The sequence below is a fragment of the Macrosteles quadrilineatus genome, unplaced genomic scaffold (assembly GCF_028750875.1).
Source record: "Macrosteles quadrilineatus isolate MER2022 unplaced genomic scaffold, UCM_ALF_1.0 Scaffold_8__2_contigs__length_117827958, whole genome shotgun sequence".
Lineage (NCBI taxonomy): Eukaryota > Metazoa > Arthropoda > Insecta > Hemiptera > Cicadellidae > Macrosteles > Macrosteles quadrilineatus.
The window spans coordinates 16809511-16870458 of NW_026542601.1; the positions used below are offsets into that span (position 1 = coordinate 16809511).

Here is a 60948-nt window from a genome sequence, read left to right on the forward strand (position 1 = left end):
GCTTGAAACTGATTTTCAAATCCTTGGTACTTGTACCAGTTACCTATCTACACAATCACGATAAGTAAAGTGTAACATTCAATTATTATTTCAATTGTTCAATTAATATTTCAAGTGCAATTATTGCATAACTATTTTAAAATATGTAAATAACTTTAAGATATAACGTTTAATAATGTAATAACGTTTAAGAGGTAAAGGGATAGTTTAAACTATCAGGTAGGCCACCCAAAGTCATACCAGACAAGGCATAACTCCTTATTCAGAAGCTACTTACACCCTTTGAAATAAGTGAACGAACACTATTTAAATGAATTAATACTATTGCTGTATATATGTGATATAACAAAGGTCGTTCAAAAAAGCTAAAAACTGGGTGAGAAAAATGTTATTTTCTTATCTACAAAACGTAAAAAGTTTAGTTAAATTGTACTACATGTATTCTTACTAACTTATGCAGATACCAGAATAGATAATGTCCACTAAAATAATGTTAACGGGACCAGTAGATACCTACGATAAATAAATATTTTTTGAAGGATTTGAAGTATTTTTACCCTTAAAAATTTAAGCTGGTTAACTTATTATTTAAGTGAATTCGTTAACATAAGACTTAAGAAATTAATATTCAGCAAAGATTATTTAATTAGTGCAAAATAGTCTAATAAGTTCTCGAGTAACAGGTTAAAGAGGCGCACGCTACGTTTTAAGATAACAATCTTTCAAAGGCAAGCGGGTTTTCTTTTTAACATGCTAAAGATCAAAGAAAAGTAAAATACACGTCTTCTCGTGTGTGCATTTAAAATCATTCTCAGCCCATGCTTTGTGAATAATAAATTAATTAAAATGTATTTTAATGATGTTGGGTACTTTAAAATACCACGCAAGTTTATAATATAGTGGTTAGCAGAAAATATGTAAGTATTAAGTATTTAAGGAAAGCAATTTTAAACATTATCTTCCGAAAATTTTTACATACGTGAATTGTGTATAGGAAAATGTGTACAAAAGTTAACACATTAAAAACGCAAGCTGTATCACTGATATAAAGATTATCTATGTGAAACTGCAGTACAGCTCATGTAACTTATATTGTAATATTTACGGCATTAACGTAAAACTGAACAGTTAATGAATTTAATCACATTCAATAACAACAAATCATGTTTGATGATTTTAAAAAATTCTCCTGCAGTTCCACCTTGTTCATGCCTTCATTTAAATAACCAATTAAGTTTAGTGATTTAGGATTTCAAGTAATTGAATTTTATAGGAATGACTTAATAATGTTACAAGCAAAATACTGATACATATTAAACCAATTAAATACATGTCGTTGAAATTTGAAGTAGATTTGTTTCCTAAACAAACAAAAAATATTATCTTTTGTAGCGTCTCGCATTTGTTGTCAAACAAGTGTTTGGTTTTCAGGCCATTGCTGTCAAGTTCTGTTCTAGATGATTGTTTGTTTTATACTCAAGAGATGATGTTTTGTTTTCATACGTTTTCTCTGGAGATATTTTTGATTTGTATCTATAAACACCTTACATAACATCCATAATCCATAAATGTGTGTAAACCAGTGAAATATTATGTTAAGATGTAAATTAATTTCAATAGGAAATACTACATAAAAAATTCTGTTTGGTTTTAATAGAAAATAATTTACTTAAAACTTTCTGCTGTCGTCCTTTAAAGCGTAAGGTCTTTGTAAGTCTGTAATGACCCAGCCCACTTTGAGTTTTAGTCCTGTACAGCTTGAACTTTTGACTTTCTCGTACAACTCTAAAACTGCCTTTAAAAAAGGAATTTAAATTAAAGTTTTGAATGTGATATTATGCCGTACCTGAAATTTGTAAGACTAATTGTAAAAAAGCGAACTTTTATCGTGATTAAGGGTAAAACATTTTTCGTCAAGTTTTTAACATTTTGGAAAGTTAACAAACTCTGCACTATTATCTTTTTCAAGATAAATTTGAAAGTGGCAAATTGAGCTTATATTAAAAGCAGCTAAACACGTTCAATTCTGATTGCTAGTTAGAATTTTCTATTGCCATGCTCTCGTGGTGTCTGTTCATATTTCTGGCTCAGACTAAAACGGTTTGAACAAACGTTTCCCTACTTATGGACACAGACAAGGTCGAATCGGTTTGTCACTTTGGCTTCTTCACATAAATTGACAAGCAGAATTAAAGGTGTGAATTGAATAAGTGGTCTTGGGTATAAAAGCTACCTAGGCATCGTATGAAACTAATCTTAACGTCTCGTCATGAGACAATATTTAAGATGGTTTCAATATCAGTTACGAATTGATATTGTATTAATAGAAGTAAATCAATTTACTCAGTTCCCATCATTAACGTGACCTGTACTTTTCATCTTTGAGCCCATAAAGTCCTTGTAAAAGACCCATAGATTTATATATCATCCTGCTTAGCCAGTTATTTTTTTTCTTTTGCCAAAACTCGACTAATTAAAATCAAACATTTTAATTTGAAGTTCTTGAGTTAATAAAAAGTGTCTAATAGAATATTGCATCATGCTTTCATTGAATAAACATATGAAGAATTTACAGTCAATTTAAATATTCGAATTGTCAATTTGTACAAGCTTAGTTTCAGCGTCTAGGTTTTCTTCTCATTGAAGAAGCATGTCTCGTCGCTGTCTGGACTTATAACCCACTTGTACCAGGCCATTCCATTAGTTAAGTGTGTCTCAGTTACTTTTCACTAACCTTACGGCATCAAATGCCTCCACCGAACTTCAGTGAATCTATTAAGAAGTGTTAAGAAGAATAATTGAGATTTCGTTATTTTAGAGCTGGCCCATTCAAAACTAATTATGATTCGTATATCAAATTGTTTTGTCATTACCCTTTGCAAATAAATTCGTTGTTTATGTAAATTTGGCATATTCATCAACAATTTAGACAAAAACATTATTTTGAGGTTGATTTATTCATGAGAAGGATATTATTACCATGAAAACTGTAGGAAAAACGTCTGCTCGGCAACTGAGTATTAATAATTACTAAATGGTTCATTTAACATCAAATATGTGCTAATGCAGTCAGAACAATACAGTTAAAATACCTTACCATTGTTTATGTTGTTCCTTCTAATATACAGGAAACTATAAAGCTTTAAAGTGCTATAAAGTACCAACCTACCATAGTTTCTAAAGAATTAATATTTCATTATTAATTGCTGAGAAACTATTTGTTATATTTTAAATACCAACAGTGGTTATTTTATAAGTTAATCAAAACTATAGTTTTTTTTATGTTCATCAATTAAAAAGAACGAACTGTATTAATTATGCGAAAAAAAGCGTATATGTTTGTGTTATGATTGATCTTTTACTGTAAAAAATACTGACAATCCCAACCTGGATCTAATAGGCTATTTGACACATTGCAATATCTCTAATAAATGACTACAAGAAACATTCTTTGCAGCAGTATAAACATTGATTAATATGTACTATTTAAAATAAGCTCGATTGTTAAACTTCAATCTAAATTCAATACGTCCTTATTTTCTATTTTCCTTACATTCTTACAGTAGGTTTAAAATTTCTGACTATCCCAGGTTAAACGTTAACCTACCAAAAACCCAGGAGTGGTCCTTCAAATGTTATTTATCTCATTTATTTCCAAACCTACTGTATAAAAATGCATTCGGTAATACTATCAACGACTGGAAATCTATGTATATACCCTAAGAAAATGTTACTTTATACGCCTTCAAGACATTTCCATGAGTATAAACGAATACCTTATAGAATTTCAATCCTCCCTCCCAAGTAAGTTGAGTTAGGAGGAGTTAAGTAACATTTAACTAAGAAGTATGTTTGCCTAATCCCCTGGCTTTGATAACTTTAAGTAAAATTTGATTTTATAGCAAACTCTGACATCTGTGGAATTTGATCTCGAAGTTTGTTATCTCAGTTCACTAAGCTATATAATGTAGTATGGTATGAAAGTTCTTTGTGCTAGCTTTTTTAACCTTTATTTTGTTTATTTGGATTTTACGTTTAAATCAGTATGAGAGCAGATACCATTCATTTTTTCGAACTAATCAGTAAAATTCGTTTTGGCCACTTTTGCATTCACATTGATTGTTATTCAATTGAAACACATTTTGAAGAATACGACAAGACCTCTCAATCATTAAATACCGATTTAAAAAAATTGTAGTTGCGTAAGCCACATCATACTTTTGATAAATAAAATAAAAAGTGTAAATCCATGATTCCGTTTATACTCTTTTTTATCTATCTAACTTTTAACTAGTTACTTGACGAAAGTAGGTAACGAAGACATTTTGGTAGGACTAGAACCAGAATTCGTGAATTTTTTCGTTTTTATAATCCCCAGAATCTAAAACAAATTGTTGAAGTCATAAATGTTTATAGATGAATGCCGTTAAGCAAAAGACGTATATATAGTAAACTTTAAAATTTTTGCTATCAATAAGTTCTTTAAAAGTTACTGTATTGTGTAAGTAATTTGCATAACCCATAGGCGTAGAATGAAAATGCTATGCACTTTTTCCCACTAATTATAAACTAAAATCTGTAAGTTCTGGAAATGAAATTTGGTCAGGAAAGGCCTCGTCGGCTTAAGATGTCGTCCCTTTCCATATTGGAATGGCTCAAATCGCCGTACAAAATTAATAATGTTTTTCACTTACTTAAAATCCAATCCAAAATACCTGAGGTAGAATATAGGCTATAGTATGCTTTGAGTTCATATTTACGCTTGATGGACTAAAGGACCGTCCCCATAGTTTAATCGTGTCGGGAGGGATTTCGGATGCATAAGGCGGTAATTTTACTACAAAAATCAAAACACGTGGACGTCGTAACACTTACTGGCACTGCACTGGAGAAATCATTCCATCTGGTTTACGGTAATAACCTACTAATTTACAGTGAAATCAATTAAAAAGCTATATAATTTGTTAATTCCCAACAATATGTTTGTGTTTTACTAGTTGTATTTCAACTTCAAAAATCTTTATCTTGAACTTTGAAAATAAATTTAAAGGTGGTATAAATAGATGGTATGAATAAATAATTAACCATAATTTCCATACCTAACTCTAAATACAACCCTTCGATAATTTTCCGGATCACGCTTCGACAAGTTTAAATGTTTACGTTGATAACTTAAGTTACAGAATCTCGTCAAGGTATCGTAGCGTAGATGTCAAAGTTTGCGTCAGACTTGGCGGAATTCAGTCAAAATTGTAAATGAGAGTAAATGTCTTCAAACAATAGTTCATTTCCTTCTCAATATTGCAATATTAATATTTAAAAAAGTCAAAATTATTGAGTAGCATTGACGTGTGAAAAGCTTCCGTTTATTTATCAAACTCTTGGACTATTATATCGTGGAATCATTGGTATAACCTTTAACTTTTGATGCAGAACTACTTAGCTTTTGTATGAAAATTTACGTTGTAGAATGACCAACAGAAAGAAATGAAATAAATTACTGATTTCTGCCGAATGTGCAATTTTTTTAATCCAACCACACTTTTCATACTCCACGTATGCTTAGCATCTTTTATGTCACAGCAACAATAAATAAAAGCAGGAAATAAAATTAGCCTTAACAGACTCACTACCGGGTGTCAGGAGACTCGTCATATAGTGCAGTGTGACGGTCAATACTGAAACTTTAAGTACGGCTTGTGAATGGTTAATTTAATTACGATTGTTTATAAAACTTTTTTTCCAGCTGGTCTCTACCTTAAATCAGAGTATATTTCTTTAAAATAACAACCACAAATTCAAAATCAAGTCATCTAGAAATTGTTTGGGACAATGTACGTCATAAAATGCTACAAAGTAATCCTTTATACATCACAGACGACACGACCCCTGGTTTGTTGCTGAATTACGTATGATGAAGTAATTAAATCACTGACTTCAGTGTGTTCAAAGCATACTGTGGCTCAGTTAAGTAATTCTGTTACAAGTTCTCTCGGCTTCTCAAGTCGCAGGAAGCTAGTTTGTTGTTCCTCTCCCTATCATCAGCAAAGAGACTTGGACTTTGCCTTAAGAGGTAATTATGCATTAGTTTGTCCCTAACGTCAAAAGAATGCAATATAAGGTTTTTGCAGTGGAATTCCTGTTTGTCGTTGGTAAATATGTAACATCTATATCATAAAAAGGAATTGTTTGATTTTGTGTACAGCAAATTGACCTGCAAATATTAATTTTTTATGCATATCAGGTACCAATTTAAAGCTCTTATCCTCTAGATGTGCCTTTTGTGGGTTTGGATGATATCCCGTGAAATTCCTTCGTTCTATTTACAACTTCATAGTTTGTGCTGAATTCTGTTGTCAATCATCTGAACTTTTTTCAAGTTTACATTTGTTTAAATCAAAAAAGATGGCCATGATAAAATTTTTGTTACATCCATACGAAAACGGAGTTATCTGTAGTAAAAGATGTTTCAGTAAATTCAAGTAAAATGTTGTAATGTTATTTGTATAAAATATAGAAAAGAAATATTTTTGAGAGAACAAAGATTTTGTGTTTTCATAGTTTGTTTTATTGATGTTTTAGGGAATTCAAGTAATATATTTTAATGTTATTTGTTTAAAAGGTAAAGAAGAAAATCACCCGTTAGATGTTGTGTTTTCATTAGTATTTGTAATTTTTGTAAGATACCTCGAAGAGATCACGCACGCAATGAAAATAATAAATAGTGCTTGCAATGCAAATAATGTAATAGTGTTATGATGAGAAATAATCGTTTTCACCCATATCAACTATATACCAAATAAATCACAGTTTTGAAGTTTCGAAGTGACGCAGGTTGCTAGTCTTTATTTAATTTATACTATTGTCTCAATTTAAGTAAATCGAGCAATTTCAAATTTAGCATTTGATATTAGTAGATAGTTTTCTTGATGCGGTAAGACGAAACTTGCTCCTCTAATATCAATAACTTTCTCAAAATAATATCAATTAGTCAAGTAATGAAAAATATAATTGTTATTCATCCATATTTAAATAGAGATATGCAAAATAATCTTTTGCGCCATTTTAATTTTCTTTCAAACTAAAATAAAAACACTGTAAATAAAAAATTCAGTAGTTTAACCGAGTACAGTTTTGTACTGCTAAAATGTTACTTATTTACGTATTTTTGCAATCTAATGGTATTTAACTACTACTACGAGGATCGTACGGTAAACAGCTGGCCACTCGCTCTCTAAGTGGTTAGGTGCTTCTCACCGAGTTTTTATTTCACCACTCCATTAACAAGACTAATACCTCAAATTTCTCTTTTTACAGATTTTATCATATTTTTTTTAGAAGTCTGCATTTTGAGCTTCGGCCTATTTCATGCAAGGATTTTACCACTTGACAGGATTCCAGCTCATTAATAAAACCTTTCTTCTCATTTTAAAATAAGGTTTAGAGTTTATATTTTGTAACGAGGTAAGGTGAAATTTACAATTTATATTGATTTATAGTTTAAAAATTTAATGCCTGAAGGGTGGACGACATAGACGAGCTCTTGGACTACAAGACGAAAACGTTGCCTTGATTATTTTGGTACTTTCCTGTTAAAGGGAACATTCATTATTATCGATGATTTTTTTTTTCGATATATCGATATTTTTGTTTTCGGATCAGATCTATTACAAATTGACAACAACAACTAGGTAACTGATCTTGTTTAGGCTAAAATAGTCTATATGGATTAAGAAATTAAACTGTTCTAAGCTAACCTAACATAACCAACCAAACTTGCTGTACCATATTTTAAAACTTCCGTTTGGGTTTGATAATTGGAAAGGCAAGTTAAACACGGAATTTTTAAATGTTACAGCAAGTTTGGTTAGTTATGTTAGGTAAATTTTTTAGAACAGTTTCATATACTGAACAATATTTATCTTAGTTGTCAGCTGATATGTTTCAATTTGTTAATATCGATATATCGAAAAAAATCATCGATAATAATAAATGTTCCCTTTAACAGGAAAGTACCATTATTTTCATCTTTCTAATTCTAACTACAATTCCTAACTACTTTCATCCATACAATTTTATTCAATTCTTTCTGTTTAGAAAATCAGGTTAACCCATTCCTGCCTAAAGACGGATGTATTGCAAAAGAGTTACGGTATATTTTTGTTATATTACAAGTATAGTACATATAAAGCAATGTTTAGGTTACTAAGTATTGTCGATAAAAACTCATGTGAGACAAATCAAGTGTGAAGGTTTGTCACTATTTGTTATAAACAAGAGTCATTAATCGTTCCAAGAAAAAGTCAAACTACTAACTTAAATGGATTTATTTGGTACAGAGTGAATAACTAGTATATCAATGATATACTTAATTATATTATGTCTGTAGATGTATTCATAATTGTTCATGTCATTGCTCCATTTTTCCAGTCATTCCAAATCGGTAAAAAAATAGTGTTGACTTTGGTTTTTTTTCTATTAATTCAAAAAGAATTCTTACTGAGTTAGATATAAAACATATGTATTTTACTATAACCTCGTTAAGAAGTAATAAGCACGTACATCAATTAAAAGGTAATTAATATATTTTAAGCAAATTTCCTATTATGCACTCTTACAATGAAAAGTATAAACACTAATAACTTTGCAGTGACAAATAAATGATATTCGTTCTGATATCCCCTGGACTACGTATTTATGACTTTTTAGACTTTCGTAAGTAGCCCAAATTACGAAAACATTTTAAACATTTACAATTGATATGTTTCTTTGCAATACGACAGAGGTAAGCCTACATTACTAAATAATAATTGTTTACCCAGCTTCTAAGAAATATGATGTCGTCCGTCCAATATTTATACTTCTCGTTAAATTTTTAATGGATCTGTTTTATTATAATGGAAATCATTAATTTAGTAATTAATGAAAACGTCTAGTTTTATTGTTTTTACAACTAATATGTTGTAATGCCTTGCAATAGTAGGCCTATAAATGGGAGAAGGCGCAATTTTATCGGAGTATTAATATCCTGTTGCATAAAATAACGTTTCACCTCCATTACATTGCAGACAGTGGCGTCCTTTGATTAGGCTACCATTTTATCCCAGGACAATCTAAATTTAATTCTGTATTTGTTAGAACCGAAATAGATTTTAAAATAATAAAACCACATTATAACCTTATTGCATTAAGTTTGTGATTTTCTTAAAACATTATAAAAATAGGTTTATCTTGAACCGTATTTTCTCTTGACCATATACTTTCCATCCTATTTTACTGTGTTTTCATATGGAATTATCCATTCATATTTTGGTTTTCTGTATTCACATTCACAGAAACACAACTTTATAAAGCACATAATTAGAACAATCCTTCACTCGTAAATGCTTGCATTCAAATGCTCATTATTACCTTATTCAAATCCCGTAACAAAAATTCTTCAAGAGAAACAGAATCAAACTTTATTCCAAATTATTTTACATGAATCGTAAAATAACGGATATTATCTACGCATGGTATGTATTAAGAATTTTTTTTTTATATATTACATAATTATGTTAAACAAAGACATTTATATTACAATCACTGCATTACATAAGTCATGAATTTGATATGGACAATATTGTCCATAGAAAGGATGATAACGATGTCAACTATGCTTAACGAATATTAAAATTTGCTAAACAGCCTCACAAAAAAACTGTTAATGTCTATTTTGCCAAAATTTACTCTAAAATTATTCCACAGAGAAAGTACACAATATCCCTTTCTGAAAAACATAACTTTTACACTTCAAAATGACAGTATCGCTTCTTTGTCTTGAGTGTAATCCAATAAGGTAACAAAGTTTTAACAAGCTGAGACGTGCTCAGTGAAACAATGACCAACACAAACAACTTCTGTCCGTAAAAGCTACTTCTACGCTGTCCTTTTCCCTTCAATTAAACGTATTCCAAAGTATTGTAAAGGATTAAATTATACCTGCTATAATTGATCAAAATGTGTAATAGATTGAAATATTCGATAGCTTAATAGCTACTTACTTAGGCATAACTCACCATTCCTTTAATGTTGGTACCACGTAAACGAAATAAATTGGAAAATGTAAACCAACAAAACAATCGCGTTTAAATTTCCCCCTAAACAATCGTCACCGAGAATGGTATATTGCGGGACTGAAATGAAGATTTAACGTTTCAGACGTTTCAACCAAAATGTTTACATACATCATGAGTTGTATATTTTAACATGAGCGTTTAAATGTTCAAACACCCATCACATAAACATTTTTAGGCATTTTACAAGCTATATCTTTTGTGTATTTATTGAACTAAAAATATAATATCCTAGAAACTCGCATATGATTGAATTATAATGCACAATGCATTTAGGTTAATACTAATGGACTGGATTTCAATAACTGTGTGACAAAAAAGGTATGTAAATGTTTAATTATAAAATGGCTATTTGTGTAACTAGTGTGCTAAGTGGCACTTTGCTGCACATGAGAAAAATGTTTACTCACGAACCACAAACGAGTGTTTAAAGTTTCTCGAGTGCAGCATTTTTACTACAGTTACTATAAAGCATATAACGAATTAGTCTTTCAAACACTACACAACACGTTTTTAGGTTAGGATAAATTCAAGCGTTGGACGAAATGAGAAATGCTCATTAATACTTGAAAAGAACCTGTATGAATCATTAACATAAACAGATTACGTTTTTGGTTTGAAAATAAACATTATTTAACATCGCTTAAATGGAACTGCCAAAACTATGCTGCAAAAAAAATAGTGCGGTAAAAATTAATAAATGCAGCAATGAGCAACTTTCTGTACTATAATTAGTGCAAGGAAGCCCACTCTGTCAGGTGACTGTAGGGAAATACATATTAAGTTGTAAAATAAATATAAAAATATAATGTAACGCATATCAATCGATAATATTATCACGGTCATTTAATATACATATAAAAACACATAAAACGTTTAAGTCGAGAAATAGCTAAATCTCCTTTTTAACAACGTACAAAAAGGGTATGTCAATAAATTTACCGTTTATTTTTAAAGAAAAGGTAAATTAGAAGAAGTTTAAGGAGGAAGATAAGGCTCTAATCCTATTAATCAAGGCTAAACTCCTGGCAAAGATGAAGTTAAATACCCTTGAGACTTCCTCTTTCATCACTAGGCTTAACGTAATCCTACCACTTCCTGGAATGTATTTATACATGAAATGATGTAGATAAATGTAAAATAATATCAGAATAGTTTCTTCCTCATTTTTCAGGCGTATACTATCGTTGTTGGTCAATATTTTAGATATTTACCAGTATAATTTATCTCTTCTAATTCTCTAGACCTTGTGTAGATTTTTTATTTGTTTATGCAAAATTAAAACAAATCCGTAAATTAATCACCTCCGTAATTTTTTTAGCTATATTAACCAAATTAATTATGTTATGTACCGGTTTTCATAACTAAACTGTCAAATTTACACTTATTTTTACGAGCTAATGGCCTTTAATTAATACAGAGTCAAACCTACTGTAAACAGCTGGCCACTCGCTCTCTAAGTGGTTAGGCGTTTCTCGTCGGGTTTTTATTTCACCACTCCATTAACAAGACTAATACCTCCGATTTCCCTGATGCATATTTTATCTTTTTTTACTTTGAAGTATACACTGGATGGATTCAGCCTTTTTCAGCCTGAATTTTAAACTATTGTAAAATATTTATTTTCGACCTTTTTGCCGTTGGTTGTTTTTTGCCATTGATTAACCTTTCTGGGTTTAATACGTATATACACCTTTTAGGAATTTAAACTATTGCAAACACAGTTTTTTTTTCTTTTACATGTTTTATTCCATTTAAATTACATAACACAATAGCCAAGTAGTTGTCCGTTCATTTTTTACCTCGCTTAACAAATAAGGGGTTTTCATAGTATTACATTTGAAAGTAAATGTTGTGGTTTAATATGTTTTTAAAAATCCTTCAGAAGTTATATTTGATTTTTTATATAACAGGCCATTTAATCTGTCAAAATACGTAACTAAAGAATATAACTATACAACTCTAATCAAATTTTTTTATCAATCAACTGAAATCTTGGAAAATTAATTATTTAATTTCGATTTGTAAAATCGTACCACCTGTACTTTTTCCCGGATAAAGGTATTCAGGCCTATTACATTATTAATATTTTTTTTGTCTTCTATTTACTACAAATTAATTTGAGAAGTGATCAGTTCAATTTGTAGAGTGGTATTGGATATCATATTCAATCCATAACACAGAAACACCCCGAGATAGAACCAATATTCTGCCCTTTCCCGGACAATTTTCATCTCATGAATAAACCATTGCACCTTCAAAGTCCACTTCACTCTTTTATTCTTTCCGAATTTATTATTCATAACAGCAAAACATTCATAATAACCAATTCAACTCGCAAATTAACTTCGCTTTTTTGTCTTTTTGACGTTGTGAAATAAACCACCAATTATCAAGTGTCTGATGTTTTCGGTAATAAAATATTCTTCACTATTAGACTATGGACTAACATTACAAAGTCTTATTGAACAGATTCCCATTAAAATGGAGTGAAAAGTGTAATACCCCACCGCAGCAAACCTGCAGACTAAGTGAATCTGCATTTGCCTGGTTGCATTTACATAAAAATGTTCCCTTATAAATGTCAGATTTTGTTAGTTTTAGTGTCTTTTTTTTAATATTAATCGCTTAGTATGAAATAAATAAATTTGTGATATCCAAGAACAAGCAAAATACAAGAGTATACTTATTTTCTATAAGATTAGCACTATAATTTTAAATTTAAGGTTATTACATTTGTTCCGCAAGTATTAAGCGTACATCGAGGCCTTTATTACAGTGAATCTGCAATATCTTTATAAGCTGTACAAGGTGTTTTGAAAATAAATTGAAAACATATGTCCAAGTCAAAGATGGAAAAACTCCCGCCTTATTCCCATTCCATATAGTCCGATTATGCTGTTTGGTGAACTAATTCGAATAAACGTTTGTGCATAAGTAGTGGTGAACCCAGAAAGATACCCCACTTTAGACACGTTTTTCCTATGTTATTCTTATGGGGATTATTTTTGGCCACCAAATCTTAAATCCTGATCTTTGCCTAAATATCCCTATAAAATTGTCAAACCTTATTTCTTAGTTATTCCCCATAAATATATTCGATATTAAGCAAAAATAAAAAAAAACTAATTATTTCATTTATTGACCCATGCATGTGTATATGTATAGTAGTGTAAAAACGCTATTCACTGGAGGTGCATGAGGAGCAATCCCCAATTGTACCATAGTACCCTTTCATGTGTACAGGATATTGTGTATTTCACCTGTTTTGGTTTAAATATATATATTTCTATGTAATAACACTATTCATTGAACCAGGAGCAGGTGCAACCCACCAACTGTCCTATAGTATAGTAGTGTAAAAACGCTATTCACTGCAGCAGGATGAGGAGCAACCCTCAATTGTACCATAACACCCCACCATGTGTACACGATATTTTACTCCATGTTGTTGGTTTTAATATATATTTGATGGAGCATGAGCAACACTGTGTACTGTTTATAGTTTAGGATATTATAATCAGGTTGTCGGTGCCGTTTTTTGAGGTATGAGGTTTTTGGGCCAACTCCCCCCCCCCTTACCCCTCACCACTCACCCCCTCACCACTACCCCATGCACAATTGCTAGTACATCTACCATTCCCCTTTCCAGTTGATATATTATATTTCTATTTCAAAATCATGTATGTGCGAACTCGGCTCATGGCGCGCTCCCTTGGACATCCTTAGTGGAAATCCACGAGTTCTGGCTACTTGGGAACCCAAGCCATTTGACATACAATAAATCACCCTTCCTTCTAATTACCTTCTCTACCAAATACATGTCTTTATACTTGGTCTTTAACAACTCCTCTGTATAGAAGCCTCCCCTGATTATATTACCATTTTCATCTTTCAAGATATAAGTCACAGGCTTTGTATTTTTAACTTCTGCTATTGTAAATAACTCCCCTGTCCAATTTGGAGTATATCCTTTACTAAAAACATGTTTATACTTGGAAATCCTTACGCTATCACCTACCTTATATCTTGGCTTTTTAACTTGCACTACTTTAGAAGTCCTTTCATGCAACCTCTCATGCACATATTTACTATTCTTAATATTCACTTGGTTAGGCTTCATACCTATAGATCTATGCACCTTATTATTATATTTTCGAATTAACTTTGGAAGTAAATCCAACCATTTATAACTCCCCTGAGCACTAAATTCTCTATATAACCAATTCTTTAAAGTTCTCTGAAACCTCTCCACAATTGCAGCCTTAGTTGTAGAAAATGTGTGATAGTGATTAATATTTAATTTTTTCATTAGTTTGCTAAAATATTGATTAAAAAATTCTTTTCCATTGTCGGATTGAATGTTTTTAACCCCCTTTGGTAGAATGGTTTTAATGGCTTCTGTAACCACCAACCCTGTCTTATTCTTTAGTGGAGCAGCATAAGCTTTTTTAGAAAATGTATCTATTAAAGTTAAAATATATTTATTGCCAGAATTCTCTCTAGCATAGTTTTGCATATCAATTAAATCTATTTGTATGGTTTCGTTTATACCCAATACTTTAAAAGACCTTCTAATGAAATTCTTTCTTGCAGGCTTATGAAGTTCGTATGCAATTTCATTCATTTTTTATAACATCATCCTTTCCTGTAACTCTAAATACATCACCATTAGCCCCAATCAATAGATTATCTTCCATTCTTTTAAATACATAGTTTTCTGGTATATATGGTCTATTATCTATATACTTAAATCCACTCAAAGATGTGGGGTCAGCAACTAATAAATCAGGATTATATTCCATCAAATTAAAAATTTTTTCTCCATATACAAATTTTGATCCATCGTAATGCATAGCTTGTGACATTAGACAAATATCATCCGAATGTTCTCCCTCTGGTAGATTCCTTATAAATTGTTTTTTGGCATCCCAACATTTTTCTTTTTTATCAAAAGTTATAGTCTGTTCTTTTATAACACAGTCAGTTTCATCAATGGCAGGTTTAACACGTACTAACCTTTTATTATAAAAACTCCAATAGCCTGCTTCCATTTTTGGAACTTGTGAAACATTCACAGCATCTTTACTATCTGTACCTTCCATCAAATTGCTAAGTTTCTGTTTCTTAGCATTCCAAACACCATTCTCTGATTCTAAAAATTCATAATTATTATCATCTTGTATAAATTTACCATCTTCTTTTCGTATTAAAGTCTGTTGTAAAGTGGGCACATCATCTAAACTCTCACCCTTTTCTACATTAGTAATTTTCCGTTTCTTAGCATTCCAAACACCATTCTCTGATTCTAAAAATTCATAATTATTATTGTCTTGTACAAATGTACCACCATCTGTTCGTATTAAAGTCTGTTGTAAAGTGGGCACATCATCTAAACTTTCACCCTTTTTCACATTAGTAATTTTCTGTTTTTTAGCATTCCAATTTTTATTCTTAGATTCTAAAAACTCATATTTAGTTTTACCTTGTAAAAAGACATCACCTTTTCTAGTTAATGTCTGTCCCAAAGTTGATACATCATCTACAAACTCCCCATCTTTAACATTACCAATTTTACGGTTTAAACAATTCCAACTATCGTCTTGTAAATTTAGAGTAGGTTCACTACTCATGGTTGCCGCCCTGGGTTCTGCAGGCTTATTATATGGATTATATAAACGATAAAATTTATCTATAAACATATTTTTATTTAATAAATAATTCCGCTTTCTCTCAATTCCTCAATAATGGAATCTATTTCATTATCCACTCCTGAGTTACCAGCTTGGCGACTTAGCCAAAGAAGTCTTAACCTATCTACAAGCTCATTAGGATCATCCCAATAAATATAGTCTATTTTATTACCAGTCACTTGTCTCAAACCTTCACCAACAGATTTAAATAGAGGTTTAATTATATTAAGATATTTAGTATGTCTATTACTTGAAATTGGTGCACCATCTTTGTAACTCTTTAAATGTCCATTTGTAGCTTCTAAAATCTCTTTATAATTTTGCAAATCAGCCTGAGTATAGTTCTCAGGTTCTTTTAACGTTAACAATTCCCATAAACCTTTTGTCCCCTTGTAGGTTTTATTTGCAACTGTAACATCATCATTGGCAATATCAACTTCCTTATTTCCAATAAAAAATTTATTTGCTTCTCGTCTAATACCATATGTAGTGTCTGTCATACTACTTTTACTGAGGTAATTTCCTAAATAGTCTGATGCTAAAAGACCAAAATCTAATTTCTGTGGGGTGGATGGTTGTAATGGTTGTAATGGTTGTAATCTTGGTATCATTGATATTCTAGATGGAGTCATTGGGAGTATCTCTATTCGAGGCCTCTCTGATGTGATTTTCTTTAATTCTTGTAATGGCTCTATTAAAGGTTGGAATGTTTGGAACCTCTCTTCAGCCTCTAGAAACTTGCCACGTTTTAAAGCTCTATATTTTTCTCGTATTTGATTTGCAGAGTCAACCAATTCTTGTTGAATGTTTTTCATCTTTTATTTACATTTTATTTATCTCATTTGACAAAGGATTGTACTCAAACACTTTATCATGTATTATCAAACAATATGCAGATGTATTTGCTGGTACATTTTCTGCAGTTTCAATCTCTAATTTAATATCAACAATTCCTTCCTTCACTGTTTCGTTCTGTCTAGAACAGTCTATTACGATTAGTGGATATTTCTTCATAAACTCGGCCCTACTAATCATAGGATCTGGGATAGTATTATAGTAAGTCTCTCTAAACCTCATAAACATCTCATAAGCTTTAGAGACATCTCCATTTTCAAAGTCAAGATTTAAATCACTGTAAGGATAATATTCAGAGTTTAGAAATACTTTGAGATTTTTTAATTTACAGTGATCAAATTCATCAGTTCTTTTTCGTGCACTATTATCCCTAGCTGTTTGGAAACCAAATATAATATACCTAGGCTTCTCCAAACTTGAAGACGTCTTTACTGACCATGTATGTCTTGTAGTATTAGGATATGATGGAAGTTCATGCAGCTCTAAGCTTCTAAATGCAATTTGCAAATTTTTATTTTGCAATAACATCTTTTGTAATTGTAACTTCTCTCCATCTGATGGTATCACATGTGGCATGACCCATTGAATAGAGTTAAGTGTAATTTTGGGAATCGTATCAGCAGTGCCACTGGCTGGAGCACTAGCGGTTGTTAATATACAATTCAAATCATTTTTTGATCTTTTCAACACCAATTCTTGTTTGACATTCACTAATACCTTATTAAAATCCTCAAATACACCCATTAACAGCTCTAATGGTAAACATGTACTAAACTTGCCACCTTTATGGAACTCTTTTAAATTCGTGTCAGAATCAAATGCTATATTTGTCAATTTAGTTGTTTTATTATAAGAGCTCAATATTTTCATAAGACTAGAAATTCCTGGGTTTCTTACAATGTCTATTTCTTTACCTGCAACTTCGTATCTAATTTCATCAAATAAGAATGCAAATGCATTATTTATAAAATGACCTTTATCATGATTTTCAATTTCTCCCTTAATATACAGATAACTCCTACATGGGAGAGTTAGCAAATCTTGATTATTAATACATATTCGAATTTCATCAGAATTATTTATTGCTAAAGTATTGTGGGGGACATAGGAGTGATTTGTAATTCTAACCACACTATCGTCGAATTGGGATTTCCCTGTAACGTCTAGAAAATCTTCCATTTTTATTAATAGAAAATTTTAACTTTAGTCCTATTGACTTTAGGAACCTAGCATTTTGTACACTTATAGATAAATTCTTATAAATTCTCATATCTTTTTTATATGACAAGTAATTGTAGTTTCTTCTCCGTTAAAGTCAATTGCCTTGTCATGCTGATCGGCAAATGTAATACTGACAACATCTAAACTTCTCTTATTTACAGGAAAATATATAATATTTCTTGGAACTTCAATAATTTTGTAGCCAGGAGGAGCTTCTGGATAAAAGCTATGTATGGTGTGTGATTTGTTGCCATTTAAATAGGACCCGTTTGCAATATTACATTTTACTCTAATCACATTTACATTATTAATGTTTATTTTATTTGTAGATTCAAACTGAACACCAGGAGTAGAAACACCTTTAAATCCCAATAAAACAGACCCTAAACATGGTTTTGTAAAATCAAACACGTGACTAGAAAGTAGTGTAGCTTTCATAGTTTTATTATTAGCTGTAAGGAAAAAGTCTGGGATTTGCTTTTGAATTTCCTTTGCAAGCTCAACCACTTCATATGTTCCTTCAGAAATTTCTATTGTAACTGGAGCATTGTGGTCATAATAGAAAACATCATCACCTTCACTAATGGTTAATTTTTTGCCTTTAAGTTGATTTAATTTTGGAATAAGCCCTTTGAATAAAAGTTTGGATTTAGTATTAATTAATGCTTCTCCATTTTTATCTATTATAACTTTAAGTTTGCCATTTAATAACTGGTTTAAATCATCAACTGAGATCTCTCCTTTTGGTAATGTTATTTTCTCTACTTTGTAATATGTTAAAGTATTTAGAGGTTTTTTCACATTAAATATAGAATTATAACTTTGAAAATCTACTAATCCAATTACATAATCATCATTTAATTCTATGGGAGGAAAGAACACTGACTTTAGCTCTGGCTCTGTACCCGAAAATGTTATAGTAAATGAATCCATTTTTATAAAGAAATATTTTTTATGAATGATAAACATAAAATTCCACAAATAGAACTATTTAAATCTTGTATTTGATTAGTTGTATAGAATATTTTATATCCCTCAAAATATTTAATTACTTCTTTTGGAGGTTGGATTCCAAATGGGTCAAAATAAATTACAATATCTTTATTTTTACGATATGCTGTCCAATGTGTGCCAGATGAACTGTCTAAATTAACTATTCCGCACTCTTTTACTCTTGGTGTTAGATTTTTTAGCTCGTTTTTTAGGTACACCCCTCTGAAGTGAGGCACGTCTTTTGCGGCCTCTAACAGCTGGTAGTTGTCCATCTTTTTTATTAAATTTTAATCCCATTCCCATCTTTGCTTTTGCCTTCATCAAATTTGTCACGGCATAAGCAGCAGCTCTTTCAGCAAGACTTGCATCATTCGCCGTTACTCTAGTCCAAGCTAAGTCTGCTAATCTCATGTCTGCTTTGTTCCGAGCAGCAGTATCGGGATTATTCATGTAGAATATGTCATGCTCTTTACAATAAGAGTCTAGTTTATTTTTTGGAGGTACATTTTTAGCTATATTCTCACGTATATTCGTTCCAGGTCCACAGTACCGATATGATGGTATGTGAAGTGGGAATGGAAGGTTATTTATAAGAGTATTCAATAACCCTCGACCCCTGTAAGGCTTTAGGAATAAACCTTTGCCCTTTTTACATGTTTTCTTATTAACATTTTTTACCATTTTTATTATATAAAAAATGTCTTTTATTCAACAAAAACAAAAATTTAAAATATCACATACTAAGGAGTATATACCAAAGAAGTTGGGTCTATTTCCTACCAATATTCGATGTGTTATTTGCGGTCCAAGTGGAAGTGGGAAGACGGTTGTAATTTATAACTTAATTGTAAGAAAGGAAGGATTAAAATTTACAAACTTATATTTAATATCTAAATCTTTGGAACAAGAAAAATATAAAAAAATAATTGAAATATTTAGTTTGTGTGATGAAGTGAAATTACACACGTTTACTGACTGTGAAATCACACCAAATGATGTAAAATCACAGTCAGTTGTTGTATTTGATGACATAAATAGTCCAAATATTACACAATTTTTCTCAATGGGTCGACATAAAAATATTAACTGTTTTTACTTGTGTCAATCTTACAGCAAAGTACACAAACATTTACGTGATAATGTAAATTTCCTAATATTATTTAAACAAGATGATTTAAATTTAAAACATGTATATCACAATCATGTTGGTAATGACTTTTCATTTGACCAATTTAAAAATCTCTGTCATCAATGTTGGGATAAAACTAAATACGGCTTTCTTGTAATAGACAAAGAAAGGCCAAAGAATAATGGCAAATATAGATTTATGTTTGACCAATTCTATCAAGAGGATGGTAAGGGTAAATAAATGAAAGATTGGAGTTTTTTAACATTTGTATTTATTATATATCTACACATTTTGAACATCAATTTTATAATGACCAAATGCAAGAGTGTTGATCCCATCTTACAGAATAAACCTCTTGTCATCGTCAAAGGATAGTACTTTTTTATTCATGGTTAAGGTTTGAAGATGATGATTTATAGATTTAATTCTTGTCACATTCTCATAGTAATCTTGCCCAGTTGCAAGGCAGTTCAAATAATGTTGATGTCTGAGGAGATGTTTAACAGTGGCACCATCAGCTCCTTTAGCTTTCTTCACCTCTAAAGCTTGCTTGTCTTCTTCATATAACCATTTTAGAGGAATGTAAGAATATAACTTTGGTCTTAAACCACAATATTCATACATAATATGACCACCTAATTCATCTTTAAACTTTCCAGTGACTTTTTTATTTTTATCAGAGTATAAGAAATGGTCTTTACTATATCCAGAGGTATCAAAATAGTGTAAGTCACATTCTATTTCCTTGTAAAAGTCCTCTGTAACTATAGCATACATTAATGAATCTGTATCTGTCATTAGAAATCTTTTATTCTTAAATTTTGACATATAATTATAGTGGAAATCATACATTATTACATTACTTATATCTAAAATGGTCATTCCTAAATATATTGGTTTATTAAACTTTACAACTAATTTATTTAAATGTATAGCATGTAAATTGTTATCAAACTTTTTACTACAATCAAATCTTGGATTAGTGACATATTTTGTTAATAGTGACTCATCCTTGAGATATATATCACGAAACTTTCGTTGATTCATAATTGTTCGACCAAAGAGACTATTATTTAACAATTTATAAAAGTCTTTTTCGAAATCATTTTTAGCCCATTTTCGTTTTTCAATATTAAAATTAATGTAGGGTGCAAGCCATTTAGACTGTCTAAATTTTAAAATTCTATGGTATTTTGTAACAATCAAACCCAATTCCTCATATTTTTGTAATGCTTTATAATGTAAAATATATTTAGTTTTGTCATTTAAATTTGGCATTAATTTACCATTCATTTTCTCTGGTGCTAATGGATAGTCATTATGTAAATCATGTAAGCTTTTATCATATTTTAAATCAACTTCTAAAATGTATCCAAACTCATCATTTTGATTATATTTGTAGTCTATCTCATTCGACCAACAAAATCCATCCATAGGTAGCGGCTCGCACATCGCTGTTGAGTATAGCGAGTTACAATCTAAATATATTAAATAGACACTCTCTTGATTGGGATCATAGTGTTCACCCATATATCTATTATTTGCTTTAGCGTAACGTGTAGAAATCATACTGACTCCTCCTCGAATCGCACTTTCTATGAACAAATGCATATCAATATCTTTGAATAATTGTAATTTTATTCCTGTCATTCTAAGACAGGCCTCCCATGTAAGTCCAGGAAGTGAATACATATGTACAGGGTCAAGTTTGTAATCTTTTAAACACAGGTCTCTAAATGTCTCAAACACATCAGCCAGTAGCAATACATCTGTTTTAAGATATAAATCATGATATTCTTGTAAATTATTTATATTAAAATGGGTCCATACATTTTTAGCATGTTCATATTCATTGGGAGAGATATGTTCTTTAGTTATAGAACTGTAAAATGTTTCAATTGGGGGTAGAGACTCTGCGAACTTATCTGGTCCCGTCATATATTCATAGGGATATACACCTTTACGTTGTAGTAGTGGATTTTGTATGAATCTAAATGTGTTCAAATTGGAAGCCAATTTATATAATGGAAGGGACAGAAAGTTGTATGAATCTAAAAATACTAAATCATCAACAGAGAATGATATATATTTTTCCATATCTTTAGCTATACAATTTAATTTACGTTTATTAAACTTTCCCAAATGTTGCATTATTATGTGACCATCATAATTTTTCAAGTTATGGAAGAATACTGGTATTTTCTTTGTTACTTTATAATTTAAATTACAATCATTGTGGGCAGCTCCACGGTATTGGCCAGAGGAATGGCAATGATCTCTCACCCTATCAAAATATAGGGGCTTTTCACAAATATGACAATGTGTTGAGTTTTGGAAAGATACCTCTTGCTCAGGGGTCATTTGAAGAGGAATATATATTGCCATTTGATTTTTAATATAATCATAAGTCTGAAATAATCTTTCAAAAAACACATCCATAACATTTGTGCCACTGTACAACTCTTCAGAAATAATTTTTGAATCTTTTACTACGACAAATGCAAATCCCGATGGAATATGTATATTAGAGTTTATAAAGCATTCAAAATCTGCATAAATTACATATGGGGCTTTAAGTTGATATTTATAATTTTTAAATTGTAATGTATCTTGTTTAGACATTTCCACTCGTTGAGCATCAAAGTTTTTACAATATGTTGTGTGACGTTCTAACATATCATTAGTGTAAAAATGTTGCAAACACAACTTGCAAAAATACTTCTTATTGTTATCTTTTATAGACCGTAGCATTAACCTATCAAAATCACGAATTAAACAGTAATGTGATTTACGACCTTCTTGTAATAATAATAAATCTATATGAGTATTACTAGTATTTAGTTTAGTTGTTCTTAATGGATGTATAAATTTATCATATTCAACCCCAAATACATTAACACTTATATTATTCTGTGTTTCAAATTTATCTATATCAGATATTTTTACCGGATATTTTATATTTGCCATATTTAACTGACTTTCATAGGGTACATAATTAGAAATCCTTTCTGCATGTTCATTAGAGTTCCTTGGATGTAAAGCTGCTAAAATCGACCAAAGAAAGCATTTATTATCATAATTCTTTATATTTAAAACAGCATGTTTTGATTGAATACTTTTTGGTGTGGGGATATATGACTTTGGAGTTAGGGGTTTATACTTGTAAACATGCAACTGCCAATATTTAGTATGGTCATATATCCATCCACTGCCTTGGGCTTGATATTTGTGTATGGAAGCATCAATCTTTAAAAGTGCATTTTCAATTTGAGGCTTTAAATCTCTCTTCTCAATAGTTAAGATAGTAAGGCTTCTAAAATCCGCAATACAATCTTTTTCATTAACTAATTTACCATTTTGATCCATTGAATATTTTATAAATTTGATTCTCCTAACTAAAGTCCATTTTATCGACAGAGGACAAGACTTGAGATTATTTTCAAGTTCAGCTCTAATTGATTCACCCACAAATTTAATCATTGTATATGGACATTTGTTGCAAGAATTTACATGTCTTCTAAAATGTCCAACAATATTTTTCTTACAAAAACTACAACTCTTGTGACTTTGTAATATATGTGATTTTAGAGCAATGTTACTATCACAGATTAAATTACAAACTTTACATACATTCATTTGATGAATTACCTTGTAGTGACGAATCATATTACTTTTGGTGGAGAGCGACACAGAGCAGTGTTGACAGGTGGGCCTCATTTTTATATATAACAAAAAAAATTGTGTCACTTCTATTTATAGACTTTTCGAAAATTTCAAAATTTTGGAAATTTTAAAAATTTTCAGCTAGAAATTAAAAATTTGTAAAAATTACTTCAACAGATCCAAGACTAGCAAGGAGCAAGCCCAAGTGAGTGACGTTTTCACCACGTCACCACTAGAGGCAAGACACAACCATGAGTCAGGAGCGCGCCCACGCCATGAGCCGAGTTCGCACATACATGATTTTGAAATAGAAATATAATATATCAACTGGAAAGGGGAATGGTAGATGTACTAGCAATTGTGCATGGGGTAGTGGTGAGGGGATGAGTGGTGAGGGGTAAGGGGGGGAGTTGGCCCAAAAACCTCATACCTCAAAAAACGGCACCGACAACCTGATTATAATATCCTAAACTATAAACAGTACACAGTGTTGCTCATGCTCCATCAAATATATATTAAAACCAACAACATGGAGTAAAATATCGTGTACACATGGTGGGGTGTTATGGTACAATTGAGGGTTGCTCCTCATCCTGCTGCAGTGAATAGCGTTTTTACACTACTATACTATAGGACAGTTGGTGGGTTGCACCTGCTCCTGGTTCAATGAATAGTGTTATTACATAGAAATATATATATTTAAACCAAAACAGGTGAAATACACAATATCCTGTACACATGAAAGGGTGCTATGGTACAATTGGGGATTGCTCCTCATGCACCTCCAGTGAATAGCGTTTTTACACTACTATACATATACACATGCATGGGTCAATAAATGAAATAATTAGTTTTTTTTTATTTTTGCTTAATATCGAATATATTTATGGGGAATAACTAAGAAATAAGGTTTGACAATTTTATAGGGATATTTAGGCAAAGATCAGGATTTAAGATTTGGTGGCCAAAAATAATCCCCATAAGAATAACATGGGAAAAACGTGTCTAAAGTGGGGTATCTTTCTGGGTTCACCACTACTTGCATATTTCATGAAAATCGAATGATTTCTGCTTGAGTTACCATGCTAATGGACACACATCAATGAATACATGTATCCATTGCACATACACACCAATAATCATTCACAATCATTCAATCACTTGTTAAATCATAGTTCACATTTGGAGCCGTATGAAGCAAGTTGACCAGCAGCACCCAAACCTTGGAAAGGCCTTTAGAAATAAACCAAAGAACAGGGGGTGAAGTCCTGAAGGAAATTAACTTTTTAATTACCGTTATTCGTGCGCTAGATTATAACGCCTCAATCGTAAAAAAGGGTCGTTACAGAGAAAACTTTTATTGAAGTAAGTGTACAGATTTAAGTTAAGTAGTAAAACCACTCTCATTTTTACATTCAACAAATTATTTCAAAAAGGGGAAATTAAAAGGAAACTGGCATCATTTATTTGTTGTTCTGCCATCTTGGACCTCCTTTGCAAAAAATCTGTCAAAGAAATAATTTTAACTATTCTTCATTTTTAAAAAGACGTAAAGAAACTAAAAGAAATTTATGTTAAAATTTTACCTTAAGGTAACTATGAATTAAAATGTATATTTAAGTTGTTGAACTTTTCTGACAACCTGACAACTCTCGAGCGACAGTTGAGAGATTAAAAAACTTTCTTCTTATAGCCAAAGTTTGCGGACAAGACAAAAACTTGGCCTTGTTTATTTTGGTCTTTCTTTTTAATAATACATTTTAAACTATTCAGCTTTCTTTCGGTTTCACAAACACTTTCTATTAAAATACGTATGAATTTAACGTATTTAATAGATAAACAATTGGTTTAAAGTATATGTTTTGTTTTACCATATTCGCGTGAATTTTAAATATCCTAAACAATACGTTATCGTGAAAGACAATTCAAGGATGAATTTCCATCTCCAAAAAATCTTTTTAAAATTCACTACTAACAATATACCAAAGTATGGGAGCGAGCTGGCGTAGTGGTTAGAGCGCGGGACTTCAGTCCGTGAGGTCCCGGGTTCAATCCCCGCCAAGTCACCAATGGATTTTATCTAAGTGATAATGCCGCAACCCCTAGGTCTAGCCTGAAGTAATGTGAAAAACAATCCCAGGCTCGTGCCTAGCGTCCTAGAAAAAAAGTATACCAAAGTATAGTTAGTCTGATCATGCGAATTTATGTATTCCTATTAACTGAATGGATTCGCCAACAAAAGAAAAACAATGATTTAATTTTTCCAGCGAAATCATACAGGTTCTACTAGTGCAGTGTTAATTAATTTACAGGGCCGTGGATTAAATTTAACTGTATTTTGTCAGAGTGTGGATTTAAAAATTGTATTGCCCTAGTCAAGAAATTTTTCTTATATAAAACGGTTTGTTTCATTAAATTTTAAAATCGTGGGAATCTTTGATTATTTACAATTTGAGTTTAAGTTTAATCTGTGATTTTTTCAGAAAAATTAAAAACAAAAATAGGTTAAATACCCCCGCCGCAGCAAACCTGCAGACTAAGCGAATTTCCATTTGACTGATTGGATTTACACTGAAATGTCTACTTAAAAATATAACATTTATTCTTGATTTAAATAGAATTAGTTTAACAAGTACTTAGGTTTGCTGCATCAGGGAGGGTAAAACTTTTTTTTTTGTAAAATGTGAATAGGTAGTGAGAAATAAAAACATTTTCCAAATTTGATCAAAATATGTTCACAAACAAGCAAACTACAACAGTTTACTTATTCTCCATAAGAATAACATGGGAATTTTAAATTTACAATTTTTTGGAATTTTCTCCGTAACTATTAGGCGCATAATAACGCTTCAATATACTAAATTATTTGTTTTTTTAAGCTCTACAAAATGGTTTGGAAAGAAATTGCTAAATTTTATGTTTTTTGGGTCAAAAATAGGAAAAACCTATTTTTACCCCATAAAACCCCCCGTAAACCCCTGTTCCCATGGTCCGATCATGCTGGATCGCGAACTCGTTCGAATAAACGTACGTTTACATGTTTGTACCAAATTTCATCCAAATCGGATCATTTTTGCTCGAGTTATCGTGCTGACGGACACATATATATATATATATATATATATATATATATATATATATGAATTTGAACGGATGGTGTTTTTGGCCTCTAGGGACCTCAAAACAAAAAAAAAAAATCGGTCCCGCGTCCAGGTCTTACCATGAGTACTACGGTAATAGCTTATTCCCTATATGGGAAATTCGCTAAAAAAGTCTCTCAGCATCATTTCTTTATAAAATAATATGTAGCTTAATGCATGAATATTATTTTATTGTCAAACCCTATTATTTTAATACTATATTGTTAATTATTCAAACTCATGAGTTAGAAGCCAAAACATGAGTCTGAACATGATTAAGTTTTCAAGTAATTGTATCTCCTACCGTCAAGTCTTTTATTTAAAATAATTTCCGTAAGGTTCAGTAAATAAACATGCTGGATAAACCAAAGTAATTACTAAATTAAAAATTTGATTACTGCACTGCAATATTACAATAAATTATCATACAATAAACCTGATAATTTCAAGCACCATACAATATTAAACGTCTAGCTAGACGAAATGAGGCTCTATTTAATTGAAGTATTAATATCCTGTGGCAGAAATGCTAAACTCCATCACATGGCAGATAGAGCCATCCTTTGATAAGGTTTTCATTTTATCACAAGCTAATCTAAATTAAATTTCCTTCTGTTAAGAAACACTCGGAATTTGCTTATGATCCCGCTACCGTATTGTTTGTTTTTTAACAGTTTTCACAGTTTTGGGTTTTTTTAAGTTTGGAATTCACTCAAAATCTGTAAAAATACTGTATAAGGTAATCGTGTAAAACTATTTAATCTTGGAAATAGTTCCAATCCTTTTACTATTTATACACATGGTGATAATCCATTCATGTTGTTTTCCTGGATTTCCTTGTTACTCCACTGGTATATTATGCAGTGTTTACATTGTGTGACTACATTTACAACTAACAATCCTTTACATAGAAATTTTTGCACTCAAGTTGAAAATTTTGCATTCTTTAAACCGTACTTTTGCAAACTGCTTTCTTCGAGAGTACCAAAATTAACTTTTACAGGTTATACGAGGGGGCCCAAAATAGCTATTTGGTGTGCAGGTAATAGGGCCTAAAACTTGATTCCCATGCAAAATGAATCCAGTGCAATATCCATTTACTCTACAAAATGTTGTTTGTTTAGAACAGTAATTAGGTGAATATTACTACTAACTCATTTACTATAGAGTTTGAATTAACTGGTTACTGTCCAAAATGATCCTTTGTACTTTGCTACATAGGCTATCTCACTGATTTACTATATATTTATTAATTTTGCATCTAAACTATATGCTAACTATTGATTTGCCTACCTCAATCAGACCACAGTTGACTAAAAAGGTAGCCTATCAAAAATACATTTGAATAGGGGGGCAAAGCCCTAAAGAAAATAACCTTTCAATTGCCATTCGCCCTGGCCGCCATATGATAAGATTTTAAATGACACTGAATCAGTAAAATAAGTTTAGTATGACGGTTGGAAAAGGAATGTAACAGAAAAACTGATTTACTGAATTAAGTATATAGATTCGTAAAGTTCTGTAAAACTCATATTTTCACTTACTAAATTTGTTTCTTTATATTTACACGAGTATTGTAAACAAATACATTTATGAATTCAATGTGCCAATTCGTCTCACATGCTACGTTTTATGACAACCATGACTTTAAGATTGTTACGGTCTTTCTGTTCAAATATCTTTATAAACAAGCTTATCACATGTCACACTCATTTAGAGTCATGGCTTTCACCGTTCTTGTTTCATGTCTCGTCCTCACCACGGTCGCAAGCGCGGCTGTAGAAACGCCCAGTTATGGCAAAATCGCTGCACAAGACTTCGCCAAGAATCTGGCTTTGGTCCATCAAAACATGTACACCGGTGCTACAGGGTTGGGTAGCCCTTTGATCAAGCTCGGGGTAGACACTGCTCCAAATCTGGCTCACTTGTACGCTATATTCAACGGAGTGAATGTAAATCCTGCTCTAGCAGCTGCGTTGAAGACTCTCTACGGACAGGCGGCCGTGGGTGGAGGGAAGCTGGCTGGGTCCGCTGCAGTCTCGGGGTCGTCGATGCTGGGGTCCCTCATGAATCTGGCAGGTCATGGTGTTCAGGCGGGCGGTCAGGTGGTAGAGGCATCAGCGAACTCTGGAATCCACCTTGCTGGTAAACTGGGGGATTACACTGCATCAGGAATTTCTGTAGGAGCAGACATCGGTGCTTCAGGTTAGAACAATAGTCACTTAGTACAAATGTTTGTAATTTACTCAAATGTCTGTGCTTAATTTATGTAACACGGATTAATTATTCTTATACTTATAACTTATGAAAATTTACATCAATATAAAATACTACATAGCTGTTGGTATCAGTAATGATGTAAACGCAAAGCTTGTTTGGTGCAAAATCTCCATAGCAAAAGTCTTCATTAGTGTCAAGATAATGAAATTTACCTCAATATTAAATACTGCATATCTGTTGGTAACGAAGTAAACGCAAAACTTTTTGGTGCAAAATCTCCATAGAAAAAGTCTTCAGTAATGTCAAGATTATAAAAAATTACCTCAATATTAAATACTGCATATCTGTTGATAACAAAGTAAACGCAAAACTTTTTGGTACAAAATCTCCATAGAAAAGTTCTTAATTATTGCAAACACACTTTTGATTCCAGGGCTAAAGACAGCAGGTGATACTATGCTGGCTGGATCCGTTGGGGTTAATGTAATCTCCCAAGGTATCGCTAGAGTATTGGATGCTATTGGAGGAAGACTAGTGGCTGCCATCTCATCAGCTGAGCAAACAGCTTCAAAACTCCTAGACTCTGGTGTCAAGGTAAGTAGACTTTGAGAGACTGTTCTGTTGGGACTGTAGGAGTAGGAGCCAAAGTTGTTCATTCAAAAGTCAGCTTTTACATTTCATTTTAGATCTTGGTATTCACATGCATGTTAACGAATTTGACATAAAAATTTTAATTTTGTGTCACATTAACCACTTCACTTGTGATAAGTCCTTGATTTCAATGAATTATGTCAATTCATCAAATAAAGTAGTTGTGTTTTGTACTTAAAAAAAAAACGTGCTAAGTAAGAATTTAACTAACACAATAAGCTACTTGTGGCTCTGCAAGACTAATATTTATGAGGACCCATCCTAAAGATGACAAGTTGTACTTTTGAATGATAAAAATTGTTATTTGCAAAGCAAAAATCTTGTTAATTTCAAAATCATAAGGTATCTTAAGCTGGGATTTCCTAGGTGCGGAGAGAGGAACGCGGAGAGCGGACTCCTCTTGTCTTAGGTAATTTAACGTTACTGTTTTCCTAGAAGTGGAGCGGAACGCCATGTTAATCGCTTTTCCGCTCTCCGCACATAGGAAAACCGAGCTTTACACGATTTGTTTCTCATTATTATAATATACAACACATTTGCTGTTCATTTTTTGTTGCAGGTGTTAGAAAATGGTGCTTTACAATTCGCTGACAAAACCAATGAGAACGTGTACAAGGGCCTGGTTGCGTATGTCCAGATCTTGAACCATATTCAGAACCTCTTTAATCAGTTGGCAACAGCCATTGCAAGCATTGCTAACCTCAGTGTGTCTTCATCCTCTACATCCTCAGCAAGTTCTGCCTCTACCACTACTTCAAGCTGACCCACCATTTACCACACTTTTGTTCTGTAAAAAGTGTCACCATAATAAATACAATTAACAAAATGATTTTTATAGGCCTGAAAATTTTTGTTTGTAAATTATTTGGTTGTATACGTTATTTTTAAGTAAAATATTGTTTCCTGAAATTAACATAACATTTAACATTTAGACATTAAATATATGTTAAGTAGTTGCATTTAAAGTTTGATAAAAGTAAAGACTAAAAAGTTTGATATGGTATAGTTATTTCCCTAAAATTTAAATGTTTATAGACTTTTATTCTATCCCTATCAAATGCCATTACTGAATGTTTTACTTTAAAAGTTAATTCAGCATTTTTCTATGCGAAACCATAGAAAAATGTATAGTTATTGCTTAAAGAAGGTTTTCATTTTGATATAACAAAGTAATTTAGTTTTCATTGAATGAATTATTTACTCCAAATAAATTTCCTTTAATTCTTGAAGAGAAAACATTTTTAGTTTGGAATAAAATTCACTTTTAGCAACGGCTACAACCTTATCAGATTGAAGAGAGTAAAATATTCAATTTAAATCATTTCGTAAATCTCCCAAAAACCAACTGATAGGATAGTCAAAGCATTCTGTGGATTTACAATTCAAATTTATGTATACAGCAGTCAGTGGCATTAGCATAGTTATTGTTGGGAATAACTGGTGTACCCAGAGAGTAATTGTTCATACCAGGTCAGGTGAACAGATACAAAAGGCAAAGTTATTGTCATCCATTAGCATTCATCACATACATGGTGAAGTAATTTGTCATGAAACCGAATGTTTGCATTTAATACAGAAATTTGCATTTAGAGTTTCATAAAATATTCATAAAATAAAAATGTATAACATTTAAAGGTATGCCTGAATCAGGATTGTTCGAGTTGATTAGTTAAATTTTCTTAGTTAAAGATAGAACAAAGGTTTTGACGATTTTACTGGGAATTCCTTCTAACTTTAACTTAATAGTTTTTTACAAAAACCAATTAAATTCTTATTATATTAGGATAGATGGATTGATGACAGGAAAATCTATGTTTGATTTATTTGCCTATGAAATTTTATCATTTTATAACATGTAAAAATTGATTATTTAGAATGCTATTTTTCTGTACAAGATGAAACCATCTTGCCAAGTGCAAAAACAAAAAACTCATCATGCAGAATTTGTTATTAATGGAAACCCTGATAAAGAATCTCTATGAGAACATTTTTTTATTTAAGAGAAATTCTCAATCTGGTTACAGAGAAACAAGTATCCCAACTTCTGGAGATTGTATCCACTAGACTTTGCTTATTGGACTTCTTGCTTAAAACTTGTGTGGGTTTATTTTTTGTTAAATCTGTAACAAGATTATTAAAAGTATTGAACTATGAAACTGTGAAATAGGTTATATTATGGGGAAAAATTTGTTACAATGTTACTGTCAAAAGTTTTTATTAATTTGTGCACTTTGCACTTGCTTATATATTTAGTGGTTCTAATATTTTGGTTAGGAGAAAACTGAAATATTAAAAAGGGTATAGTCAACAAATGAAGCTCGCCATAAAGCGATTGTAGACAAAATGAATAAACTAAACTAATCAGTTGAAAATCAAGCTTGTTAAAAAGGTACATTGAAACATTTTATTTGAATTAGCACTGACCTATGACTCAGTAAAAATTACTTCTGGGGAATTCAATATCTCTGATATGGCTATTAAAATCTGGATTGTTGCACTATGTCAAAATATACCAACTACAAAAAAGTGGTAACGATTTGTCAATTGGAGGGGAACAGCTACACAAACTGAATTAAATGGTAAAACAAGGATAGTAAAAACACAAAACATAGGTTTTGTAATTATTTATTTAATTTATTTATATACTTCAACCATCAATAGATATTTCAAACTTTAAAAATCATTACATCAGTGCCTTTCTTGCCAATCACTCGCTCAAAGTTATAAATAAAACTATTTATTGTTAAATACTTTAAAATGAAATTACAGTTCAGCTACTTGTCCTTGAATGATTATCCCAGGGGCTATTTCCGTAGTGACTTCATCACACCTTGCTTTCTTCACTGACTCCTTGTAGTGATGCGACATGTTTTTGCGACAGTCCCCGGAATCTTGGCGAAGGAAAGGTTTTGGTGCTGCGTTCTTATTTCTCATTGCAGAGCTATTATATACCACGTTGTTGTTGTTGTTCATATAACCATTGTTGTTGGACTGACTGACAGACCGTTGCTCTGGAATGACAGGGAATGATCCGTACCCATGGCTGTTAGCCATTTCCATCTCCGGCGAACGTCGCAGAGACGCCCTGTTGTGGTTGGTCTTCCGCAGCATTGCCTGTGATGGATAAAGTTAATTTTATGCCTGTGTACAACATCTTAAGTAGAATTAAAATTTGGTCTTGGTTGAACCTCAAAACGTTTATCTTTTCAATTGTTAAGACAAAAATTTTAGAACCAAAAATATTGTGTCTCACTACATACGAGGAACTAGGAAGTGTAGTAAAATTGTCTCCAGTTTTTTTTCTCAGCTCCTTGTCAAACAATAGTTAATTGTAATGGTGTCAATATGGCAATAAGGCTATAAACTGAAAAGTTACAACTGAATAGTAATTTTAAATTTTAATGTCTCACGAAGAAAATATTTCCAAAAGTCAAAATAAATATACCGTACCTAAGCAAAAACAGTAAAAAGGGTATAACAATTATGTGCTGCCATGCAATTGCTTTCTAAACATCATCTCTACCTTCTATTTAGGCAGTCAACCCTATAAAAGTACCATGCTGCCTAATAAGTAAGTTCTTGCTTGATGATTATTTTACAAAAAAACAGTCCTTCCTCATCTATCAACCAAAAAGTCAGATGCATTTACTCGACACGTCAATGGCATTAATTGAATACAAACTTTCACATTAAGTTTCATTAGTAAAATTCATATTATGACTGACATATATTAATTTAATGCATTAAATACTAATACCAGAGCACTAAGAGAAGTTGTTCAGTTGAGTTAGTCAAAAGCAAAACATAGCTAACAACCACACAAAATCAATTAGTCATGGTTTAGTCTGAATCTCTTGTAAACAAAGAAACTGAATACTTCTTGTGCACAGTATAAACAACAAATATACAGTATTGGTACAATTTGAATTTAAACATAGTTTTAATTAATCTAGTGAGATAATAATGGTACAGCTTATTTTTAATAAAGTTTGTAATTGTATGAGTTAAGTGTGTTACGGTTTAAACTTAATTTAACCCATTTTGTAATATCTGTTAGATGCAAACTGTATATTTGTAAAAAAGACATCGGAAAATACCTGGAAATTAAATGTCGGAGCTTCATCCTCGTTGTCAGACTTGTTGTTGTTTATTTGCTGAAACTTCATCTCCAGTTCCCGGATTGGATTCTGACTTCCCCCAAAAGGTTTCAATTTGTCCCTAAAACACAATTGCCTTTTTGAGTAATTTTTTATATTACCTATAGTTAAAATAAAAATTTTACCCTAATAATATATATTTTGGGGGGAGAGGGGAGTGTTTTTGAACTTGTTTCAAATCACCAGTGGCTATCAAATATTCTCCCAAGAGAACCTCTGTTGTGTTTGAAGACCTGCAAAAAGCTCTGGAAAAGAGAACATTATATTGGAGATCTCTCTCAACTCAGAGAAAATGAATACAAAACCTCAGAGCATAGCATCCTCTATTACAAGGCCTTGGCAAGACAAAAGTGGAATGCCGCATCTCCAGCCCTCTGAAACTTTTGTTGCACTAATAAAATAAATGATAATGGTGCGTCTGCACACAATGTTTATATGTGTTTTCTACTGTTATAACCAAAACAGGCAGGCCGGTGTGACATTGCCATACACCAACCCCTCGGCCTTGTATTAATTAGAGAAGGCTATGATAAGAGACATAGAATAATTAAAATTAATATTTGGAAAATTATGGAGAGTAATTTTCATTCTTCTTTTATTTCAAGTATTTCCCCCCTAACTATTCCACACTAGGGGTATTTTCCATTTTACTTTTACACTCTATAAAAATTGTAACCTACCTATAGTTGTTGTTGCCACTGTCATTGTTGTACTGTTGATTGACAAAGTTCTTAGATGGACTGGGTGGCTGGTAGCTAGGGGCGGCAGGTCTGTTGAACCCCTTGTTAAAGTCGCTAGATCCCCCAGGCTGGGCGTAGTTGTAGGTTAACTGAGGCGCTGGAGGGGCCACCCGGTCCTTTCTTGAGGCCCGTCTCTGCTTTGGAGTTTTGGTCGTGAAAAAGTGATCACCCTGGAATAAAACACTACTGTTTTGTATAATCAAAATTTCCATAACACATGTATAACTTAAGGAATTGAGTCTTTATGAAGCTAAACCAATCAAACATTAACTATATGAAATTATATGAATGAGATCAGCTTTTATGGTTAGCAGTATTTTAATGCATTATAAAATGGGACCGAGAGAAGATCAGAATATTTTATTTTATTTCTTGAACAATCTTGGAATTCCAGAGGATGTTTTACGTATGATATATTTCTCCACTGTTCATAGCAGAATAGAATATGCTCTGTCTTTTTGGGGAGCAGCCTGTGATGTAAATGTCAAACCAATCTTTGTTATACAAAAAAACTTTATCAGAGTGATATTAAAGAAATCTAAGACAGAACCATCCTTTCCATTGTTTGTGAAATTAAATATACTACCTTTGAAACACTTATTTGTATACAAAATATCAAAACTATTTGAACGGTACTTTGCGTACTTCCAATTTATAAGAGCAGAGACCATCTTAAATTTTGAATAGTGACGCAAGGTGCGGGCTATGTTAACTGTACAGCGCTTGACTACTACAGCATAAATGCTAGAATTAGGATTTTTCAAAGATATTAAAAGCTGAAAGTCCTGTAAATAAAACAAACATTTAAAGCACTCTTGTGACATGAATAAAATATATTAAAATGAAACGCTGAGAGTACCTGATTTCCAATTTTACTGAGTGTAGGTGTTATTGAAGCTGAAGAAGTGCAGTCGTAGAGGTGTGAAGATCCTGTCGATGAGAGAGATGGCAGCATAGGGGAGTTAGGGCCTCACTGCTGGGGGAAGAAGGCGCCTTCTGTAGGGGACGATGAGAGGATGTTGGTCGTATGTAGAGATGATGATGTGCAGAGTTGATGTAGATAATTGTGTTAAGCATTAGAGAGTAAAAAAGCTATTCCCTAGCATTTAAAATTAAATAAAACATCACTTCCTCTTGAGGTTTGATCACTTTATTCGTGTGATATTTGAATTAAAAATGAAAATAAAAATATTTACACTTGGCACTCTTCTTGCCTTGCACAAAAATAATAAATCTTAAAAATAGCAAATTAAAATGCAAAGTAAAAATAATTTAAGACTTTAAACTGGAGCTTGATGTTTCTTGAAATAACATGAAATTTATCATGAAAAGTGAGAAATAGCTTATAAAAACTGGCGTCTTGATGTATTTAAATTAAGAATTATGCGGTGAACTGGATGAAATAACACTTTGTCAGACGGACGCTGCATAAAGCGAGAACGAGGGTAAATTATAATACCCCCGCCGCAGCAAACCTGCCGTCTAAGCGAATTTCCATTTGGCTGAATTGATTTTCAATTGATCTATTTAAATAACATTAGGTTTAACGAGTACCTAGGTTTGCTGCTACAAGGAAACTAATAAAGTGTGTTTTTAGTAAAATATTGATAGCTTACTATAAAATAAATAAATTTGCCAAGTTTGATCAAAATATATCAATAAACAAGCAAACTACAACATTTGACAATATTCTCCATAAGAATAACATGGGAATTTTAAATTTACCATTTTTTTAGTTTTCTCCGTAACCAATAACCGTACAAAAACACTTTGATATACTGAATTGTTTGTTTTTTTAAGCTCTTTAAGAAGGTTTAGAGAAAAATTGGGAAATTTTGTGTTTTGAGGGTCAAAAGTGAGAAAAACCAATTTTTACCCCATAAAACCCCCCATAAAACCCTGTTCCCATGGTCCAATCATGCTGGATCGCGAACTCATTCAAGTTTATCCCGCCTTACACCTTCAAACCAAATTTCATCAAAATCGGATAAAAATTACTCAAGTTATCGTGTTCACGGACACATATATATATATATAAATCTATATATATATATATATATATGTATATATATATATATATACATATATAAAAATTTGAACGAATGGTGTTTTTGACCTCTGGGGACATCAAAATGAAAAAGTAAATCGGTCCCGGGCCTAAGTCTTACCATGAGACCTACGGTAATAGCTACTTCCCTATAGGGAAATTCGCTAAAACACTGGTAAAGAGACCACGTGCAAGAAATGCGTAATGCAATATTAACTGCGAGTACACGGGAGTTACCACGGTGAAGACATAAGCGGAACTGGATTTAGTCGTAACAAATATCATAGCGTCTCTCCCACTCTTCAATATTTGAAAATCTGACCAATCACGTGAGGCCGTGTTATCACAAAACTGCTCGACAAAGTGCATGTCTGGAAACAGGTGACTGGACATGTCGAATACTGACCACTATTTTACAACCAAAGTGGTAATTACTTAGTAAACACAGATAGTTATAGAAACAGATTGAGGAATGCCAACAATGTCTCTGTACCCAGGCCTTTTACTACTTTTTTTACTCTTAGTTACAATTTCTTAGCGCCGAGAATGTTTAATACATTGCCTAATGAAATAAAAAATTGTCATCGTTTAAAGGAATTCAATAGTAGGCTCAAAAAATGGCTTTTGACGCTACAAAATATAGATTTTCTACTGAAAATTGAAACTTAAATAGAAAAAAAAACCCTTGGCCAATTCCGTTAGAAGATTAAAATTTTTTGGACTGCACTTTAAATGTAATTCACATCTAGTTTAAACAGATAGTTTATTGCACAGTATAGTACTTTGCTACCTTGTTAGTAAGTCTTACCATCAGTGTTTAATCAGGTGTAGGGAATTATCTCTAGTTCTATCATAACGTATGCCGATGTTCCATGAGCTAAATAGTGTTATCTCAAATATGATAAGGAACCTCATACAGGCAATGCCTCTGAGGCCCTAAATTTTACCAAATCCAAGATAGTTGTTTGAAGTCTTTTGTAAATATTATCTTTAGCCTAATAATAGTCTACTTTACTTAGATAGTAAATGTGTAATAACAAGTAAGTTATTCTAATATTATGTAACAATGGATTTAAAAAAAAATTGCTTATTATGTTTTCAATGCAATACTATCTTAATAATAAATTGTCTTAGTTTTTAGAAGTATATATTTTTTTTACTTATAATTAGAATATTACAATAAAGACTTTGAAATATTTTATGAAATTACTTTAAGAATTTTTTAAAACTGTCATTTTGTTTTATTGTATCTATTTGTAACTATTTGGGAAAATAAACATTATTCTTATTCTTATTCTTAAATTGTCTCCTAGGGACACACTTACCGGTGAAACCACCGGACGCCAGATCCGCCGGAGGTGAAAGGAGCCTGTAATAATTTCATTATCCATTTTACAACTAATTTTGCTACTCTTTGTATCATTAATTTTGTTACTCAATTTATAATGGAAACATAGTCAACGATTATTTGAAAAATTATTAAAAGTTGTTTTACCTCTCACCAAAGTATTGTTATTATTTAACACGATCCCGGTTACGCCCCCGGTCACCACAAATCTAATGGTGACAAAGTTTTATTTATTGTTTTAGGTTGTTTTCTTGAAGCGAGAAGACGAAACTTGCTCCTCTAATATCAATAACTTTGTGAAAATAATATCTATTAGGCAAGTAATAAAAAATATAATTGTTATTCATCCATATGTAAATAGAGATATGCAAAATAATCTTTTGCGCCATTTTAATTTTCTTTCAAAACAAGTTAAATAATACTGTAAATTTAAAATCCAGTAGTTTTAACTGAGTACAGTTTTGTACTGCTAAAATGTTACTTATTTACGTATTTTTGCAATCTAATGGTATTTAATTACTACTGAGAGGATCGTACTGTAAACAGCTGGCCACTCGCTGTCTAAGTGGTTAGGCGCTTCTCACCGAGTTTTTATTTCACCACTCCATTAACAAGACTAATACCTCCAATTTTTCTGATGCAGATTTTATCATATTTTACTTTAAAGTCTGCATTTTGAGCTCCGGCCTATTTAATACAAGGATTTTACCACTTGACAGGATTCCAGCTCATTATTAAAACTTTTCTTCTCATTTTAAAATTAAGGCTTAGAGTTTATATTTTGTAATGAGGTAAGGTGAAATTTACAATTTATAATGATTTATAGTTCAACATTTATAATGCCTGAAGGGTGGACGACATAGACGTGCTCTTGGACTACGTATAACGACAAGACGAAAACGTGGCCATGTTTATTTTCATCTTTCTAATTCTAACTACAATTCCTAAGCATTTTACTCATACAATTTTATTCAATTCTTTCTGTTTAGAAAATCAGGTTAAAACGTATTGCAAAAGAGTTACGGTATATTTTGTTATTACAAGTATAGTACATATAAAGCAATGTTTAGGTTACTACGTATTGTCGATAAAAACTTATGTAAGACAAATCAAGTGTGAAGGTACGTCACTATTTGTTATAAACAAGGCTCATTCATTGTTCCAAGAAATACATTCATGTAGTCAAACTACTAACTTAAATGGATTTATTTGGTACAGAGTGAATAACTAGTATATCAATGATTTTTTTAATTATATTATGTCAGTATATGTATTCATAATTGTTCATGTCATTGCTCCCAATAGCCATTTTCCCATTCATTCCAAATTGGTAAAAAAATAGTGTTGACTTGTTTTTTTTCTATAAATTCAAAAAGAATTCTTACTGATTTAATTAGAAAACATATTTATTCTACTACAACCTCGTTAAGAAGTAGGTAATAATCACGTACATCAATTAAAAGGTAATTAATATATTTTAAGCGAATTTCCTGTTATGCACTCTTACAATGAAAAGTATACACACTAATGACTTTGCAGTGACAAAATAAAGATATTCATTCTGATAGCCCCTGGACTACGTATTTATGACTTTTTAGACTTTCGTAAGTAACCCAAATTACGAAAACATTTTAAACATTTACAATTGATATGTTTCTTTGCAATGTGACAGAGGTAAGCCTAAAATTACGAAATAACAATAGTTTACCCAGCTTCTAAGAAATATGATGTCGTCTATCCAAAATGTATACTTATCGTTACATGTTTAATGGATCGGTTAATTTATTATCATGGAAATCATTAACTTAGTATTGAATTAAAACTTAAATTGTTATTGTTTTTACAACTAATATGTTGTAATGCCTTGAAGGCGCAATTTTATTGAAGTATTAATATCCTGTTGCATAAAATAAGGTTCCACCTCCATTACATTGTAGACAGAAGCGTCCTTTGATTAAGTTTCCTTTTATCCTAGAATAATCCGAATTTAATTTTCTTCTTTTAAGAAAGCAATAACGGAATCTGTCAATGTCTGGTTGGTTTCCTGTATTGAAATGCTACACAACTTTATAAAGCACATAATTAGGAACAATCCTTCACGCCGAAATGCTTGCATTCAAACGCTCAATATTACCTTCTTCAAATCCCGTAACAAAAAATTCTTCAAGAGAAACAGAATCAATGTTTATACCTAGTTATTTTAAATGAATTGTAAAAAAAAAAACACATATTATGTACGCATGGTTTTCTTATATTTTCTTAATATTACATAATTATTGTAAACAAAGACATTTATATTACAATCGCTGCATTACATAAGTTATGTGTTTGATATGGTCAAGATTGTATATAGAAAGGATGATAACTACCAACTGTCAACTATGCTTAACGAATATAAAAATTTGTCAAACAGCCTCACCAAAAAATTGTTAATGTCTATTTAACCAAAATTTACTCCTACATTATGCCACAGAAAAAAGTACACAATATCCCTTTCTGAAAAACATAACTTTTACACTTCAAAATGACAGTATCGCTTCTTTGTCTTGAGTGTAATCCAATAAGGTAACAAAGTTTTAACAAGCTGAGACGTGCTCAGTGAAACAATGACCAAACAAACAACTTCTGGCCGTAGAAGCTACTTCTATGTTGTCCTTTTCCCTTCAATTAAACGTATTCCAAAGTATTGTAAATGATTGAATCATAGCTGTTGTAATTGATAAAAATTTGTAATAGATTGAAATAGTCCATAGCTTGGCTACTTACTTAGGTATAACTCACCATTCCTTTAATATTGATACGTAAATGAGATAAATTGGAAAATGTAAACCAACAAAACAATTGCCAATTTTTTTTGTAAACCAACAAGCGTTTAAATTTCCCCTAAACAAACCTCAACGAGAATGGGATATTGCGGGACTGAAATGAAGATTTAACGTTTCAGACGTTTCAACCAAAATGTTTACATACATCATGCGTTGTATATTTTAACATGAGCGTTTAAAAAGCACAAACACACATCTCAACACAATATTTGAGAAATTTTACAAGCTTTTGTGTGTTGAACTAAGTAGATAATATCCTAGAAACTGACATATGATTAAATTATAATTAACAATGTTAATACGAAAGGCCTGGAATTCGAAAACTGAGCTACAAAAAAGGGTATGTAAATTGTTAAATATAAAATAGCTATTGGTGTATCTAGTGTGAGAAGTGGCACTTTGTTACACATGAGAAAAAACGTTTACGCACGAGCACGAGCCGCAAGCGAGTGTGGAAAGTTGTAAGCAGGAAAGTGTGGAGAGTGCAGCAAAGGCTTACTATAAAGCACATAACAAATTAAACTTTCAAACACTATACAACACGTTTTTAAGTCAGGTTAAACACAAGCATTGAACTAAATGGGAAATACTGGACCAGCTGATCATAGTCGTAGTATATTTAGGTGTTGCCAACCTATTTCTTAGCTTACACGGATTACGTGCCTAATAAAAGCTCACTGTTTTGAGTTTTGGTTAGAATATACTATCCATTAAAGTTTACTGGAGTGCTGCAAAAAAAAAAATTGTGGCGAAAGTAAGTAAATGAAGTAATTAGCAACCGTCCGTACTACAATCAGTACAAGGAAGCCCACTCTGTCAGGTGACTGTAGGAAAATACATATTAAGTTATAAAATAAATATAATAATTGTAATGTAATGCATATTATCATATTATCACAGTCATATTATAAACTTATAAAAACACATAAAACGTTAAAGTCGAGAAAAAGCTAAATCTCCTTTATACAAATAAGATAATAAAGGTTTTTGAATTGACTGGCAACACAACGTACACAAAGAGAATATAAATAAAAAGAAAATATTTAACGTTTATTTTTAAGCAAAAGGTAAATTATAAGAAGTTTAAGGAGGAAGATAAGGCTCTAATCCTATTAATCAAGGCTAAACTCGTGGCAAAGATGAAGTTAAATTACCCTCGAGACTTCCTCTTTCATCACTAGGCTAAACGTAATCCTACCACTTCCTAGAATTCATTTATACACGAAATAATGTAGATAAATGTAAAATATTATCAGAATAGTTTCTTCCTCATTTATCAGACGTATACCATTGTTGTTCTAGCATATGTTTTATATTTACCAGTATCATTTTATCTCTTATCATTTACCGTGTGTAGTTTTTTATTTTTATTTCGTTTATGCAAAATTAAAAAACAAATCCGTAAATTAATCACCTAAATAAATTATAAACCATTTACCCATATACATTATACTATATTTTATGACAAAAATTTCACCACTCCATTAACAAGACTAATACCTCCGATTTCCCTGATGCATATTTTATCTTTTTTTACTTTGAAGTATACTTTGGATGGATTCACCCTTTTTCAGCCTGAATTTTAAACCATTGTAAATATTTCTTTCATCCTTTTTGCCATTTGGTTGTTTTTTTTATTGCCATTGATTAAGCTTTCTGGGTTTTATATACATATACACAATCAGGTGTTTTTTTTACATTTTTTATTCCATTTAAATGACATAAAACAATAGCCAAGAGGTTGTCAGTTGAGTTTTTACGCTTAAAAAGTAAGTGTTTTAGTATATGTTTCGTATTACATTTAAAGGCAAATACTGTGGTTTAATATGTTTTAACAATCCTTTAAGCTCCCCTCAGAAGTTATATTAGATTTTTTTATTTGATGGGCCATTGTTCCGTCAAAATAAGTAACTAAAGAATATAACTGTATAACTCTAATGCTATTGTTTATCAATTAACTTAGTTCATGGAAAATTTATGACATAAATTGCAATTTGTAAAATCATGCCACTTGTACTTTTTAGCCGTTTAAAGATTTTGAGGCCTATTACCGTTATTAATATTTTTATTTTATTTATTAAAAATTAATTTGAGAAGTGATCAGTTCAATTTGTAGAGTGGTATTGGATTTCATATTCAATCCATAACACAGAAACACCCCGAGATAGAACCAATATTCTGCCCTTTCCCGGACAATTTTCATCTCATGAATAAACCATTGCACCTTCAAAGTCCACTTCACTCTTTTATTCTTTCCGAGTTTATTATTCATCAGCAAAACATTCATAATAACTGATTCAACTCGCAAATTAACTTCACTTTTTTTCTTCTTTTTTAACGTTGGGAAATAAATCATCGAATATCAAGTGTATGATGTTTATAAAGTAAAAAGTAAAATAAAGTAAAATATTTTCTACTATTAGACTATGAACTAAAATGAAAAGGTTTATTGGACAGATTTTCATGAAAATGGAGGCAAAAGTGTAATACCCCTCCGCAGCAAACCTGCAGACTAAGTGAATTTGTATTTGCCTGATTGCATTTACATCAAAATGTGTCCTTAAAAATGTCAGATTTTGTTCACTTAAGTATTTCCTTTTTTTTCTTTTTTTTGTAAAATATTAATAGCTTTGTATGAAACAAATAAATTTAATCGAATGATATCCAAGAACAAGCAAAATACAACAGTATACTTATTTCTAAATTTAAAGTTTTTAAATTTGTTCCGAAAGTATTAGGCGTATATCGAGGCCTTTATTACAGTGAATCTGCATTATTTTATAAGCTCTACAAAACTGTTTAAAAATCAATTGAAAACATATGTTAAGAAAGTCAAAAAGGGGAAAACTCCCGTTTTATCCCCATTCCATTGTCCGATAATTCTGTTTGGGGAACTAGTTCGAATAAAAGTTTGTGCATATTTCATGAAAACCGAATGATTTCTGCTTGAGTTACCATGCTAGTGGACACACATCAATGAATACATGTATTCATTGCACATACACGCCAATATATAATCATTCATAATCATTCATTCACTTGTTAAATCACAATTCACATTTTGGAGACGTATGAAGCAAGATCAGCAGCACCTAAACCTTGGAAAGGCCTTTAAAAATAACTCATAGTTCAGGGGGTGAAGCCCTGAAGGAAATTAACTTTTTAATTCTCGTTTACCCTTGCGCTAGATTACAACGCCTCAATCGTAAAAAAAAGGTCGTTACAGAGAAAACTTTTATTGAAGTAAGTGTACAGATTTGAGTTAAGTCTTAAAACCCCTCTCATTTTAACCTTCAACAAATTATTTCAAAAAGGGGAAATGAAAAGGAAACTGGCTTCATTTATTTGTTGTTCTGCCATCTTGGACCTCCTTTGCAAAAACTCTGTCAAAGAAATAATTTTAACTATTCTTCATTAAAAAAATACGTAAAGAAACAAAAAAAAACTTATGTGAAAATTAAACTTACCTTAAGGCATGATGAATTAAAATAAATATTTAAGTTGTTGAACTTTTCTGAGAACCTGACAACTCTCGAGCGACAGTTGAGAGATTAAAAAACTTTCTTCTTATAGCCAAAGTTTGCGGACAAGACAAAAACTTGGCCTTGTTTATTTTGGTCTTGCTTTTTTAACAATACATTATAAACTATTCAGCTTTCTTTCGGTTTCACAAACACTTTCTATTAAAATACGTATGAATTTGTATTTAATAGATAAACAATTGGTTTAAAGTATATGTTTTGTTTTACCATATTCGCGTGAATTTTAAATATCCTATACAATATGTTGTCGTGAAAGACAATTCAAGGATGAATTTACATCTCCACTTAAAATTCTCTACTAATAGTATACCAAATTATAGTTAGTCTGATCATGCAAATTTATGTATTCCTATTAACTGAATGGATTCGCCAACAAAAGAAAAACAATGATTTAATTTTTCCAGCAAAATCATACAGGTTCTACTAGTGCAGTAATAATTAATTTACAATGCCATGGATTAAATTCAACTAAATTTTTTTCAGAAGGTAGATTCAAAATTGTATTGCTCCAGACAAGTCCTTTTCCTAATGTAAAACGGTTTTTACGTTAAATTTTAATATTGTGGGAATCATTGATTTTTTCCCAATTTAAGTTTAAGTTTATTCTGTATTTTTTTCAGTAAAATTATAAACAAATGGGTACTTATCTCTGCATCGTTTCTTTATAAAATAATATGTAGCCTAATGCATAAATAATATTTTCTTACCAAACCCTGTAATTTTAATACTATATTGTAAACTATCCACACTCAGGTTTTTGAAGCCAAAACATATAGTATAAACAAGCTTATGATTTCAAATAATTTTATCTCCTTCCGTCAAATCTTTTATTTTAAAGTAAATTCAGTAAGGCTCAGTACATTTACCACACTAGATACAATAAAGTGATTCCTAAATTAAAAATTCGATTACTGCAATATTAGAATAATAATTATACAATAAAACTGATAATTTCAAGCACTGTGCAATATTATAGACGAAATGAGGCTCTATTTAATTGAAGTATTAATATTCTGTGGCAGAAATGCGTTTAAACTCCATCACATGGCAGATGGAGCCATCCTTTGATAAGGTTTTCATTTTATCACAAGCTAATCTAAATTAAATTTCCTATGCAAGTTTATACATCTCTCAAAATGGTAATCACCCTACAATCAAGAAATTTATATTTATCTTATTAATAATATAATTAGTACACATAAAGCCTGGTAGATCGGATGTTCAATTCACCAGAGGCCCTCCATTGATGGATAAGAGTCAGGGTGGTTTCCTGCAGGAGCTCTTGTTAATTTAATTAGACTTTCATGTTTAGAAAGGCTCAAGCAGCTGAGTCAGAGCGCCTTAATTTCCTGAGCCGACAATATACAACGTGTTTAATCGCATTTCATCGCCTTAGAAACTTTCCTTTAGATTGTCATTATTTTTCATTCTCTTAAAAACATACGTCATCCATATTTAAACATACCATTACTTTAAGGACTGATATGAAGAAGACGTTCAAAAAACTAAAACTAGATTTAGTAAGTTTAACTGTTCTTTTGAGTCGTATTTCAGTTTTGCAAAAAAACTGTTCTGTAAATGTTCATGAAAACATTTTGGTTTGTTTACAAAAAATATACATTTAGCTGGAGCTTTTTAAGGACGAAAAAATATTAAAGGTTTCCTGTACAATGTTTGCAAATAGTATTTGTTTGCACATTTACGTAATAACATTTAAAAATTTAGAAAAACATTTTACAAATTGTTATTACAAAAATCATTAGGTGACAGTAATACTTTTGAAGCTATACATTATTTCATTCTATGCCTGATTAATTTATTTTATAAAATCATGAGCCACTTGATCAGAGAAATCTGCTTTTAAACCTACTGTATATACTCTGGTCCATCAAGTCGGCCATTTTATATAACTTGTATACAGTAACATATAAACCTCTTATAATATATAAATCTAAAATAAATAAATTCGTTTTAACGTTTAAAACGCGTGTACATACACACAAGTAGGGTTGAAATCAGTGGGTTAAAAATGTTAAAATAATGGTAATGGTCTACTACAGAAAAATGTACACATTTGAGCAGATTATTTTAGAACTCTTTAAAGCGTGAAACGAGATGTAGTATTTTATTTTAGGGTTACATATATGTACGGAGACATTTTTGTACTCAAAGATTTTTATGATAGCCATTCATACAAATTTAGTGTAAAGTATGTCCATTAGTAAAATTACCATAGTAAAAACAAATGAACGATGTGTAAAATGTCCTTTTTTCAAATAACTGGACAAGTGTCTGACGCGTGCTTTGTAAACAGTTGTTTAGGAATGCAGATAATTACTGGCAAAAATGTTGGATATGTGAGCCTTAGGTCCTAATTTTAGTAATGTTCAAAATATAAAAAGACAGTTATTAGGCTACAACTTCAAAAATGTTACGTTATTATAAATGTCAATGCTGCTTACCAATACTGTGATCTCAAATATCTGTATGATACTTTGTCCCGATTGTGACGAGAATTTTATTTTATTTTTATATAAATAAAAATTTATGTTTTATTCTGAATGCTAGTGCTCTTCTGGCGTCTAGTGTTCAAGACATTAAACCATCCAACGTGTAAACGTAGCACAAATACCTTTACAAACTAGGAAATGTTATTATTTAATAATACAAGCGTAGGATTAAGGGTTAATAAATGTCATTATGTAATTTATTGCATAGTACTATATAATAAACACAAAAATACTTTGCTAAACACATTAAATATTTTGTTTTACGTTCGTCAATACTCTACTCCAGAATAAAATTTGTGGAAGTTTACTGGATTTCAAGAAAGGAAAATTTCGATTCGGCCATGCATAGATGTAATAAACATAACTCTCCTAAATTTAAAATTCTTAAAATACAAAAACACTAATGAAGATTTCAAAATAAGTATTCAACTCAGTACACTGCAAGCTTTTGATATAATATTCACGATCAACCAGAAATAACACATTCTCTTACGGAATGCCTGATTCCTGCTTAAATTAGACTATCTAAAAAATCTAAATTTATCGGGATCAGAGTGTGGGTCCAAAAGTGACAGAATGTTAGGAGATATGTTTAATGATCACTTTTTTTGTAAAATTTCATTTTATACCAATTATGTCTACGATTGTACGGAAAATATATGAAATATGAAGTTGAAGGAGTAGATGGATAAAGCATTGCCGGAATTCATTCAAACGTTTGTTTTTTGTCATAACCTAAATGTTTGTAGTGTCAGTAAAGAAAACTTTTATAAGAGTGAAAATGCAAAAATAGAACAAATTATGATCAAGGCATAATATCAAATATCCAATCATTCTGATATGAGTTGATAAGAATCATTTACACATTTATGTGTTAAACTATTCCATAAACGTTATCCACAAAATTTCTAAAAACTTGTCACGAACACGTGATAAAGCTAAACTGGCTACAAATCTTCTGTAAGCAAACGTGTGATTCTCATTCAACACGTAGCGGACCAATCAGTTTGTCTTGTTTATCACACAAACATTCTCGTTCATAGATGATTCAATTTTGTGTTGGATAAATTAAAATCAGCTGTCTTGCAGTGTGTTGACAGCTGATCTACTAGACCTACTGCTTATTTGATTTCGTATTGGATTTCAAGCTTAGGCTACATTGTAATTCGTAATGAAATAACGGACGATATGAGTGTTTTAATATGTTCTATGTGTAGTCGAGTAATAATAATTTTAAAATAATGAGATTGATTATTAAATCTATAATAATTAATAAAATACAGCAAAAATAGAGAAGATAAAATAAAAAATACTTGAAAACTGATTTTAAAATCCTTGATACCTTTTATCAGTTACATATACAAGCACGATAAGTAAAGTAACACTCAATTGTTCTGTTTTCTGACGGGACACGGCTTTTTCCGGTCGTACCTGTTCAGGATGGGCAAAGCCGTGTCACCCGACTGCATATACTGCCCAGGCATTCTCGATGACGTGGAACATACATTTTTCCACTGCCAGCGCTGGGAAAGGCCCCGCCTGGAGGCTCAACAATTAATAGGACTGCTGTCGGTGGACACGGTCATACCGATTATGACGGAGGGTGAGGACAATTGGACCTGTGTGTCACATTATATCCAGGGTATTCTCCGCGCCAAGAAGATCGACCTTGACCGGGATGCGGTGTAGGTCATTAAGAATCGAAATGCCAGAAACGGTGCGAGCCCTGAGGGCTTAGGTCACATGTTGGCCAGACTTGAAGTAATGTGACAAACAATTCCAGGTCTGTGTCCAACAGAGTAGAGGGGGTTTTTTAGTGAGTAGTCTGATAATTTTCAGGAGTCTCACACTACAGGCTGGCTACCTGTGTGCGTAAAAGCATTTACCCTCCTCTCCCTAAAAAAAAAAAAAAAACACTCAATTGTTCAAGTTGTTCAGTTGTTCAATTGTTATTATTATTCAATTATTAATTCAAGTGCTATTATTGCATAACTATCTTTAAAAAAAATTAAATAACTACCGTTTAAGAGGTGAAGGAATAGTTAAAAAGATCAGGTATGTGGTCCAAAGTCATGCCAGATAAGGCATAACTTCTCATTCAGAAGCTACTTGGACACTTTGAAATAAGTGAACGAAAACGAAATGAGTTAATAATATTGCTGTAGATATGTGATATAACAAAGGTCGTTCAAAAAAGCTAAAATGTGGGTGAGAATAATTTTATTTTCTTATCTTCAAAACATACAAAGTTTAGTAAAATTGTACTACTTGTATTCTTACTAACTTATGCCGATACCAGAATAGATAATGTCCATTAAAATAATGTTAACGGGACCAGTAGATACCTACGATAAATAAATATTTTTGAAGACCTCGAAGTATGTTTACCCTTAAAAATTTAAGCTGGTTAACTTATTATTTAAGTGAATTCGTTAACATAAGACTTAAGAAATTCATATTTAGCAAAGATTATTTAATTAGTGCAAAATAGTGTAATAAGTTCTCGAGTAACACGTTAAAGAGGTGCATGCTACGTTTTAAGATAACAATCTTTCAAAGGCAAGTGTGTTTTCTTTGTAACATGCTAAAGATCAAAGAAAAGTAAAATACACGTCTTCTCGTGTGTGCATTTAAAATAATGTTCAGCCCATGCTTTGTGAATAATAAATTAATTAACAGGTATTTTAATGAATTGTACTTTCAAATACTATATTACGTAAGTTTATGATATAGTAGTTAAAAGAAAATATGTATGTAAGTATTAAGTATTTAAGGAAAGTAATTTTAAACATTATCTTCCGAAAATGTTAACATACGTGAATTGTGTAAAGTAAAATGTGTACAGAAGTTAACACAATAAAAACGCAAGCTGTATCACTGATATAAAGATTATCTATGTGGAACTGCAGTACAGCTCATGTAACTTAAATTGGAATATTTACGACATTAACGTAACATGAACAGTTAGGGAATTTAATCACTTTCATTTACTACAAATCATGTTTGATGATAAAAATGTCTCCTGCAGTTTCACCTTGTTTGTGCCTTCTTCAAAATAACCAATTAAGTTTTGTGATTTAGTATTTCAAGTAATTGAATTTTTAGGCATCACTTAATCGTGTTATAAGCAAAGTACTGATACATTTTATACCAATTAAATAAACATCGTTGAAATTTGAAATAAATTTTTATCATAAACAGCAAAAAATACTAACTATTATAGGTACTCGCGTTTGTTATCAAACAAGTGTTTGGTTTCCAGACCATTGCTGTCAAGTTCTGTTGTAGATGATTGTTTGTTTTATACACAAGAGATGATGTTTTGTTTTTATACGTTTTCTCTGGAGATATTTTTGATTTGTATCTATAAACACCTTACATAACATCATAATCCATAAATGTGTGTAAACCAGAGAAAAATTCTGTTAAGATGTAAATTAATTTCAATAGGAAATGCTACATAGAAAATTCGGTTTGGTTTTAATAGAAAATTATTTACATAAAACTTTCTGCTGTCAAAGTGTAAAGTCTTTGTAAGTCTGTAATGGCCCAGCCTACTTTGAGTTTTAGTCCTTTACAGCTTGAACTTTTAACTTTCTCGTACAACTTCAAAACTGCCTTTAAAAATTTAATTCAAATTTAAGTTGTGAATGTGATTTTATGCTGCAGCTTAAATACATAGATCTAGTTGCAAAAACAAGGACTATTATCGAGATTAAGGATAAAACATTTTTCATCAAGAATCGTAAAAATAGTTTTAAAACTCCACACTGTTATCTTTTTGAAGATGAATCTGAAACTGGCAAATTGAGCTTATATTAAAAGCTGCTAAACATGTTAAGTTCTGATTGCCAGTTAGAGTTTTGGACACCATGCTATCATGGTGTCTGTTCATATTTTTAGCTCAGACTAAAACAGTTTGAAAAAACGTTTCCCTACTTATGGTCACAGACACGTTTAAATCCGTTTGTCAGTTGCGTTCTTCACATAAATTGACAAGCAAAATTAAAGGTGTGAATTGGATAAGTGATCTTAGGCATAAAAACTACCGAGGCATCGTATGAAACTAATCTTAACGTCACTTTTGTACTTTTCATCTTTAAGCCCATTAAGTCCTCGTGAAAGACCCATAGGTTTATGTATCATCCTGCTTACCCAGTTATTCCTTGTTTTTTTTGTTTTTTTTTTTTTTTCAAAACTTGACTAATCAAAATAAAGCATTTTAGTTTGAAGTTCTTGAGTTAATAAAAAACATGTTTAATATAACATATTAAGCCGAATTAAGCTTTCATAGAATAGATAGCCTATGAAGAATTTACAGTCAATTTAAATATTCGAATTGTCAATTTGTACAAGCTTAGTTTCAGCGTCTAAGTTTTCTTCTCATTGAAGAAGCATGTCTCGTCACTGTCTGGACTTATAACCCACTTGTACCAGGCCATTCCATTAGTTAAGTGCGTCTCAGTTACTTTTCACTAACCTTACGGCATCACATGCCTCCACTGAACTTTAGTGAATGCATTAAAGAAGTTTTAGATAAATTGAAATTTTGTTATTTTAGAGCTGGCCCATTCAAAACTAATTATGATTCGTATGTCAAATGGTTTTGCCATCATCCTTTGCAAATAAATTCGTTGGTTATGTAAATGTGGCGCATTCATCCACACAATTCAGACAAAAACATTATTGTGAGCTTGATTTATTCATTAGAAGGATATTATTACTATGAAAACTGTAGGAAAAACATTTGCTCGGCAACTGAGTATTAATAATTACTAAATGGTTAATTAAACATCAAATATATGCTAATGCAGTCAGAATAGTACAGTTAAAATATTTTACCATTGTTTATTTTGTTCCTTCTGATCTACGGGAAACCAAAAAAAATTTAAGTGTTATAAATTATCAACCTATCATAATTTCTGAAGACTCAATATTTCATGATCAATTGCTTAGGACTATTTGTTATATTTCAAAGGCAAACAGTTTATAATAGAATCAAAACAATTTTTTTATTAAATGTTAATAAATTAAAAAGAACGAACTGTATTATTTATGCGAAGAATAGAGTATAAAAAATACTTGTAATCCCAACAGTGATTTTGCTATTTGACACATTGAAATATATCTAAGAAAAGTACACTTGATTAATATGTACTATTTAAAAGAAGCTTGATTGTTAAACTTCAATCTAAATTATTCAATACATCCTTATTTCCTAATTGCCTCGCCTAATTTCCTAATTACCACACCTAATTTTCCTAATTACATTCTAGGTTCCAAAACTTCTGGATACAACTTCTGGTTAAACGTTAACCTGCCAAAAACCCAGGAGTGGTCCTTCAAATGTTTTTTATCTCATTTCCAAACCTACTGTATAAAAATGCATTCGGTAATATTATCAACGACTGGAAATCTATGTATATACCCTAAGAAAATGTTACTTTATACGCCTTCAAGATATTTCCATGAGTATAAACGAATACTTAATATGATTTCAATTCTCCCTCCCAAGTAAGTTGAGTTAGGAGGAGTTAAGTAACGTTTAACTAAGAAGTATGTTTGCCTAATCTCCAGACTTTGATAACTTTAAGTAAAATTTAATTGTACAGCAAACTCTGACATCTGTGGAATTTAATCACAAAGTTTGTTATCTCAGTTCACTAAGCTAATGTAGTATGGTATGAAAGCTCTTTATGCTAGCTTTTTAAACCTAGCTCTACTTTGTTTATTTTGTTTTTACGTTTAAATCCGTATGAGATCAGATACTCTAGGAAGCACCCAAGTGTGCCAATCTTTTTCGATCTAATCAATTGAATATTATATAGGCTAATTGAATAGGTTAATTAAATATATTTAGCTACTTTTATATTCACATTGATTTTTATTCAATTGGAGCATAAATGAAGAAAGAGACGAGTCCTCTCAATCATTAAATACCGGTTAAAATAAAATGTAGTTGCGTAAACCACATCATACTTTTGATAAATAAAATAAAAAGTGTAAACACATGATTCCATTTATACCCTTTTTCTATCCAACTTTTTTTATCCTCCTTTTTTTATCCCTCAAATATTTTGTTCAACGAATTCAAAGTTCTTAATATACCCCAACTCTTTATAAAAAATATAATTCTGTATATTCATAAAAATGAAACGTTCTTGTTCCAACATATTACACATCAATACCATACTAGATCTACAACTAATCATGGAATTATTACTCCTAGATTAACAAAATCAATAAACAGCACTTCGTCTTTTTATCTTGCAAACATAATTTATTCCCAACTTCCACTAATTATTAAATCCCCCCCCTCCTTGCAGTCTACGTACATACAAAAAAATTATTGACAAATGGTTACTAGAAGTTGGCCGTCACAGAATAAGAAACTATTTCACCTCCATGTACATATAGATACTACTATCATTTCATCAACAACTGCAGTATATCTATGCCGTTTGCGTGCGTGTATGTTGTGTGTGTTGTGTGTGAGTGTGAGTTTGGGGTGGGTGTGTGTGTGGTGTGCCATGGGTACCCCGCTTGGCTGGACCACAGGGACAGTGCAGTGACGGCTTTTTTAACAAGAGCTACCAGCCGCCTGTGGGTCCCGGGGCGGGTACTATGGAAGGTAGTGGCTGTGAATGTATGTTTGTAGTGAGTGTGTTTCTTTTGTGAGTTTGTGCAGGTATGAGTGGTCTGTGTGAATGTGTAGGGCTATGTGTGTGGAATGTATGTGCCAAGTCTCAGGCATTTCAAATTATGTGTTATTTCTAATGGTAATCTATATATATATAAAAGGCATTTCCTATATTTTAACGTGCAAATTGAACGCGTGATATATGCGTGCATTCATTTTTCATTCATTTTTCATACACTGTATCGTTTTGTATATATTTATCTCGTAAACTAGTTTTTTTTATTATTTATCTTTTCTTGTAATCAAAATTATGTGTACAATGTATATTATTTTCCCTTTTTAAAAGTAGCCTAAATTTATTGTTTTATTGTGCGGATGATGGACTCAATCCCCAACCACAGGCATTAGCCCATTTGGGGATTACATTTCAGTAATTGTTGTTTGTACCATTGTAACTGATGTGCTGTAATGAAATAAAAAGGATCCATTCATTCATTCATTTAACGAGTTACCTGACAATAGTAGGCAACGAAGACATTGTTGAAGGACTAGGACCAGAATCTGTGGAGCAAAAGTCTTATACATGGTAAAACTTAAAAATGTTCGCTTTCAATGGGTTCTTTTAAAATTACTGTATTGTCTTTCAATTAATTTGCATAACCGATAGGCGTAGAATGAAAATGCTATGCACTTTTTCCCACTAATTATAAAAATAAAATCTGTAAGTTCTGGAAATGAAATTTGGGCAGGAAAGGCCTGATCGGTTTAAGACATCGTCCCTTGTCATATTGTAGTGGTTCAAATCACCGTAAAAATATATATTGCTTTACACTTACTTTAAATCCAAATGTAAAATACCTGAGGTAGAATGTATAGTATGCTTTTAGTTCAAATCCAAGCTTGCTGGACTAAATGACTTTTCAACGGTTTAATCGTGGCGGAGGAAATTTTAGATGCACAAGGCGATAACTTTACTATAAAAACCAAAACACGTGAACGTAGTAACACTTACTGGAACTGCACTGGAGACATTTTTCCATCTGGTTTACGGTAATAACCTACTAATTCACAGGGAAATCAATTAAAAAAGCTATATCAAATGTTAATTTCCTTTAATGTGTTTGTGTTTTACTGGTAATTTTTCAAATTTTTTTATTTATTTAACATTGAAAATCAATTTAAAGGTGGTATAAATAGATCGTATGAATAAATAATTGACCAGAATTTCCATCCCTAACTCTAGATACAACCCTTCATATAATTTTCCGAATCACGCTTTGACAAGTTAAAATGTTTAGGTTGATAACTTAAGTTACGGAATCTCGTCAAGGCATCGTAGCGTAGATGTCAAAGTTTGCGTCAGACTTGGCGGAATTCAGTCAAAATTGTAAATGGGAGTAAATTTCTTCAAACAATAGTTCATTTCCTTCTCAATATCGCAATATTAATGTGAAATAACTGTAAAAATGATTGAGGAGCATTGACGTGTTAAATGCTTCCGTTTGATTATCAAACTCTTGGACTATTATATCGTAAAGTTTATTGGTATAATCTTTAAATTTGATGTGGAACTATTTAGCTTTTGTATGAAAATTTACGTTGTAGAATTACCAACAGAGTGAAATGAAATAAATTATTGATTTCTGCCAAATATGCCAATTTTTCAACCCAACCACACTGAAAAGGCAACTCAATGTATGCCTAGCACCTTTTATGTCACAACATCCATAAATAAAAAGGGGAAGTAACATTTTTGTCTTAAGTTGGCTACGGCTTGTAATTGGTTAATTTAGTTACGTTTATTTAGTAAAACTTTTTTTAAGCTGGACTCTATAGATGGAATGTCTACTTAAATACCCAAATGTTTATTTACATAGTGTGGTGAAGAGAAAACAACCTAATTCTGAGTATATTTCTTTAAAACAACCACACACATTTCAAATCAAGTCATTTAGAAATTGTTTTGGTACAATGTACGTCATAAAATGGTACCAAGTAATCATTTATACATCACAGACGACACGACCCTTGGTTTGTTGCTGAATTACGTATGATGTAGTAATTAAATCACTGACTTCTGTGTGTTCAAAGCATACTGTGGCTCAGTTAAGTAATTCTGTTACAAGTTCTCTCGGCTCCTCAAGTCGCAGGAAGCTAGTTTGTTGTTCCTCGCCCTATCATCATCAAAGAGACTTGGACTTTGCCCTAAAAGAGGTGCATATATTAGTTTGTCCTTAAGGTCAAAAGAATGCAATATAAGGTTTTTGCAGTGGATTTCCTGTTTGTCGTTGGTAAAGATGTAACATCTATATTATTTAAAGAATTTGTTGGATTTTTGTGTGCAGCGAATCGACCCCTAAATATTAATTTTGTTATGCATACTGCTTATCAATTTAAAGCTCTCATCCTCTAGATGTGCCTTTTGTGGGTTTGGATGATATCCCGTGAAATTCCTTCGTTCAATAGGCTATTACAACTTCATAGTTTGTGCTGAATTCTGTTGTCAATCATCTGAACTTTTTTCAAGTTTACATTTGTTTAAATCAAAAAAGATGGCCATGATACAATTTTGTTTACATCCATACGAAAACGGGGTTATCATGTTTGTTTGTGTAATATCATGATATGGTATTGGTTAAGGATGTTTCAGTAAATTCAAGTAAAATGTTGTAATGTTATTTGTATAAAATATAGAGAAGAAAATTGTTGAAAGAATAAAGATTTGGTGTTTTCATAGTTTGTTTTATTGATGTTTTAGGGAATTCAAGTAAAATATTTTAATGTTATTTGTTTAAAAGGTAAAGAAGAAAATGACCCGTTAGATGTTGTGTTTTCATTAGTATTTGTAATTTTTTTAAGATACCTCGAAGAGATCACGCACGCAATGAAAATAATAAATAGTGCTTGCAATGCAAATACTGTAATAGTGTTATGATGAGAAATAATAGTTTTCACCCATATCAACTATATACCAAATAAATCACAGTTTTGAAGTTTCGAAGTGACGCAGGTTGCTAGTCTTTATTTAATTTATACTATTGTCTCAATTTAAGTAAATCGAGCTATTTGAAATTTAGCATTTTATAGTAGTAGATAGTTTTCTTGAGGCGGGAAGACAAAACTTGCTCCTCTAATATCAATAACTTTCTCAAAATAATATCTATTAGTCAAGTAATGAAAAATATAATTGTTATCCATCCATATTTAAATATAAATGAGCAAAAAAATCGTTGTGGCATTTTAATTTTCTTTCAAAACAAGTTAAATAATACTGCAAATAAAAAATCCAGTAGTTTTAACTGAGAACAGTTTTATACTGCTAAAATGTTACTTATTTTCGTATTTTTGCAATCTAATGGTATTTAACTACTACTGAGACGATCGTACTGTAAACAGCTGGCCACTCGCTCTCTAAGTGGTTAGGCGCTCACCGAGTTTTTATTTCACCACTCCATTAACAAGACTAATACCTCCAATTTCTCTTATGCACATTTTATCATATTTTACTTTAAAGTCTGCATTTTGAGCTCCGGCCTATTTCATGCAAAGATTTAACCACTTTACAGTATTCCAGCTCATTATTAAAACTTTTCTTCTCATTTTAAAATAAGGTTTAGAGTTTATATTTTGTAACCACGAAGTAAGGTGAAATTTACAACTTATAATGATTTATAGTTTAAACATTTAATGCCTGAAGGGTAGACGACATAGACGTGCTCTTGGACTACATAACGACGAGACGAAAACGTTGCCTTGTTTATTTTCATCTTTCTAATTCTAACTACAATTCCTAACTACTTTCATCCATACAATTTTATTCAATTCTTTCTGTTTAGAAAATCAGGAATGTATTGCACAAGAGTTACGGTATATTTTTGTTATATTACAAGTATAGTACATATAAATCAATGTTTAGGTTACTAAGTATTGTCGATAAAAACTTATGTGAAACAAATCAAGTGTGAAGGTTCGTCACTATTTGTTATAAACAAGAATCATTAATCGTTCCAAGAAATAGTCAAACTACTAACTTAAATGGATTTATTTGGTACAGAGTGAATAACTGGTATATCAATGATTCATTTAATTATACTATGTCAGTAGATGTATTCATAATTGTTCATGCCATTGCTCCCAATAGCCATTTCCCCATTCATTCCAAATTGGTAAAAAAAATTTTGACTTGTTTTTTTCTATTAATTCAAAAAGAATTCTTACTGAGTTAAATAGAAAACATATGTATTTTACAATAACCTCGTTAAGAAGTAATAAGCACGTACTGATTAAAAGGTAATTAATATATTCTAAGCGAATTTCCTGTCGCATTCTTACAATGATAAGTATACACACTAATGACTTTGCAGTGACAAGTAAAGATATTCGTTCTGATAGCCCCTGGAGTACTTATTTATGACTTTTTAGACTTACATAAGTCATGAATTTGATATGGAAAATATTGTCCATAGAAAGGATGATAACTACCAAACAGTTAACGATGCTGAACGAATATTAAAATTTGTCAAGCAGCCTCACCAAAATATTGTTAATGTCTATTTCGCCAAAGTTTTTTTACATTATGTCATAGAGAAAGTACACAATATCCCTTTCTGAAAAACATAACTTTTACACTTCAAAATGACAGTATCGCTTCTTTGTCTTGAGTGTAATCCAATAAGGTAACAAAGTTTTAACAAGTTGAGACGTGCTCGGTGAAACAATGACCAAACCAACAACTTCTGTCCGTAAAAGCTACTTCTATGCTGTCCTTTCCCTTCAATCAAACGTATTCCAAAGTATTGTAAAGGATTATTTTATAGCTGTTGTAATTGATGAAAATGTATAATACATTAAAATATATCACAGCGTAATGGTTACTTACTTAGGCAAGTAACTCACCATTCCTTAAATGTTATTACCACGTAAACGAAATAAATTGGAAAATGTAAACCAAAAAACGATCGCGTTTAAATTTCCCCTAAAGAACGTCACCGAGAAAGGTATATTGCGGAACTGAAATGAAGATTCAACGTTTCAGACGTATCAACCTAAATGTTTACATACATCATGCTTTGTATATTTCAACCTGAGCGTTTAAAAACACAAACATGAATCTCAACACAATATTTGAGAAATTTTACAAGCTTTTGTGTGTTGAACTAAGTCTAGAAACTCGCGTAATATTAAATTATAATTAACAATGTTAATACGAAAGGCCTGGATTTCGAAAACTGAGCGACAAAAAAAAGTGTGTAAATGTTTAAATATAAAATAGCTATTTGTGTATCTAGTATGAGAAGTGGCACTATGTTACACATGAGAAAAAACGTTTACGCACGAGCACGAGCCGCAAGCGAGTGTGGAAAGTTGTAAGCAGGAAAGTGTGGAGAGTGCAGCAAAGGCTTACTATAAAACAATTTACTATAAAACATATAACAAATTAAACTTTCAAACACTATACAACATGTTTTTAGGTCAGGTTAAACACAAGCATTGAACTAAATGGGAAACACTGGACCAGCTGATCATAGTCGTAGTATCTTTAAGTGTTACCAACATATTTCCTAGCGTACACGGATTTACTTGCCTAATAAGAGCACACTGTGTTTTGGTTGGAATATATTATCACAGACAAATTATCCATTATACTGTAGTGCTGCAAAAATAAGAGTGCGGCAAAAGTAAGTAAATGCAGCAATTAGCAACTTTCTGTACTGTAATCAGTGCAAGGAAGCCCACTTTGTCAGGTGACTAAAGGAAAAAACATATTAAGTTATAAAAATATAATATAATAATTGTAATATAAAGTATATCAATCATTAATATTATCAAAGTCATATAATATACAAAAAACAAAACGTTTAAGTCGAGAAATAGCTAAATCTCCTTTATTTTCACAAATCCCATGAAGGTTTTCTGAATTGACTGGCAATACAACGTATGCAAAGAGAATATAAATATAAATAAAATATTTACCGTTTATTTTTAGGCAAAAGGTAAATTAGAAGAAGTTTAAGGAGGAAGATAAGGCTCTAATCCTATTAATCAAGGCTAAACTCGTGGCAAAGATGAAGTTAAATTACCCTTGAGACTTCCTCTTTCATCACTAGGCTAAACGTAATCCTACCACTTCCTAGAATTCATTTATACACGAAATAATGTAGATAAATGTAAAATATTATCAGAATAGTTTCTTACTCATTTTTCAGGCGTATACCATTGTTGTTTTAGCATATTTAGATATTTACCAGTATAATTTATTTTTTATCAATCACTAGACCTTGTGTAGATTTTTTTTATTTTGATAATGCAAAATTAAAACAAATACGCAATTTAATCACCTAAGTAAATTATTAACCGTTTACCCATATACATTATACTATATTTTATGACAAAATCGTCACATTTTCACCAATTTTACGAGCTAATGGCCTTTAATTAATACAGAGTCAAACCTACTGTAAACAGCTGGCCACTAAGTGGTTAGGCGTTTCTCGTCGGGTTTTTATTTCACCACTCCATTAACAAGACTAATACCTCCGATTTCCCTGATGCATATTTTACCTTTTTTTACTTTGAAGTTTACGCTGGATGGATTCAGCCTTTTACAACCTGAATTTTAAACCGTTATAAATATTTCTTTTCGTCCTTTTTGCCATCGGTTGTTTTTGTTTATTGCCATTGATTAAGCTTTCTGGGTAGTATATACATATACACTATCAGGTGTTTTTAAACTATTGCGAATAAAGTTTTTCTTTTACAATTTTGATTCCATTTCAATGGCATAAAACAATAGCCAAGAAGTTGTCAGATAAGTTTTTGCGCTTAAAAAATTAGAATTTTAGTATATGTTTTGTAGTATTACATTTGAAAGTAAATGTTGTGATTTAAAATGTTTTTAAAAAATCTGTAAGCTCATCACAGAATTTATATTTTGTTTATTTTATATGACAGGCCATTTAATCTCTCAAAATATGTAGCTGAAGAATATAACTATATAACTCTAATGCTATTGTTTATCAATTAACTTAGTTCATGGAAAATTTATGACATAAATTACAATTTGTAAAATCATACCATCTGTACTTTTAGCCTTATAAAAATGTTCAGGCCTGTTATCATTATTAACATTTTGCATTTTATTTATTAAAATTAATTTAAGATGTGGTCAGTTCAATTTGTTGAGTGGTGTTAGATTTCATATTCAATCCATAAAACAGAAACACCCCGAGATAGAACCAATATTCTGCCCTTTCCCGGACAATTTTCATCTCATGAATAAACCATTGCACCTTCAAAGTCCACTTCACTCTTTTATTCTTTCCGAATTTATTATTCATAACAGCCAAACATTCATAATAACCAATTCAACTCGCAAATTAACTTCACTTTTTTCTCTTTTTAACGTTAGAAAATAAACCACCATCAAGTGTCTGATGTTTATAAAGTAAAAAGTAAAATA

General features: G+C 31.3%; 2 protein-coding genes across 2 annotated transcripts; one reads left to right on the forward strand and one right to left on the reverse strand.

The window, feature by feature from the left end:
- The first annotated feature begins 28530 nt into the window (after positions 1-28530).
- Positions 28531-30553, forward strand: LOC129000222 (uncharacterized). Its single transcript, XM_054427177.1, has 3 exons — positions 28531-29014; positions 29463-29623; positions 30240-30553. The coding sequence occupies exons 1-3, from the start codon at positions 28531-28533 to the stop codon at positions 30441-30443; spliced, it is 849 nt and encodes a 282-aa protein (XP_054283152.1). The 3' UTR covers positions 30444-30553.
- Positions 30554-32298: 1745 nt separating this feature from the next.
- On the reverse strand, positions 32299-37017 carry LOC129000224 (neither inactivation nor afterpotential protein C-like). The gene is made up of 4 exons (XM_054427178.1): positions 36862-37017; positions 34518-34747; positions 33778-33898; positions 32299-32794 (listed from the first exon to the last, which is right to left on the reverse strand). Exons 1-4 carry the CDS (start codon positions 37015-37017, stop codon positions 32444-32446), a joined length of 858 nt encoding a protein of 285 aa, XP_054283153.1. The 3' UTR covers positions 32299-32443.
- Positions 37018-60948: the final 23931 nt, after the last annotated feature.

Coding starts and splice junctions, on each gene's coding strand:
- LOC129000224 (XM_054427178.1), bottom strand. CDS start 37,017: ATGTCCAGTCACCTGTTTCCAGACATGCACTTTGTCGAGCAGTTTTGT. Junction 34,748..36,861: donor CCGCTTATGTCTTCACCGTG/GTAACTCCCGTG, acceptor GTTTTATTCCAG/GGTGATCACTTTTTCACGAC. Junction 32,795..33,777: donor CTCCGACATTTAATTTCCAG/GTATTTTCCGAT, acceptor TATCCATCACAG/GCAATGCTGCGGAAGACCAA.
- LOC129000222 (XM_054427177.1), top strand. CDS start 28,531: ATGGCTTTCACCGTTCTTGTTTCATGTCTCGTCCTCACCACGGTCGCA. Junction 29,015..29,462: donor AGCAGACATCGGTGCTTCAG/GTTAGAACAATA, acceptor TTTTGATTCCAG/GGCTAAAGACAGCAGGTGAT. Junction 29,624..30,239: donor TCCTAGACTCTGGTGTCAAG/GTAAGTAGACTT, acceptor TTTTTGTTGCAG/GTGTTAGAAAATGGTGCTTT.